This window comes from Otolemur garnettii, unplaced genomic scaffold (assembly GCF_000181295.1).
Source record: "Otolemur garnettii isolate 467f Iridium unplaced genomic scaffold, OtoGar3 scaffold00017, whole genome shotgun sequence".
NCBI lineage: Eukaryota > Metazoa > Chordata > Mammalia > Primates > Galagidae > Otolemur > Otolemur garnettii.
The window spans coordinates 3888939-3961027 of record NW_003852412.1 but is presented as its reverse complement, the minus strand read 5'-3'; the positions used below and the strand labels follow the sequence as shown (position 1 = coordinate 3961027).

The 72089-nt window shown below is 36.9% G+C and overlaps 1 pseudogene; it reads right to left on the bottom strand.

Moving 5' to 3' along the window:
- Window positions 1–27040: 27040 nt before the first annotated feature.
- LOC111723947 lies at window positions 27041–27194 on the bottom strand (annotated as a pseudogene).
- Between the last annotated feature and the right edge of the window lie 44895 nt (window positions 27195–72089).

Below are 72089 nucleotides of genomic sequence, written 5' to 3'. Positions count from 1 at the left end.
GTTACCCTTAACAAAAATAAAGTGACCATCCTTATCCTTGCTTACTTTTGTTGGTTTAAAGCCTATTGTATCTGCAAATAGAATTGCAACACTTGCTTTTTTCTGCTTTCCATTTTACTGGAATATAGATGACCATTCCTTCACCCTGAGTCTATATTTATATTTTAGTGTAAGATGAGATTCTTGTATGCAGCAGATATCTGGCCTGAGTTTTTGTATCCAGTCAGCCAGCTTGTGCCTCTTTAGATGACAATTTAAGCCATTCACATTGATTGAGAACTTTGATAAGCCTGGTAAAATTTTGGGTAATGAGTTTTTTGGAAGTCCAGTGGACATTTTTAATCCTTTCACCACTGTGAAAGTTGTAATTTGATAAAAAATTTCTGAATGAGTTTACTTTTGTGGTGGAGGATTGTGCTGGTCATTATGGAGGATTGGTCTGAGAATTTTCTGGAGAGCTGGTTTAGTTATGGCAAATTTCTTCAACATGAGAATGTCATTAAAGTATTTAATTTCTCATCATAGATAAAACTCAGTTTAGTTGGATACAGGATCCTGGGTTGAAAGTTATTTTGTTTTAGGAGATTAAAAGTTGATGACCATCCTCTTCTAGCCTGAAAGGTTTCAACAGAGAAATCTGCAGTCATCCTAATACTCTTCCCCTTGTAGGTTGTGGTTTTCTTACATCTAACTGCTTTCAGAATTTTCTCTTTCATATTAACTTTAGTGAAGTTAATTATGATATGCCTGGAAGATGTCTTGTTCGAGTTGAGCCATGCTGGGTTATGAAACTGTCTGCTATCTGAATTTCAGAATCTCTTGCCATGTCTGGAAAGTTCTCTTTCATGATTTCATGTGGAAGAACCTCTGTGTTTTGTGAAGCAACTTCGTCACCTTCAGGGATTTCTATAAGGTGAATATTAGTTTTCTTTGAATTATCCCAGAGCTCTCTGCAAGAAAGATCCATTTTTGCTCTCCATGTCTCTTCATCTTTGAGCACTTGGGATCATACAAAAGCTTTTTCTTCAATGTCAGAGATCCTTTCTTCTGCCTGTTCCATTCTGTTCCTGAGGGATTCTACCATATTTTTCAGATCTTTGAGGGCTGCAATCTCTTGCCTAAAAGTTTCAAAATCTTTGGTCATTTTATTTTTGAAATCATTGAATTCTTGAGACATCTTTTGAATAATTTCTTGAAATTCTAATTCCCTCCTTTCTTCCATTCTGTTAATCTTATTTGCTATCCAAATTTTGAACTTGATTTCTGACATCTTAACCACCTATTTATTGATGGGATCTTCAATTCCATCTGCCCCATTTTTCCTTGGGAGAGTTGATCTACTGTGGTTATTCATGTTGCCTGAGTTTTTCTGCTGATTCCGCCCCATGCTGAATTAACACCATTTGGAGTCCATCCCAGAACTGTTCCTCCAGTGGCTGCCATGGGAGAAGATGCCAGCTTCTTCTGGATGTCCAGAGAGACAGGGCATGTCTCTCTGTAAAGGCCTCAGGGGTGTGAACCTTATTGTTCCCACTGCTGCAGCTGCTGCTCTTTGCCTCGGGATACCACTGCTCTAGTATGGTTCCCTCTCAACTGACCATCCTCTTGCAGTTCTCGGGCAGCCCAGCACCTAGAGAGGGTGGCAGGAATAGTAGGGAATTCGCCTGCCACTGGTGGAGCTCAGGACTCCAGCAAGCAAGCAGTAGATCTCTGGCTGCCTGGTACCTAGCAAGGGTGGCAGGAACAGCAGGGATCTACCTACCACCAGGGGAATGTGGAGCTCTAGCAGTTCTCTTGCTTTAGGGGCAGGACAGGGCATTTGGTCCCACAGGGATGGGGGGATGCTGTTCTTGGGCCTCCCCTCACTATCTCTACAGGCAAAGGGGGGAGGGTGAACTGGAAATTCAAAATGGCAGTGAAAACATTAGTTCAATTTTTCTGCCTGGGGAAAGAGTGTTTGGAATCTCAGCGGAGTCCCTCTAGGGGAGTAGACTCCACTTCCTGTAGCTCTCACATGTTGGGTAAGATAATAGGTCCTTAGTTCACCACTTGCCTGTAGAAAACTTACAGGAGCAGACAAAGAGAAAATAAAGAGAAAAACACAATTTTCTTGGTGGAGGGGACAGACACTTTTCCTCTGGGATGAATTATGTACCCATAGATTACTTTCTTGGAGTTTCAACTTGCCTCAGCAGAAATGTCCTGTAGATATCCCTCTTCTCTCAGTCTGAGCTCCCAGTCTTCAACTTTGTTGGGTAATTTCTGGATATTATCCTTCCCTCTGGATGGGAGCTTCTGTCGAAGGCTGGCACCTGTCGGCCATGTTGCCCCTCCCCCCCCTTTTGCTATTTTATGACCTGTTTTTGCTTTTGTGCTGGTCCTTCCAGCTGAAACTTATTTTAATATTATTTATCTGTCAAGACCCATTTTAACAATAGCCTCTCACAGAGTCTTTTCTGAATCTCCAGGCTAAGCTGTGGTCATTCTACTCTATATTTCCATAGCATGGGGGGAGATTTCTAATTCAGTATTAACATGTTATATTAAAATTATTATTATTTATTATTATTATTTTAATTTCAGAATAATTAGGGGGTACACACATTTTGTTTACCACTTAGTTTTTTATATAGATTGAATCGAAGTTATGTGTGTTACTAACCAATAATGTACACTGTACCCAATGTATTGAAATTATTGAAATTGTCTGCTAAGTGTCTGTCTCTTCTACTAAACTCTAAGACTCACTAAGGCAGGAAACCAAATGTATTCATCTTTGTAGTCCCACTGATGATATCAGCTGCCTTTGGGTGAATGTTTGTTGGAATGAATTGAACAAGGAGAAGAGTCTATAGGGATTGTGGTTGGGCCTCTATACCTATTAAGGCAGAGCTTAGACTCTTGTTTGTCTCACTGTAGTCCAGGTGAATTGCAAGAAAGCAATAACATAGTGGCAGAATGAGAGTGAGAGAAGAAAGTAGCCACAATCTATAGGCATCAGAAAACTCATGAGGGAGGGAACTATACAGTGAACATGTGGGGAGCCCATGCTGGCAGCCTGAAATCTGGACTCTTTACTCTTCCATTTCTGTCCTTCAGAAGCAGGTGACTTTATTAGGAGATTGCCCACAAATGAACTTTAATTCTACCCTTAAGACTTGTTTTATTGCATTTTGCTGTGATAAAGCAATTATTAATTTAAGGAGTATAATTTTGTAAATCCAAAACAAACCTGATTTAGATCATGATTAAAAAATTTTAGTAGATTTAAGGGCCAGCTTATAAGAAACCAACAAATCAATTCTCAGCAGGAAGAAGACAATGAAAGGAGAACCCAAATGAATTACCCAATGACTGTTTTAAGAAAGTTTTCTAATGACTTTCCCAGTTAGGAACCAAAACCTAGTGGCCACAGTATGCTAATGCTCTATTTCCTCTTCAGGAATTGGTGGAACCTGGAAGATTGAACTGGCAGTCTTAGTTTCTTGTTCAGCTTTGCCTAGATAGACTTTGCCTAATGTCAAGGTTGGCTCTTATGTTCAAAGTCACATCCTAGGCAATGTAGGTTTGGCATGTCTAGGGCATATGACTAACCTTTCATCTGCCACTTTATAAAGATTCCTCTTTAAATATTATCTAAGTGATTGAAACTCAAAAAATCTCTATCATGAAAAATATGGTCTAGAAGGGAATCAGTTGAAAAGGAGTTGCCTGTTAGTCTCATGGTTGCATTTGGTTTTACTGCAGCAGCAAACCAGTTACTGTAAGAAGAGCTGATTATGTGGCTTCATATTCTCCCAGGCCATATGTGGAGATGAATGTGAAGATTAACAGCAGAAAGAGAATTTGGAAAGCTTTCAAGTCCATTTGGACTTGTGTAGGGTTCACGTGCACCTTGTGAGCCCAAGGCTTATGAAAGAGTCTATGTTCTAGGATGGTGGTGCCCAGAGGCTTGTGGGTGGGAAGATATTTCCACACTAAGAGACTGAGACAACCATAGCCCCAGAAAATTAGCACAGCAGCCCTCCCTCCTCTTCCCACACTTCTGGACAGAGACTTCACCCCAGGAATGTATACCATGATCTAGTGCAGCAGGATGAGGTGGAAAGAGAAGAAGTGACAGGAGAGAGCAACAAGGTCAACACTAATAGCAGAGTAGCAGAAGAGAGGTGATGGTCTGGGAAGAGAGGCAGGTCTGAAAACCCTGCATTATGTTGTCAAATGTTAAACCAAGTGGAACTTACTCCTTTTTAGACTGTGGGAAAGGGGAATTGTGACTGTCTGGTTTCCCAAATCATTCTCCAGCGATCATACATCTCTAAATGTTAAGCAGATGAGAAACTACCTCTGATGCAAGACATGCAATTGGGCCCAGATGGAAAGGCCTGATGAAGGTGAAATGCTAACTGTTGCCTATACATAACTGCATACACTTAGAAATGAAACTTTCCTTGAAGCCATCTTATTTGTACTGTGCCATGCATTATGAAAGCTTCCCCAGCAGTTTCTTGTGTTACCAGATCTTTGTTCTTATATGTGGCATTGCAAGTGCAGATGGCAAAATTGCACACACATGTACCAAATGTTTGCTTTGTGAAAGAACAAGCCAGCTGTTGATGTTGGCCAGCTGCTAACCCAGATCAGTTCTGCATTGGTTATAAACACCTTGTATAGGACACAATATGACCTCTGCTGAACCCCAAATGGACTGGTACTGGCAAGATTGCCCAAGCAAAGTCTCAGCTGCAAAATTGTTTTCTGTCTTAACACAGAACCTCTACTCCTTGGTCAAACAAGGGATGATGACAAAGACACCCGGCTCCACTCCCCTGAATCCTGGAGCACTTACAGAATGAGTTGGCGGCTACACTGTGGATATCCTCACACATGCATCTCTTTTACTCTCTATGGCTTTTCTGATGGTGTGGTTGGTGACACCACTCCAATCTTGTCTCCTATCCCTTCTTCCTTTGGTCACCCACTCTAGCCAAGGGGCCTTTGTGTAGCTCTTCCTTTGCCCCTGGGCTTTTGCAACAATACTTCCTGCCTCAAAGTTCTCCTCCTGGTCTTTTCAGGGTAACTCCCTGGCTTAGTTTCTACTTAAGCATCACAAACTCAGAAAAGCTTTCCCTGACCATGTGGTCAACCTTATCATCTACTCCTCTTCTCTCTATCCCTTACACATTGCTATCTGCTGACTCTGTCTTACTTTCCTTCAATTGCTTTTTACTATGTAAAAATTATATCATTCCTTATTTGGTTAACTTTATATTATTGTGTCTGCAACTAAAATGTAGCAAACATAGGGGCCTAGGCTTTTCTAGTCTTTTCTGTCTTCTAGTACAGAGATAATGTTTAATGTACAATAGTAGAGTGATAAATATTGATTGAATAATGAATGAAGAATATGAGAAAAATGTAGTTAATTGGCTTGCTCTCCATTACTCAGGCAGAAAGAGAGTTATGACTCAAATTAAGTCTTTGGGATTTCAAAGTCCATGCTATTTCCTGTGCACAAGGTTGCCTTGATTGCAAAACTTACATTTGGTTTCAATGTTTGCTCTAGGGAAAAATGAACTAATTTAGACAGGAATCCTAGGGTCTCAGTTCTTGTGATTTGAAATTCACATATTATCAAACATTTTAATTTTTAGTCCTCCCAAAGTTGAAAGAAGCAGTTTTCCCAAAAGAATGCAAATCGTGATACTCAAAACAATAGCTTCTGAATAGGTGGGAGCTACACAGCCCCAATGAGTTGGGAGTAGGCTGATAGCTCCCAGTCATGAGTGATGTCACTGGTAGAACTGCCAGAGGACAGAGGCTTGCCATCTTGATTTTAGTGAACAGGTCCTGATTAAACAGTGCTGTTCAAACAATCACTGTACATGTGTATAATAGTGACTTTCCTGACTACCCCAATGTAAGGAATCTCCTCTTTTTGAGATACATGGCACTTCATTTATACTTCTTGTGTGTCCTTCAGGACACATACTTAAAAGACTAAACAAATTCTACATGTTCTCATAAGAGACACATACTTAAAAGACTAAACATATTCTAAAAACTCTACTAAGGGACCAACTATGGTGGCTTGCCCCTGTAATCCTAGCACTCTGGGAGGCTGAGGCAGGTGGATCATAGATTCAAGACCAGTCTGAGCAAGAGAGAGACTCCCATCTCTAAAAATAGCTGGGTATTGTGGCGGGCACCTATATTCCCAGCTACTTGGGAGGCTGAGACAAGAAGAATAGTTTGAGCCTATGAGTTTGCGATTGCTGTGCTGTGAGCTGTGATGCTATGGCACTCTACCAAGGGCGACAAAGTGAGACTCTTTCTCAAAAACAACAACATCAACAACAACAAAAAAAAACTCTATTAAGTACTTAAAAGCATGTAACATAGTCTTATACTCTACTAAGTGTTTTTTAAGTATTTTAAGCATTATATTCTTATTTTTTAGATATAGAAATACATGCTCATTATATAAAATTTGCAATATAAAATTCCCAAATGAGAAAATCATTCATAATCCCACACAATTTTACAGCTAAATTATAGGATTATATAAACAAGTTCAAAAAAATTCTACTGGAATTGTATTTATTTATTTTGAGACAGAGTCTCACTCTGTCACCATGGATAGAGTGCCATGGCATCATCATAGCTCACAGCAACCTCAAACTCCTGGGCTCAAGCAATCTTCTTGCCTCCCAAGTAGCTGGGACTACAGGCACCCACCACTATGCCTGTCTAGTTTTTCTATTTTAAGTAGCGATGTGGGTCTCCCTCTTGCTCAGTTATATTTTATGTTTATATTTCATTAAACTTACAAATTAATTTGTGAAGAATTAGAATTTATAATATGCAGTCTTCAAACTCATAAGCACAAAATACATTTCCATTTGCCTAGTGTTTTTAAAAAATTTCTCAGTGTCAGCTCAGCGCCTATGGCTCAAGTGGCTAAGGCACCAGCCATGTACACCCAAGGTGGTGGGTTCGAATCCAGCCCAGCCTGCCAAACAACAATGACGGCTGCAACCAAAAAATAGCCAGGCATTGTGGCAGGTGCCTGTGGTCCCAGCTACTTGGGAGGCTGAGGCAAGAGACTCTCTTGAGCCCAGGAGCTGGAGATTGCTGTGAGCTGTGATGCCACAGCACTCTACCCAGGGGGACAGCTTGAGGCTCTTGTCCAAAAAAAAAAAATTCTCAGTGTGTACATGAATATATACACATATCATATATGTATATGCATTTATGTACTCACATAGACATATATCAAATATACATTGGTCTTACATGAAGAAAAATACAAAACTTTACTGAGGTATATGTACCTGAATAATATACCATATGTATTATATATCTGTAGAAATATACACATTGAATAATATGTAGTTTGTAGTTTTACAAACCAAAAGTTTTTAATAGCTTCATTATATTTCATCACGTGATTATTACATACTATATTTAGCAGTTGCCCTGTTGTTGGCTATTTTAGGAGTTTCCAAGTTTTTACTCCAAATAGTGTTGAATGAACATCTTTATACACAGGTTATTATGAGGATTTCTGATTATTTCTTCTAGATTTTCAGTAGTGGAATTATAAGACTGAAATATACAAGCTTCTTAAAGACTCTTGATACCAGATACATTTTCAGAAAGGCTTAAATAATTTACATGTCTTTGGCATCACAATTTAGTTTACCATTGTTCTCTTTTAATCTTAGCAAATTTGTAGGCAAACTTGCCGTCCAATTCTAATTTTAGCTCACATTTCTTTGAGCAATAAGGTTGACAGTTACAACAGGTCAGCAGTCATACTGGTGCTTTGATAAAAGAATTAGGTCTTGGAACATAATTCCAGGTTGTTTTAGGGAGATAGTTAAGTGGTAGGTCGGTAAATACTTAATAACTAGCTTTCTGGGTGTGGGGGATGGGGTGGGAGGATTAGGAGGTGGTCATTTGTAGCATTTGCTGGTTTCTGTGGTGTGACTTCTCCCACCATGGGCTGTTTCAAGTTTCCGACATGACATCACCAAACACAGGGTTGTGAAGAGGTATATTCAGTGGACTCTTACAAGTGGGAATGCGCTGGTTTCAGCACACTAGGGGAAGAAGAATAGCATTATGGTCAAAATAAGAGTTTGGAGTTAGCCCAACCTAGGCTCCTATCCTTGTTATTTGACTAGCTTTGTGATACTGGGCACACACAGCGAACACAAATGTTTTGAAGATTTAACAAGATAAAAGTATTTAGCACGGCTCCTGACTCAGAGTAAAAACTCAATAATGTTGTTATTTTTCATGATATCTCTGATAATTTTTTTTATTGCATGTGTAAATTATATGTTCCTATTCTTTGACCAGCTATCTTTTAAGGTACTATTGTTTTTATCATTGACTTTTATAAACATGATAACATGTTAAAAGTTGTTGCTTTTTTCCTTTGGCATGTTTTACTTCTTGCTTTTGTATGCTTTTACACACTTAAAACTTCAAAAATATGTATTTAGAGATGTTGATCTTTTCCGTTGTGAGTTTTTCCACTGTAGTTTAATTTGGAGAAATATCTTACCTCATCAGATATGATGCAAATATTCAAAAATTTCTCTTCTAGTTACTTTTCAGATTTCATTTTGTGCATTTAACTATTTAAATCTTTTAGAATTTATTTTAGTATACATTATGGACAAAAAAACAAAATTTTAAGTATGCAGGGCGTCCCAAAAGTCCTCCTTAAAGTCACCACATATAGGAGAAAAGGGAAATTGTAGCTAAATGTACCTTTATTTACAAAATACTGATTACAAAATTTTATAAAACATTTACAAAATATTCTCTATGTATTGGCCACCTCCTTTTTTTGTAAATTTTGTGTAACCTGCTAGCTATGTACTAGCTTTGTACTGTGAACTTAATCTCTCTTTATTTCAGTTTCCTCATTTGTAAATTAATGATAATAACTCTACTTATTTCAAAAGTTTGTTAAGGAAATATTCGGAGTTATAACATGTAATGAACAGAGAACAGTGTTGGATACATTCTAAATGCTGGATGAGGTCAGATATTAGTATTATCATCAGTATCACTATTATTATTAACACCATCACTAACTCCACTTTTTTGGGTCTCATCCCTTCCCTTGTTATTTATTTATTCTTTGCTTTTAGAGACTATGCTTTGTTAACAATATAAACAAGACACTACCACTACCAACAACTCCAGCACACTGTGAACAGCCACGAAGGTCACGGTGGAGTTAATGTTGCCCTTAGCTCTGAGCTAACACAGAGACAGTCTTGAGGCTGCTGACGTTGACCTTGCAGTTCTTTCTCAGAAGCAAGGTGCTCTAGGATGATACTGTTCTCCTAGTCTAAACCTAGAGTTGGGGTTTAGACCCTGTTTCTCAGTGGTTAGGGTACTGGCCACATATACCAAGGCTGGCAGCTTAGAGCCCAGACCAGGCCTGCTAAACAACAATGACAATTGCAACAAAAAAATAGCCAGGCATTGTGGTATGCACCTGTAGTCCCAGCTACTTGGGAAGCTGAGGCAAGAGAATTGCTTAAGCCCAAGAACAGCAGTTCTCAATCTGTGGGTCAGAACCACAGGAACTGTAAAGGGCCACAGCAGCTTTAGGAAGGTTGAGAACCACTTTCCAAGAGTTTGAGGTTGCTAGGAGCTGTGATGCCACAGCACTCTATTTAAATCTTTTAGAATTTATTTTGGTATACATTATGGACAACATTAGGTATGACATAATGAGACTCTGTCTCAAAAAAATAAAAATAAAATAAAATAAACCTAGAGTCAGGTCTTTGACTCATTTGCCATGGAAACTCTGTAGTGGGCTATTCAGTTCTACAAAGAACAAACAGTCCGGAATGCACAAGACTGTTCCTTTTCAGAAACACAGGAATTCTTTAGGGAAATTTGTTCTGAGTAAAGACAAGCCATTGGCCTATGGACACCTAAGCATTGATTATCAGGACCAGGCCATGCTGTGATTTCAGGTACCCAGTGGAAGGCATCTGCCCTCCCTGCTAACTAGAAATAGAGCCCATTGCTGTTCCAGACTTCAGTGTCAGCATCACATGTGAGCACACTTTGCAGAGGCACTCAGTCAGTTTTTGTTGGAATGAATGAATACCTTGTCTGATTGTTCTCACCAAAGTGTACATAGATGGACTAAGGTTTTGGTGAGAGTAGGGAGACCCAACAATGCTAACCACTGCACACTTTCAAAAGGGAGTGAGGAATCGTAAAAGGACAAAATGGCAGGCGAAACACAGCTAGGCCCTGCTAAGGAGAGACTGTGTGTTTATTTTCTCCTACACATCTCTGGACAAACTAACAAACTAACAAACCAAACTCAGTGACTGTAATCTGTTGGAATTGCCTTAATTTAACATTTCATTTCCCTCACTTGAGCCCTTTAGTCAAACAGACGTCCTTCCAGGGAAGGTTTCCTGGATGTGCTGGGTTTGTATGTTAGTGATCATACAAGCAGAAAAGCCTTTGCAGAGAGCTGTAGCCCTTGCTGTTGGAGGCTCCTGCCATGTGGCTCTGAAACTGTGCAGACCTGTGCATGGTCATCTCATTTGAGGGCACTGCTGGCTGTGGTGTGTCAGGCTGGATGTCTGCTAGGTTTCATCTACTCTTCCGCTAATGTTCTGCCTTTATGCAGACCCAAGTTACTGACCTATATCACTATGCTTATCTCTGAAGAGTTTCTGTTAACATTTCCTGCAAGGCAGGCCTATTGTCTATAAATCTCAATTTTCATCTGTCAAAAAAAGTTTTATTTCTTCTTAATTTTTGAGGATAATTTCTCAGAGCAGAGAATTCTAGGTGGGTAGATTTTTTCCTCTCAACAATTTAAATATTTCACTCTACTTGGTCCTTGCTTTGCATCTTTGTGAGGAGAAGTCGGATGGAATTCTTAGCTTTGCTCCTCTATAGTTTAAGGTAAGGCATCACCCTCCCCCTGGCTTCTTTCAAAATTTTTTTCTTTATTTTTGATTTTATGCAATCTGATATGAAATTACTATGTGTAGGATTTTATTTTTCGTATGTATCTGGCTTGGTGTTCTCTGGGTTTCCTAGATCTGTGGTTTGATGTTTAACATCAATTTGTAAGAAATTCTTACTCATCATTAGTTGAATATTTTTTCTGTTATTTCTCTTTTCCTATTGATGGTCCCATTGTAGTTTATTGCACATTCAAATGCTCCACAGTCCTTTGATATTTTGTTCCTTTTTTTCCTTTTATAGTCTATTTTTTGTTTGATTTTCCATTTTGGAAGTTTCTATTGACATGTCTTCAAACTCAGAGATTCTTTCCTTAGCTATGTCCGGTCTACAAATGAGATCATCAAACTCATTCTTCATTCCTCTTACAGTGCTTTTGATCATTAGCATTTCTTTGTGATTCGTTTAGAATCTTCATCTTTCTGCTGACTTCACCCATTTGTTTCTGTACGTTGTTTACCTTTCCACTGGTGCCCTTAGCTTATTAGTCATAGTTGTTTAAATTTCTGGTCATAAAATTCCAATATCTCTTCCATATCTGCATCTGGGTCTTTTGCTTGCTCTGTCTCTTCAAATTGTGTTTTCATTTGTTCATTTTGGTTTTTATTATACCTTGTAACTATTTGCTGAAAGCATGACATACTGCACTGGGCAAAAGGAATTGCTATAAATAGGCTTTATGATGTGTCTATGAGCTGTAAAGGGAGGGGAAGCATTCTCAGTCTTTCTTTGAGTCTACAAGTGCTTCTGAGTCCACCTGTCCACTCCTTACGAGGGACAGGATTGCAAGAAAAGGCTAGAATTGGGTGTTTTCTAGCCTTCAGCTCAGTGATGACTTCCAAGTTTCTTCCATGTTATACTGGACACAGAATTCTCTTATTGATTTTTCATGCTTTCTTTATCATGTACTATACTTGCTGGGGTCTATTGTTTTCCCAGATTGGTTAGGCTCTGATAAAACTCCAATAGGTTAGGCCTTGTTAACAACAGAAGACTCTGGGATATTTCAAAATGTCTATTTTTCCCTTCCCTCTGTCAGAAGTACAAGGAAATTTCTCCCTGATACTCACTGCAAGAACCTGGTAGATCTCCTAGAGGTAAAACTCATAAAGGTTATGGGTCTCCCTATGACTGGACTCCTTGAGTTTTTAACTCTCACTTTCTCCATACCAAAATTTCAGCAATTCATCAATTACAGTTTAGGTGTTCCTACATAGTACTGTTTCCTAGAGAGCTGTCTGCTCTGCAAACTATGATTTTTCTGCATCTGCCTGTCTGTCTATTCAATTCGGGGCACAGTGGTTTGCTCTGTGATTTCACTTCTTTGAAGGCCCTAAGAGCTCCTGATTTTCTGGTTTGTGCATCTTTTTACATGTAGTTAGCATGCAGTGATGACTTCCAAGTTTCTTTCATGCCATACTGGAAACAAAATTCTCTTATTGATTTTTCATGCTTTATTTATCATGTACTATACTTGGTGGGATCTATTGTTGCTTTATTTTTCTATGTAAATTATAGAAATACTCCATTTGGGATTTTGGTTTCTTACTTTCACTTTCATTTTTTTTTTTTTTTTTGAACAAGAAGCAAACCATTCACATCATTCAAAAACCAAAAAGTAAAAAAGTTTTAGTGTCATTTTTATATACCCACTTATCTCCTTGTAGGCAAACATCTTTCCTTCTGAATATACATAAAATATATACAAATAAAATAGGCTAGTAAAGTAAATATTGTTTTTGTCACAAAGGTGACACAATACATATCATCATTATATTCTGCACCTTGGTGTATATTTGAAATTAACAATAAATCTTGAAATTATTTCTGTAAAATAAAAATCCTCCTCATTCTTTATTTCAGCTATAGATTATTTGAGTCATAGACATACCTAATCAATTAAATATGTTCCCTATTGATGGATAGGAAGATTATGTGTTTTTCTTTTCTGGCTATCAAAAACAATGTTGTAGGGAATAATATTGTGCATGTATCAATTCAAAAGTATGTGAGAATACTTGCAAAGTAAATTTTTGAGAGAACTGCTTCTGTACCATTTTGAGGATTATAGTCCTATGATATGTTTTACTTCAGCAAACATTACTTAAGTACTTGCTATGTGTAGGCACCATAAGACATGAGAGAAAATGTAAAAAGAAAAAGCACTCTTGATTATGAAGTACCTGACAGCACACACCTTCACTTAAATTTTAATGCTTAAATGTTTTTAGTTCTTCTTGAATGATTCTTTTTACTTCCTGGTGAATTCACAATAATTTTAAAAAGAAAACTCTGTTAGAATTTTAGATAAAATTATTAATTTTTGAAGAATTGACAATAATATATTATCCACCTTAGAAGAGTGGGTATATATACACACACACACACATAAATATATAAAACTATGTGTCTATATATATACACAATTTTTTTTGTTTTCTTCATCTACATCTAGGACTAGGTTTCTACATATTCCTCATCTAAGGTTATTATTAGATATGTTACTTATGAATCATAGATAATTGCAGCAAATCATATCTCAGGACAGATAGCAAGTTCCTTGAACATAAAACCTTATTCTTTTTGCAATGCCTTGGTTCTGGCCAAGTTCCTTCTATACTTTAAACAAATAAATCCGGGCCCTTCACTTTTTACATAGAGTCAATAAGGTAGCATAATAATATTAGACATGCTATCTACTGATTAGAAGGAATGCTAATAATGGGCTGTAGGTAAGAGTATGGGGAAAATATTCTCGGGCAGCTTTTGTCTCATGCACACAAAGATAACAGGTTCATGAGTTAGGAACTATCTCCTGACATCTCTGAAAGAAGTGTATTTGTTCTCAGTACATGGTAGAATCCTTGTTCACTAGGAAGGACTTTAAAGGCACAAAGAGAAACATCATCTAACTATGTTCAGACAGTACCTCATTGAAATGAGGGGATAATAAATAAAAGTTGGGATTTTCAAATATTATTTGTTTAATGTGAAAGGTTTCAGTGGATTTGATCAGTGTAGACTATCAATGTGGACTGCTCAGTCTGAAGAATCCATATCAATAGTAGTAATTTTTTAACTAACTACTCAGAAAATCACTTCAACTTTTATACAAGTTTTCTTGAATATAATAAACTTAATTCTATTTTTCAGTTCATTATCTTGCAAAATATTTATATTCTTTCAACTCTCCTGAACATGCTTTAGGATATTTAAGTAGCAATTTTGCTATAGTTATTGAAATCGTATGATTTATATGTGTGTATATAAGCTTTTTACCTTCCACCAATTTAAATATTTTTGTTAAAAGTGTAATTAGAAAAATTAACTAATGTAAAAATGAGGCAATTACTTATATATGTATGTAAGTAAGCTCATGCTTTTCTACTAATGAATAGGGCACATACATGTTTATGTTAAGAGATGTGTTAAGTTTCTCAAGTACATTAATTTCAAACATTTCTGAGAAGTTAAAATAGATACCACTAGATGATGGCGTTGTAGATTGATGGCATTTGTTGATTTTATTTTTAATTATAGTAAAAACTATATAACATAAAATTTAACATCTTAACTATGATTTTTATTTTTTTTATTTTAGAATATTATGGAGGTACTAATGTTAGAATATTATGGAGGTACAAACTTGATTTTTGTTATGCTTTCCTACCAAATGTGTACATGAGAGTTGATTGATTAGTTGCAACTTAATAGTTGAGTACATGTGGTGTTTGTCTTTTCATTCTTATGAAACTTCACTTAGAAGAATGGTTTACAGTTCCATCCAGGTTGTTACAAATGGTATTAGTCCATCACTTTTTCTACTAACTTTTCAGTTCAGTAGCATTAAGCATATTCACATCATGCAACCAACCTCCAGAACTGTTTCATCTTTCAAAACTGGGAAACAACAATCATTAAATAACCCTCTATTTTGCTCCATTCCAGTCCCTGACACCCTCTTCTATTTTCTTTTTCTCTGAATTTGCCTATGCTTGATACCTTATACTGTGTGTAAGTGGTATAAATACTGTTTGCCTTTTTGTGACTTATTTAATTTAAAATAATGTCCTCAAAATTCACCTACCTTGTAGCATGATAATAATGAGTCTGAATATTATTCCATTGTGTGTATATGTGTGTATGTGTATGTGTGTGCCACATATATAAACCACAATTTGTTATCCAGTTAAACAAGTGGACATCAATGGACTTCGAGATTGCTTCTTCCCATCTTTCAAAACTGGGAAACTACAATCATTAAATAACCCTCTATTTCGCTCATTCCAGCCCCTGACACCCTCATTCTATTTTCTTTTTCTCTGAATTTGCCTATGCTTGATACCTTATACTGTGTGTAAGTGGTATAAATACTGTTTGCCTTTTTGTGGCTTATTTCATTTAAAATAATATCCTCAAAATTTATCCATCTTGTAGCATGATAATAATGAGTCTGAATAATATTCCATTGTGTGTATATGTGTGTATGTGTGTGTGTGTGCCACATATGTTAACCACAATTTGTTTATCCAGTTAAACAAGTGGACATCAATGGACTTTGAGATTGCTTCTACCTGTTGACTATCGTGCATAATGCTGTTATAAACATGGAGGTGCGAATTTCTCTTCAAGGCCCTCCTTTCAAGTCTTTTTAGATATATATTCAGAAGTGGAATTACTAGTCCACTTCTGAATTTTATCTTTGATTTGTTGAGGAAATACATAGCAACTATACAATTTTACATTCCCACCAGCAACATACAGGCATTTCAGTTTTCTCTATATCCTCACCAACACTTTTTATTTTCTGGTTCTGTTTTGTTTTGTTTATAATATCCATTCTAATGAGCATGAGGTGGTTCTGATTTGCATTTCCCCAACAATTAGTGATATTAAATGTCTTGTAATATGCTTGTTGGCCATCTGTATATTATAGTTGAAAAAATGTCTATTCAAGGTTTTTTGCCATTTTTGATTAGTTTATTTCTTATTGTGGGGGGGTGGTTGAAGTTCTTCGTATTTTTTGGATATTAACCTTTTGCCAGATAAATTACTTGCAAATATTTTCTCCCATAGGTTATTTTTTCCATAGGTCTTCCATATGTTGCCTTCTCACTCTGTTGATTTTATGCATTAATGCAGAGTTTTCAATTTTGACATAGTCCAATTTATTTATTTTTACTGTTTTAATCTATATTTTGATGCCACATCCAAGAAATACTTGCTAATTCCAGTCCTAAAGCTTTTCACCTATATATTTTCTAAGACTTTTATAGTTTTAGGTCTTTCATTTTGGGCTTTGATCCATTTTGAGTAATTTTTGCACATAATGTAAGGTCAAGGTCCAGCTTCATTCTTTGGAGTGTAAATATGCAGTTTCCCCAGCACAGTTTGTTGAAGAGATTGTCCTCTTTTCATTGAATAGTCTTGGCACTCCTTTTGGAAATCATTTGACCATATATGTGAGGGCTCACTTCTGAGTTGTCTCTTCTGTTCCATTAGGGTCTACGTGTCTGTCTTATGACAGTTCCACATTGTTTGGGTTGCTATAGCTTTGTAATAATAACATTTGAGGTGTACTTCTTTTTTTTTTTTTTTTTTTTGAGGTGTACTTCTTTTTAAAGATTATTTTGGGAATATTTTTCTATCTTAGTTTCTTAATTCTCATTTCTCTTTAATATACTAATTTTTTCCTTTCTCTCTTATTGTAGTGCCTTTTCTTGTCAGTTTATATGTTCTTCACCTTTTGCATTTAAAAGAAATATGATCCAGGACAGCCCAATTAAGTGACAAGAATGCAGTGGCCCAAAGTAGGCAGTTCCTAACACCATGTAGTATAAAACTCCAAATTCTTTCTGGGGAAGCAAATGTGGGGGCTGGAATAAAGACCTGGAGCAGGAGTTAGAGACCTGTGTCCCATCCTTTCTCCAATACTTATTAGCCATCAAATCGTGGGCAAGTCATTTGACCTCTTCAGATACCAGTTTCCTCAAGAAAAGGCCAGGTCCTTCCTCTGGCAGATGAAGGTGCACTTTGAGTCTGAGGCAACCCACACTCTGAGGAGATGGGCATTCTGCTTCTTGTCCTCCCTCTTCATTGCTGTTTTCTTTTATTTTTCTTCTCCACACCCTATTGCTTTCCTTTCTTTTCTAAATAATCTTTTCCCCCCATTTTGTCACGATTGTTTCTAGCTTCTCACTTGTATCATGTGGAATTTTTATTCTATGGAGAGAGTACCCATGTCCCAGCACTGAAGCATTTAAATACTATGCCTCACTTTATTCCTTCTTGGAGAAAGATAGGTTGATCACATAGAGGACATCCAAAGAGGTTGAGGAGAAAGATATCTACACAAGATGATGTGAGAGAAAGGGACAGATACACACTTCTGTCCTCCACTGCCTGCTCTTGTTCCATGGGAATTGTGAAGAACAGTAAACGGTGGAACATTCAAGCCCTATTTCTTCCTTCAGAGTATTAACTGGTCCTTTCCCATAGCAATGACACAGTTCTCCTGACTTGAACTATTAATACTTGTCTCAGGCTGGTCTCTTACCAGCCTTACTGAAGGCTAATATTTGTAAAACTATACTTATCTCAAAAGCTTACAGTGGCTTCCTGTTATCTTTGGTATTAGACATAAATTCTGTTTGGCTGACTAGGCCATCTATCAACTGACAGCAGCTTATTTCCCAGACCCCAAACAGGATCTTTTCACTGTCACTTCCCTTCCTGTATTCTACTCTTATTTCCAACTCCTTGCCTTTGACCATGCCGATTTTCATCATTTGTGAGAACTTTTCTCTTCACCTGTCTCTACTGAGAAATTATCTTCTACATAAAGCTTTCAACTACTCTATACAGATTTTTCCTTCTATTTTCTTATTGCCTGTATGATCATCTGAATTATAGTTCAGTACTTAATTGTTCTCTCTCTCTCTCTCTATATATATATATATAATTGTTTCTCTAGCTGGGTTATAAACTCCTTTAAGAATATGGTCTTATGTTTTCAAAACTGAAGCACCATACAGAAAGAAAAGATACTGGGATTATTTTTAGAACCAAAAGAATTTCTGTGTGTTCACTGACCTGTATCTTCAAGGCTCTGGAATTAATTCAGCACACAGAACTATCCCCAGTCATATGCAGTAGCTCACAGTCTAAAAAATGAGTCTTAGTGATGATGGGAGGCATTGGTTCTACTCCACTGAATTCCAAATTAAGTTATTTACCTTATTTGCCCCTGAAATCTAAAAAGTACATGCATTTCTCTTTTAATAAATTACTTCAATGAATTTGTCTGATCAATGCATCCAAGTTCAGCTCAGTATCTTTCAAAATAACAACCTACAGAATAAAAGAACATATAATTAAGTCAAACCAAGGAGAAATTTCTCAGCCTGTCAACACCTTTACAACTAGATATTTCAAATGACAAGACCCCAACCAACCTCCTGCAGATAGAAATTAAAATGTTTGAAAAGTCACTCAGCAAGACAGTAACCTAATTCAATTACTTTCAGAACGAGGTTTAAATTCTTCCTCCAAGTAGTATGCAATATACATTCAATTATTTTTCGTATTAATAAGAAATGCCTTCAATGTTATATTTCTAAAAGAGGTCACATCGATGGTAACCTCACAAATATCCTAGCAGTTTATAACTCTGTTAGTTGTATAGAATCTCCACCTTTCTCCATTTTCTAGCTGAACATCTCCTAAATCTCGCTCATTTCTCACAGATCCCAAAAACCTAACAAATGGCATAAACAGAAGGGAAATTCCTCTGTCTCACTCACCAGTATATGACAATAATATAGTCATGTGATTAATATATATCTTATATGAAATATATATCAGGAAGGCTCCTAAAGAATACCAACTTTTGAATAAGCATAGATTAAATGCCAACTCCAGTAATTTCAGAAAAAAGCATAACTTTTTATAGATTTCAGTAAAACAATGAAACCATAGGGTTAGAAAGAAGTGAGACTATTTGGTGAGACATCAGTTTGCCTTTGCTGACAGAGGCTAAAAGACCAAGGTTAATACAACCAATGTGTTTGTGTACACAATTCTGTATGTCCGTATGGAAGCATACTTTCTCTAAAATCTACAGAAAGAGCTGTAGTCTCCCAGTCACTGTAGCAAAGGAGCCATGTGTGGTGTTGCAGATGGCGAATTTCCTCTGGTCATATTCATTCGTTGGGCACCGGGAAGGCAAAGAGAAGGGTGAAACAATTTGATGGAACAATGCTTTTTATATACACACAGTGGACTATTCATTTTTGAAAGGTCAGTTAGAAGAGGATGTCACTGCATTGTGGAGTAATACATATGAAAATTAGTTAAAGTCATGAACTCCTGCAGGGGGCCTTGATAATGAAAAAGCACCCACAGACCTATAGTAAATACTGTGTTAACTGGTATGGCTAGAGAATGAGGGTCTCTTACTAATACAATGTTGTGTTTCAAGTGCATTATGAGCTCTCTATCCTGTGTAGATTTCAAATACCTAAGAATTAGGGTAAAGTAAAATTGTGAAAAAACACAAAGACTGTCAAGACAACATGATTCTACACTTTGGCTACACCCCTTACCAAGTGTGCAATGTTGATTCACTTATCTATCTTCTTTAATTAAGCCTTAGTTTTCATACCTGGAAAATGGAGATTAAATCTGAATTAAATACCATGCTAGGACTTCAACTTCTGGTCAAAATAGATGGTTAGGGACTGAATTTTTCCTATTGCCTGACATAAAATTTTAAAAAATGAAGAAAATATATGAAGCATTGATTTTTAATACACTAGATATCAAAGAAAAAAAAAACCAGTTACCCCTGAAATATGCGATGTGAAATATGAGGACTCTGACTGCCCAAGATTACTGCCTTGAGAGTTTCCTGGTTTTTGGCACAGACAGGGAACAACAAGTCTATATCATCAAACTCCCTGAGTTAAAGAAACAGCGCAGACTGTCCAGGAAGACTAAGGCAACTAAAGTTTACAAGACAGAGTACTGAGAAATAAAGAGTTTCATAGAAAGAGAACTCTAGATTGTACCGGTCTGTGGGGATGATACGTGTTTTCATTTGTGTCATCTGCGATTTTTTTCCTCACTGTTTTGTAGTTCTCTGGAGAGATCTTTCCCTCATTGATTAGGTATTTTACTTTCTTTGTAGCTATTTTGAATGGTATTAAGACTTGGATTTGACTCATAACTAGACTGTTACTGATGTATAGAAATTCTATAAATTGTGTACATTGTTGTTTTTTTTTTTTTAACCTAAGGTGTTGCTGAATTTATTTGTCAATTCCAGGAGTCTTTTGATGGAGTCTTTGAGGTTTTGTAGATACAAGATCATATTGTTAGCAAAAAAGTGATCGTTTGAGCTCTTTCTCAATTTGAATATCCTTTCTTTCTTTCTCTTGCCTGATTTCTCTGGCAGGGACTTGCACCACTGTGCTGAATAGAAACAGTGACAGTGGGGACTCTTGTCTTATTCCAGTTCTTCGTGAAAATGCTTTCAACTTTTCTCGATTCAGTATGATGTTGGTTGTGGATTTGTCCTATGTCGCTTTTATAATTTTGATATATGTTTCTTCTATGTGTAGTTTGTTGAGGGTTTTTATCAGGAAATCATGCTTGATTTTGTCGAATTATTTTTCTATATCTATTGAGATTATCATATAGTCTTTGTTTTGCTTCTGTTCATGTGGTGAATTACATTTATTTATATATGTTTATTGAACCATTCTTGCATTTCTGGTCTGAAACCTACTTGGTCATGATAGATTATTTTCTACATATGCCGTGAGATTCAGTTTGCTAGTATTTTACTAGACAGTCTTGCCTCAGTACTAGGAAATAATTGGCCCCAAACTAAACATGGCTTGGGTTTTGCATAATGGGTCTTATAAGAAACAACCAAAATGATCATGTGGTTTCCAGATAACTATGTCCTGTAACAAAGCATAAGAATACATATATATATATGTATATGCAATATACATTCAATTATTTTTGAATGTATGTATTTTTTAATGTATTTTCTGTATATATGTATTTATATAAAAAACATATCTATCCCTAGAAGGTAAAATTCACAATCTCTAGAATCTAGTACAAATTACTGGATATGGCAAAAGGAAGGAAAATATGACCAATAATGGGAAGAAAAACAAATTAATTAAAACTGACCCATAACTCACACAGATGTCAGAATTAGCAAGCAAGCACCGTCAAACAGTTGTTATAACTGCATTCCATATATTCAAAATGTTAAATTGAGACATGGAAGAGAGATAAAAAGAACCAAATCAAAATTTTAAATATGAAAACTATAAGATGTGATACAAAAATGCAAACTGGATGGATAAACATCAAATTAGACATGGCAGAAAAAAAGAATAGTAAACTTGAGTACATAGTAATGGAAATTATTCAAAACTAAACACATAGAGAAAACATAAACCAAAGAAGTTTCAGTGAGCTATGAAGCAACTTCCAGCAGCCTGCTACCTGTGTAATTGGTGTTCCTGAAAGAGAGGGAAGATCACAATAAAATGGCTCAAAAACAGTGATAACTAGAAAATCTTCAAAGTAACCAGGAAAAAAAATAGACATGGTATGTACAGGAAAACAAAGAACAGTAACACAGCAGAAGTTTTATCAGAAATAATGCAAGAAGATAGAGCCCAGCATCCATAAGAAAAAAATGTTAACCTAGAACGATGCCCGGGGAAAATACCTTCCAAACACAAAGGCAAAATAAAGACTCTGTCAAACATATAAAAAGCAGAAAAGAACCACAGTAAATGTGAAAGGCAGTCTTTTCAGCAGAAGAAAAATGCTATACCACCTGGAAACATGGAGGAATGTTCATCAACATTCAAAGCATCAATATGAGTAAATACACAAGATTATGTTATAAGTTAACGTTATTAGATAATTGGTGATTTAAACAAAAGTAATAATATACATGGGGTTTATAACAGATGATAATACGTCAAAATGCACCAAATAATACCAAGGCTGGATAAGGAAATATTAAAATATACTGTTGTAAGCTTCTTAAAATGTCTGTAAAGTCACGTAACATCACCCGGAAGTAGATTGTGATAGATTAACTATAAAGCCTCAAGTAACAACTAAAATAACAAAACAATGACTTAAGAGCCAATAAGCCAACAAAGAAGATAAAATGAACTAATGAAAAATGGCGAGAAAAAGGCTAACAATGAACGAATGAGAGAAATGAGGATAGAATTAGACTAACCGTCTCAACAGTCATATTAAATGACAATGCTATCAATACCCCAATTATAAAGCTCTTACTTAAAAGTAAGATACACATATTTGTGGGCTTTTTATAGAAATTGACAAGTTGATTCTAAAATTCCGAAGGAAATATACATGACCTATGATAGCCAAATGATTCTGAAAAAGAACAAAGTTGGAGGATAGGATTACCTGATTTTAAGATTGGTTATAAAACTTCATGAATGAAGGCAGGATGGCATAGACATTAAGATTAACAGAACAAAGGAGCAGACTAGAAAGAGCACAATAGAATTGAGAAAATAACATTCCCATAGAATATTTTACAGGTTAGCTAAAATTTGGAGTAGTGCCAAATTCTTTAGCATGTATAAAGAAGTGTTTTAAGCCAGGGAAATTTGTTTACTAATGCTAAGGTTATGATGGGTAATTTTAACTATGCCTACTGCAGACAGTCACGTTTGACATTTTCATTTAAATGAATATTTTTATATATGTAGCCATACATAAATGCATATGTAGGGATCTTATTTCTCATTCTTGTCCTGGTAATGGGAATAAGCACTACTGTGATTTAGTTCCTGCATAATCCCTCTAAAATCTTCCATGGTTTTATTCAAAATGGCTTCATATTAAAGAAATTCTATGTTTTTCTTTTGCTGTCAAAAATACACTGCTTTAACATGGTCATAATCCCTGCAAACATTCACACTGAAATAATCACACTCGTGCACACCCCAGTCTTTTCTGACAGCTTGCAAATATCCCTGTTGTCCTTTACACGCAGCCTTCACAGTTACAAAGCTGAAATTTCTTTGGTCATTTCCACCCATATTTTTATTGCTTAGCTTTTCAAAGTATTTTTTAAAACGGCTTAGGCACACCTAAGAAAAATATGCATTTTTTTTCATGACTTGGCTAAAGGCCAAGGCTTTTAAATCCCCATTTACCAAGAAAATCAGGGCTCTCAAGTATATTGTGTATCAGCAAATTGAAGGTGCTCTTGAAAGAGATTCACTTTTCTACCTCAAAAGCCCCTATCATCTTCCCATTTCCTACTGCCCTCATTGTACACAGTTATTTGTTACCCCTAGAAGGAGTTATTCCTGTATCCCTAATCTTCTGATGAATCTCTGGGTGATATCTGGAGTCTGTTGGAACACACACAATGCAATCCTTACCCCCCTACCCTTATTCTTTATAAATTTTGAAGGACACAGTAATTGAGATAAGATTTCCTACATACTAGAAACGGTTTATTCAATTTACTTAGTGATTTAGGCTGAGATCCTCAGTAGCAGACCCTGAGTCAAGAATGTGTGTGCAAAGGATTTATCGAAGATACGCAAAAGAAACTCAGAAGGGAAGGCAGCCAGCAGATGAGGGTGGAGAAGGAGTCACACAAGGATGTGGCTCCAGGCAAAGTCTCAGGGAGGCTGGCTTAAGCCTGATCCTGAAGAGAAATTTCCGAATGTGCCTCACACCTCACAGTTTTTTTTCTTCAAGGTCGGGGAGGTGGTCTTTCAGATCTCACAGATTTCGTTGTTTGTTAAGGATGGCTCAGGGACTTCCAGACTGCTGAATATCTGGGGAAGTGCTCCAGATGTTCCAGGTGGGGTCTCCCAAAGTCTCTCACAGTGTAGGCGATTAGAAGTAAAAGCACACCGTGGCCAGGGAAGGGACACACAGGAACACTGACAGGATCCCTGGGGATCTGGTAAGCGTGCTAACAGGATCCCCGGCACTTAACAAATATCCATGGAATACCTGCTCTGTCTCCCTCATGCCCATTACGACTGATGCTGAAAGCGAGGCGGTGAGCAAAGTAGATACATTGTCCATTACAGTTAAGTTTAAAATGGAACGGGAAAAGGGAACATGGCTCCTAAGCCAATAATCACACGAAAGAATAGAAAATATATTATAAACTGTGAAGTGCTTTCAAAAAAAGTGACTGGGTCATATATTAGAGGGACTTGATTCAGTCCTAGATTCAAGAAATGCTTTGGCAAGGAAGAGACTCAACATGTGGCCATTTGACTTTCGGGATATATGAAGAAAACTCACGCTGTAGGTCTTAGTATTTTTGCTGGGTAAAAACATTTTGTACACTAACAAGTATCCCAGAGAAATCCCCTAAGCCAGGCTAAATCCCTATGAAAATGCCTTTAAATAGTGAATCATAGAAAAAAAAAATACTATGAGGGTGTTTAGATAGAATGAACTAGGAAATATTCCACAGTCTAGACTTTTAGACAGGCAGCCTCGTAAGACAAACAGCCCAGGTAACAAAGTCATGCACAGACACAGACACACACCATCAAGTGGTTGGATTTTAACAGCAACGATGTTTTTGGACTAGGAATAGTGACATAAGTTTTGACATTTTGAGACAACATGACCTGCCAGTCACCAGTCTAGATGCTCTATATTCATCATCTAGTTCAGTCCTAACACATGACCCATGAGTTAGGTACTATCCTTAGCCCCACTTTGCAGAAGGAAAAGTAGAAAGCCAGAAGTTAATAAATTTGCCCAAGGTTACACAGACAGATGCAAAGTGGTTGAATGGGATTGAATGGGCAGTCTATCTAACTTCAGTGCTGAGCCAGAACCAATTTATTAGACTAATTGGAAAGGCAAAGCAGCACCTGTTTATATGAAAAGTCTCATTGGAAAGAAAAGGAGAAATCACGTCGGTAAATTCAGCAGAACCCCTTTCCACTCCATGGTTCCACTGATAAAGCCCTCAGCTCTATCAAAATGCTCTCTGTTGCAACTATATTGTGAAACTTTCTCTATAGCCTGAAACAGATTTTAACTTAGACTCAGCCAGTTCCAGCAGGAAAGGAAGTTTCAGATCACAACAACTGGAGTCATCACCAGTAGAAGAGGGTGTCCTGCCCCACAGCACAAGGCACCGTTTGGGGGTTGACACACTCAATGCCTCCCTTACAAATTTTACATCAGGAGTCCATCACTCATTAATTTACACAGGGCTAATATGTCAGCTGTGTCCTCTCCCACATGGCCACTCTGAGAGATTGGTGGGGACTGCCTGCAACTCAGTGGCATAGAATCCAGAACTGTGTGCAGGCTCCTCAGCACGTACCCAGATCACTGGTGAGGTCTGTGAGGGTGCTGAAGGGGAGGACGTGTAACATTTAGGCCACACTTGATGAAACTATCTTTTTCAGACATACATAATTATGAAAATCACATGAGACTCAGGTTAAAAACAGATTCCCAGGCGAGGACAGAGCTACAGAACCAGATACTGCAGGGTGGGTGCCTGGAAACTAGCATTCTACACAAATGTTTTAGATGATTCTTATGATTAAGTTTGAGCAACTATTCTTTACCCCATATACATTCCCAGGCATTGTAAGGTAAATTTTTAAAAATTCCCAGTATTAAATTTTATTTGGATCTGAATCTATCTGTTCTCTAGCCTTATGTATGTTCACGTGAGTGTATGAGTGTGGTATTTGTAATAAGAATGGTTTGGGCGGCGCCTGTGGCTCAAAAGGGTAGGGCGCCAGCACCATATGCCAGAGGTGGCAAGTTCAAACTCAGCCCCCAAAAAAAAAAAAAAAAAGAAAAAGAAAAGCACTTAAGGTGGCACCTGTGGCTCAAAGGAGTAGGGCACTAGCCCCATATGCCAGAGGTGACGGGTTCAAACCCACCCCCAGCCAAAAAAAAAGAATGGTTTTTCCCACCCCTCAGGCAACCAAGACCTAGTGATGGGATCTTCCCTTCCATGTCACCCCCCTGTTTGAGGATTCAAGAACTCACACCTTTCAAGTGTGGCAGGAGGTTAAAAGTGTCCTGAGTGGTTCAGAGTCTCAGCTTCTTCCCAGGTGAGATAGAGGCATCCTTCAGGTGTGTGATCCATTATGGTCTGTGGAAAAGGAGCTGTCAGTGCAGTGTCCTTTTGTCACCATGATGAGAATAGCTGAATCCTCTGTAGGGCCAATGGGCATTCTCAGCCCGAAGTCTAGAGGTCTATAGGTGCCAGTACAGCACCAGGGTCCTGACCACTGGCAGCCGCTGGCACTCTCACTAGCAATCCTCTCTGTTGGACTCCCTCCAGTGCCTGGCTGGTCTCCTTCGAAGTACCAGCTCACCACCTCTTGCTCCCTTCAGCAAAGACAAACCTCATTTAGTCTATTTTATTCCTCTGTGTCTGTGTGTACGAGAGAGAGAGAAAGAGAGAGAGAAGCTTCTATAGTCCACCTCCTGTAGGGCCTCTTTTGATTTTCTTGGCTTGGAAAGAATCAAAAAGAAAAACAATAATTAATCTTTGCTGTTTATTTTCTTCTCTTCATGCCATAACAATCCTAGTTTTCATCTAGGAGGTATAAATACTCTGGTTTTGCTTGATATTATAACCAGGAAGTGCAGGAAAGAAAGCAGTACCCCGAATTAAATATTTCATGGTCTTATCTTGCTAGCTGTATGTCTTCACTACACTATAAGCTCCCCCAGGACAGAAACATTGCCCATTTTTTAATTGTGGTATTTTCAGTGCCTGGTACATACTGTGACATAGGTTAATGTTAAATTAATGTACAAACGACGATATTTTCAGTCTCGACTATTCTTATGCCCTTTTTGTGTTCATAACTTATTTTGTCATGGTTCCACTCAAGTCTTACCTCTTACAAAAAGACTTTCTGGAATATCTTCACCTTTCTCTAACCCCACAAGCATTTTTCCCCCATAGGGAAAAGCGTGAACGCAGTCCCCCACTACTGCAAATTATGCAGTCGAGTTTCCCACATCGCAGGGGTCCCCACATCTGGAGTTCAATGGATGAGCCTCACCCTGGGAAAACCACCTTCATGATCATCGAATCTCCCCTGCCAGGGAAGTGTCCCACAAGCATTTTTATCTGTATCTCACACCATCTCCTAATTTATTATTTCTATGAATTTCAGATTATTTATTTAAGGCAAATGATGACTGCAACAACTTCATAATAAATAATGCAGTGAATTTCATTCAAGTTGCTTCTTAGAATTCCCTCAAAGCAGACTGCTCGCATCAATCCAGCATCTAATTCATGAAAAGTAAATTGGGTCAACACAATGCTTTCTGGGCACACAGCTCTTTGACTCTTTGACTTGTCATTATTCTCTTGTTTTTCATATGTGTCATATTTCCTCCTCACTTCCTTCATGGACAAAGGATTGTGTGTTTGCTTCTATGGAGATGAGTGTGGGTCAAGGCGCATAGTAAATTCCCACCGATTGCTTGATTGATTTTAAAGACGTGAGGGCTGTTTCAGAGACGCCAGTGATTTTTGCACAGACAACTCTACTGCAAATGTGTCCTTCCTAATCAGCAGGAAGGTACTCTTGGCCTTATGTTGTGGTTTCAAACTTCTGTGGACAGTAAAAGAAAACATGTATGACTGTAAACACATACTCTCTCATCCTTCCTCAGGATGAGAAAAATTAATCATGAAAATGATTAATTAAACCCGAAGGAAGCATTTTCATTTGTTCTGAAATTTTGCTTTTAATGAAGGAAAAATTAAAATCCAGGAACGTACGGGCTCTTGATTACTTTTTTTTCCTTTTCAAAAGTTTGAATCAGCTCATCGCTGCCTTGACAATCTTTTTGCCAGCCACTGAAGGAAGAATATTTTTGCCATAGCATCTGCAACCATTTCATTAATGAAAACATAAGCGTTCTAAAGGTCCTGTAGTGGACAGAACTTTTCTTACATGGTAATCTTCGATATTAAGACATGAAACAATAATATTGATGAGATTTCATATTAAATTCCAGTAAACTATAAATCTTTTATGAAAAGAAGAAAGTATAATGAAAGAAAAATAAAAGAGGGCATCATTAAACAATCAGTGAAGCCTGCCCTAATGAGAGAACAAAGCTTTGATTCTTTACTCCAAGATCTGGCAGGGCTAGTTGGAAATGAAATGGTGAGGATTTGTATAATATGAAGTCTAAGCACAGTTCCCTTTTACCACAAATCCCTCATCCCAGAATTTTATATTCTTGAACTCCAGCGTTCTTCCTTGGTAAGGAAAACACATGTATGTTGTTAGTGGTTTCTCTACAATTATAAAGCGATTAGAGTTGTTGGGCACTATTTTAATCGAGACTGTTTAAACATGTACTTTGACGGAGATTTTAGAAAGGATTGCAGGCATTTGAAGGGCAATGGCTTTTAAGCATGACTGTTTTCTCAAATTTCTGATGATTTCTTTTAATTTGTTTATAAGAAAACTATAGTTCTTGGCTTGGAAGTAGTTTAGAAAGAAAGGTTATTTTATAAGAATGCTGTAATCTGAAAAGTTTTGTAGACTTAGTGAACATGTCACCTCAACCCAGATGAATTTTATAAGTATTTTAATTTTCCTGGCTTCAGAGAATTTCTAGGTACCTGGTCACTGGTACCTAGAGTGACCACAGGTACCTAGAGTACCAAGGAATTGGATCAGACTAGGTAGAAAGCATCATTGATGGCACTATGTGCTCTTTATATTGGGACCAACTTTTTATACTTTTGCCTGTTGGAGACTATGGCCAGATTATACTTGATAGTATTTTCCACAACCTTAACTCATAAGCCAACTGGCAGAAATAATCTGAGACCATTAAGAGGGAAAAAATGCATCATTATCTTTCAGTTAATCTGAATAAAGTAAGAAAATAAAAAATACGGGACAATGACAGACCATGGGCTTTTCAAATTGTAGTTGAAGAAATCCCTAGTTTGACTCAATTATAGGGAAAGTTCAGATAATGTCTTGCAGAAAGGATTCCATGATTTTGTTCACAGATAACAAGCAATGGTAAAATCACTATAATAATTTTCCTGACTGCTGTTAGAAAGTATAGCTGAGAAAAAGAAAAAGAAAAGCATACCAGCAAAGAAATACAAAACAAAGTCATGATATCTGGTACCTTGGAAAGAAATAGATTCTAGTTTCTTTGTTGTACCATTAACTAGAAAAGAAAAGGTAAGATAGGCTAGAAACAAAAATGGGTAAAAGCAGATTTCCAATGTTCTTATCATTAAAATGGAAATTGTTATGCCAGCAGTGAAAATAGGGAGGAGCCTCAGAGCCTAAGTGTCTGATGACAGAAAACCAAGGAGCAGGGTTAGTGGGTTTTGGATCATGGCCTTAACAGGTATTTGGTAATTGTGTTCTGTTCCTCACCTATATACATTTTTTTCTTTTCAATAGATTGATGGGTACAAGTGGGTTTTAGTAACATAGATGTATAGCAGTGATATAAGTTTTTATTTTACCTATTATCTTACTAATGTACATTATATCCAATAGATAATTTTCTATCTTCACTCTCTGCCCAACCTAATTTTTCTGAGTCTCCAATGCCCACTGTACCACTCTGTATACCCCTGTGTACCTATAGCTTAGCTTCTACCTCTGAGTAAGAACATGTGGAATTTGATTTTCCATTTCTGAGTTACTTCACATGGGATGATTCCAGTTCCATCCAAGTTACTGCAAAGTACATGATTTCAATCTTTTTTATGTCTGTGCAGTATTCCATGGTGTATTACCACATTTTCTTTATCCACTCATCAACTGACGAGTACTCAGGTTGATTCTATATCTTTGCAATTGTGAATTGTTCTACTACAAACATGAAATTGCAGGTATCTTTTTCATATAATGATTTCTTTTTCTTTGGGTAGATACTCAGAGGTGGGACTACTGTATTGAATGGTGGAAGATCTACTTTTAATTCTCTGAGAAATCTCTGTCCTGTTCTCCATCAAGATTGTACTAATTTATATTCCTACCAACAGTGTATTAAGTGTTTCATTTTCAGCAATTCTGTGCCAACATCTATTGCTTTTTCACTTTTTAATAAAGGCCATTTTAATTGAAGTAAGACACTGTCTCATTTTGGTTTTAATTTGCTTTTCCCTGATGATTAGTGACATTGAGTCTTTTTTAACGTTTGGCCATTTACATATCTTCTTTTGACAAATGCTGGTTGATGTAATTGGCTCACTTTTTCAGGGAGTCGTTTGTATTTTTTTTAATGGTGATTTGAGTTCCTTGTAAATTCTGGATATTAGTCTCCTGTTGGGTGAATAGTTTCAAGTATTTCCTCCCATTGAACAGATTGTTTCTTCACTCTGTTGATTATTTTGCTGTGAAGAAGCTTTGTAATTTAACTAAGATTGATCTATTTTTGTTTTTGTTACCTGTGCCTTTGAGGTCTTAATCATAAATTGTTTGCCTAGGTAAATGTCCAGGACCATGTTCCCTAGGTTTTTTCCTGGTATTTTTATTGTTTGGGGTCTTACATTTCAGGCTTTAATTCATTTTGAGTTGATTTTGGTGACAAATGGGGGTTTGGTTTCACTCATCTGCATGTGGCTGTCCAAGTTGGCTTTAAGTATGTGACTTTATCACTAGATTCTTTATTCTGTTCCCTTGGTCTGTATGTGTACGATTATATCAATAGCATTTTGGGTTTTTTTCCTTTTCTTTTTTGAGACAGAGCCTCAAGCTATCCCCCTGGATAGAGTGCTGTGGCATCACAGCTCACAGCAACCTCCATCTCCTGGGCTCAAACGAGTCTCCTGCCTCAGCCTCCCACGTAGCTGGGATCACAAGCACCCGCCACAATGCCTGGCTGTTTTTTTTGTTGCAGCGGTCATTGTTGTTTGGCAGGCCCAGGCTGGATTCAAACCTGCCACCTTAGGTGTATGTGGCTGGCGCCTTAGCCACTTGAGCCACAGGCACCAAGCCTCTGTTTTTGTTAATATATCGACTTTTAAAATATTTTGAATTCAAGCAATAGGATGCCTCTAGCTTTGCTCCTTTTACTGAGAATTGCTTTGCCTATTTTGGCTCTTTTTTGGTTCCATATGAAAATCGGTATTTTGATAGGGATGGTACTGAATCTGTAGATTGCTTTGGGCAATACGGTCATTTTAAAGATACTAATTCTTGCAATCTATGAGCATGGGATGTTTTTCTGTTTGTGTCAGCTTCGATTTATTTCATCAGTATATTGTAGTTTTTGTTGTAGAGATTTTTCACCTTTTGGTGAAATTTATTCCTAGCATTTCATTTTTTATGTAACTGTTGTATATGAGAGTGCCTTCTTAATTTCTTTCTTGACTAGAGCATTAATCCTGTGTAGAAATGCTACCAATTTTTATGCACTGATTTGGTATCTTTCAGCTTTACTGAATTTATTTATCAAATCTAAGAGGTTTTTTGTGGAATATTTAGGTTTTTCTAGATATGAGGTCAAATCACGAGTAAGAGGAATATCCTCTTTCTCAATTTGAATGTCTTTTATTTCTTTCTCTTGCTTGATTGCTTTCTGGCTAGGACTTCTAGTACTATGTTGAATAGGAGTGGTGAAAGTGAGTATCCTTGTCTTATTTTGATCCTTAGGGGAACGGCCTTCAAGTTTTCTCCATTCACCATGATGATAAGCTGTGCGTTTGCAAAATGTAACATGTTTTTATTGTTTGGGATTCATTGAGGGTACAAAGAAATAGGTTACATGGATTGCAGTTGTTAGGTAAAGTCACTCTTATAATTGTGTCTCATCCCCAAGAGGTGTGCCATACACCATGAATGAACCCCCATCTCACTCCTTCCTCCCCTCTCCACAATCCCTCATTCCTCTACTCTACCCCTTGTATTAGATCATCTACGGCCTTCGTATTAGAATCGAGTACACTGGATTCTTGCTTCTCCATTTTTGTGATGCTTCACTAAGAAGAATGTGTTCACCTCCATCCAGGTTAATACAAAAGATGTAAAGTCATCATCTTTTTTAATGGCTGAATAGTATTCCATGGTAGACATGGACTACAGCTTGTTAATCCATTCCTGGTTTGGTGGGCTTTAGGTTGTTTCCATATTTTGGAAATTTTTAATTGAGCTGTGAGAAACAATCTAGTGCAAATGTCCTTAGGATAAATTTTTTTTTTTTTTAACCTGGGTAGATGCCTAGTAATGGGATTGCAGGATCAAATGGGATTTATTATATTAAAATATGTTCTTTCTTTTCCTAACTTGCTGACGTTTTTATCATGAAGGAATGTTGAATTTCATCAAATGCTTTTTCTCTCTATTGAGGAAATCATATGGTTTTTGTCTTTCATTCTGTTGCTGTGATGTAACATATTTATTAATGTGAGTTTGTTGACGCATTCTTGCATCCCTAATATAAATCCCATTTGGTCATTATGGATGTTTTTCTTTTTTTGGTGCTCAATTGGACTCTGTTAGTGTTTTGCTGAAATTTTTTCTATGTTTATCAGGAATATTAGCCTGTAGTTTTCTTTTTGTACTGTTTTTGTCTGGCTTTGGTATCAAGGTGATGCAGACCTCATAGAATGAATTAGGAAGAATTTTCTCCTCTCCAACCTTTCAGAAGAGTTTCAAAAGGGTTGGTATCAGTTCTTTATATAGTTGATAAAATTTGTCTGTGAATTCATTTAGTCCTGGGCTTCTCTTTGTTAAAAGATTTTTATTACTGATTCAATCTTGCTGCTTGTTTTTGGTTTGTTCAGGTTTTCTATTTTTTTCCTAGTTAAATCTTGATAGGTTGATTTTAGATTTCCAGGATTTTATGCCTTCCTCTTGGTTTTATAGTTTGTCAGCATGTAGTTGTTTATAACAGTATCCGACAATCTTTTGTATTTCTGTGTATTAGTATTAGTTATAAAGTCTCCTTTTTAATTTCTAATTTTATTTTTGGTGGTCTTCTTTCTGCTTTCCTTGATTAGTCTAACTAGTGGTTTATTAATTTATTTATAGTTTTAAAGAACCAATTTTTATTTCATTTATCCTTTACATGTTATTTAATTAAGCATGTTAGTTAATTTCCATTTATGTTTATAGTTTCCAGAGTTCCTATTGTTATTGATTTCTGGTTTTATTCTATTGTGTTTGGAGAAAATACTTGCTATGATTTCAATTTTTTAAAAAATTTGTAGATACTTATATTGTGGCCTAACATATGAGCTATCCTGGAAAATGTTATATGTGCTGATGAAAATAATGTATATTCGTAGGTATAGAATATTCTGTAAATGCCTAGGTGCACTTGGTCTCAAGTCCAATATTTCTTTGTTGATTTTCTATATAGATGATCCATGTAATGCTGAGAATGGAAAGCTGAAGTCCCCCACTATGATTGTAATCTGTCTTTCTCTTATATCTAGTAATGTTTTCTTTATGAATCTGAGTGTTCCAGTGTCCTGTCCATATATATTTAGAATTATTATATCTGCTTCCTGGATTAATAACTTCATCATTATATTATGATTTTGACTTTTTTTTTTCTTTTGTTAACAAGTCTGCTTTATCTAAGTGTAGCTTCTGCTGACTTTCGGTTTCCTTTTATATGGAATAACTCAGGCCTAAAAAATGTTCTTTAATATTTCTTGTAGTAAAGCTGTGTTAGTGATGAATTCTCTGTTTAAATGAAAATTTCTCTATTTATCTTTATTTCATATGAAATTTCCACTAGATAGAGAATTCTAGGTTGATAGTTTGTTATTGTTGGTTTTTCTTTCAGCACTTTATAATGTTCCATTACCTTGGGGCTACATTGTCTCTAACAAGATGTCAAAATCTTTTTTTTTAAACAGTTTTTCCCTTATTTCTTCTTCTGGCTTCCTTTAAGATTTGTATTTAACTTTGTGTTTCAGGTTCTTGATTATGCTATGCATAAGTATGGTCTTCTTTTTGTTTATGCTGTTTGGAGGGTTTTTTGTTTTTAAGCCTTTTGGAAATATGGTTTTATAGGTTTCTTCAAATTTGGAAAACTTTTAGTCTTTATTTCTTCAAATGTTTTTTCTGCCCAATCCTCTTACTTCTTTCCTTTTGAGTCTCTAATAAAAATATGTTAGTTACTTGTCCAGTCATAAATACATTTGCTTCTCTTTCCATTAGGCTCTATTTATTTATTACCCTCCCTCCACTTTGTCTATGTTTTTACCTATTTTCAGAGTCCTCAAATTTTTCTTTTATAGTTCCCAAACTACTTCTAAGTTTACATAGTCATTAAAAACAGTTTTAGATATTGTATTATTTTAGTTTCAAAATTTCTGTATGGATCTTTTTTGTAATTTCTGTTTTTCTGTTGAGCTAGCCTATCCCCTCTGCTCAGATTATCCTTTAAGTCCTCTAAATATGTTTCTTACATGTGTTTTAACATCTTCGTGTGTTAATTCCAATATCTGTCTAATCTCTGGCTATTTTTATTGACTGTCTTCTCTCTTGATTTGTTATACTTTCTTGCTTCTTCATATGTCTAGTAGTTTTTTATTGTATGCTCAACTTTATGGATGTTATATGATGGAGAATTTGGTTTATATAGTCTTCCTTTAAGGGATGTTATATTTTATTCTTAATCCTATTTAAGATTGATTTTATGTAATTTAGGATGAGACTAAAGTAGCCCTTACTTTAGGGCTAAAGTAGATTTACTCCTAAGGTATGGAATTTCTGAGATTTCAATTAAGTCCCTGGGTCATTTGTGAGGTCTCTCCAGTCTGGTTTCTTTCTCAGTACTGTATCACTCTTGGAATCTTTGTTTTTCTCACAGTTTCCCAGAAGCTATTCTTTGTTTGGTTCTTCAGAGTCTTGCTTTGTACATATACCGCTTAGTATTTTGCCAAACTCTCTGGAGATTTCTGGGATTCTTTCTCTGTGCAGCTTTTTTTCTCCTAATATCTTGCTACCACAAATTCAGCTGCATTAGCAGCCCCAAACTCTAATACCCCATATTCTCTACAGACAGAATACTATTTTCTGATGGGTCTCTACTTAATTACTTGACAGTTTGGAAAATGCTCTGAGACAGACAGTTAGGTGAAAGTGGTGCTCACCTTATGTTCATTCATTCTCTTAAGGATCTGAGCCCTGTATAACCTACCATTCAACGCCTGAGACACCTTCATCATAGTTAATTTTGTAGGTATTTACAATGGAAAGATGAGTATGATTCTTGTTACTCCCTTGGACCCAGAACCAGAGTTTCCTATTCTTAAGTTTTAATTCTCTGTTAAATCTCAATATCTGATCCATTATTTATTTCCAATATTATAACCTGTGCCATCTTTCCTTTTTCCCTAGACAAATTAAGGCTGTCTATTTTTCTGATATGTGTTGTTTCTTTTTTTCTATATTCATAGATATTATTCAGTTATTTTTTAATCTTTTGAGTTTTATACTTGGTTCATTAATTTTCAATATGCTTTTATTATTTTCTAATATATTCACTAAGTAGTATAAATTCCTTTAAACTTCATTGTTATTTGAATGCAAAGTTTTGATATGTAGTATTTCCATTATGTATTTGTTCTAAATATTTTAATTGCAATGTGTTTTCCTTTTTTGGCTGTAAAATATATAGAACACAAATGTCATAATTTTAAGCATTTTAAGTGTACAAGACAGTAACATCATCATTCGCAAAGTTACACAACCATCACTAGTATCCATTTCCTGAACTTCCTCATTACCCTAGATATAAACTCAGTACCCATTAAATAACAAGTTCCCTTTCTGATTTCCCCTCAGCCTCTGATATCCTCTATTCTAGCTTTGTTTCTATTAATTTACCTTTAATTGCAACTTAATTTTTTCTTTGCTCTGGGAAGTATTAATGAATATGTATGTGTGGGTATGTGATTTAAATTACAGACATATAGGCTTTTGTTATACTTTCTAAAATAAAAGCACTGAGGATACTTGACCTGGTAACTCCCAGCCCCCTGCTCTCCAACACCCTCCTCCACCTGGGGTTAACCAACCATAGAAACCTTGGCTCTGCCTCATAGGATTATATCCTGCTTCTCAGATTGCCTGGGAATTTTTCTTTCTTTTCATGGTACCTCAACTATACATTTTAAAATGTTTATTATATTATACATGCTTATGAGGGGAGGTGGAATTCAGGTGATTAAATTCATATTATTTAAGGAACAGCAAGTCCTGAATTTGCTTCTCTAGAAGTCTCAAATTTGAAGAGTTTGATGACAATCATATGCCAAATCTGAAGTTACTTTATTATCTAGTTCACCTAATTACATAAAGGCAGAGTAGCATAAGATCAGTTGTAATAACTGTAGAGCAGGGATTGCTGTTTCCCTGGTGTATGTTTCATAAGAAGTGTTTTCCTGTATTCAACAACCCTGTTAGTGAATCACTGCCCAGGCATCCACATGAAAGCTTTTTTATGAATATATAAAGTCCCACTTTGAGACTCAAATTAAGATACGGAATATAATAAATTTATTTTATGCTCACTAACAGTTTCATTCCCTAATTTTAATTTGTGGCTTTGTTTTCCCTGGAAATGTTAGAGTAGGATTTCATAGCAGTTTAAATTCCCTTTAAGGAAGTATCAGTCTATTAATGAGAGATAAGGAAAGGTATTAGTAATAACAGATGTCTTGTTGACAACCCATGAGTCAAATATCTGTCTTTTCATTAGTATATGAGCATCTTGAAGGCAAGCAAAATGACTTTATTTCAGACTCTGGAGTAAAACATCAAGTTTGGCACATTGTAGATGCTAAATAACTGTGGAAAGAAGAGAGGGGAGAGAGGAGAGAGAGAGAGAAAGAAGTGTGTGTAAACATGAGAGGGAGAGAGAAAGGAAACATGGGAAGGAAAAAAGGGGAGGAGGTGGCTCCTGACTTTCACTCTGATATCTATCTAAAGCATGAATGCAATTGTTTAAGAATTACTTCAAGTTCTTAAGTGCAATGAAATCTTGATGATTCCATGAATATAATTAAAAACTGTAGCTGCTTCCAGCACAGATTACATAAGAATCTGCTAAGCTACATGTTTGAACCAGAGAAATTGAGTTCTCAGTGGACTCTGATACCCAAAGATTGAGAAGCATGCCACCCAGGCCAGCATAGTTTATTACTTGAATGCAGCAAGTGTTTCTGAGCTGTGTTCATATTTTGAGACACTTGCTTCTTCCTTTCTGAATTACCTAAACTCAGTTTTCATCCTAATCAATTTATTACAAATTTCCATTCCTTTCCTTTAAGCGAAAACTGAATCTCAGAAACGGGATAGAATGGTGTAAAGCTCTAATTTCCTTCCTTTAGTATTTGTTATTATAAAGATTATCAACTGTATGTGCTCTTCTTCAAGGGGAAGAGGTACTATGACTGAGCTGTACCATCAGTAAATCTCTTTCCAGCCGAGTGGAAACATTTCCTTGGGCTGAGCAGATTAGTCATACCCGGTGAAATAATGAATATGGAAGTATTTTAATAGTGAAGTCCTCTGCATAGTCATCAGGGTATTAAAACAGTGAGCATTAGTCCCTGCACTAGGATGTGGTACGATGATAGCTAGCCATGGATGAAAGATAGTGGAGCTTCCTACTCTGCTTAAATTGTTCCCTCCCAAATTTGCAAACCACTGCAGAAGCATTTCTATGTGGGGGTCTGGCAGTCATAGAAAAGAAAAAGGATGCACTGTGTTCTCAGAACTTTGGACAAGGAAAAATTTGGGCTATCAACCTGAGAGGGCTGGATTCTCAATCTCTTGTATCCCTTCGGGAGGAGAGGGAGGGAGGAATGGCATGACCCAGTGGTAGGATTCTTGTTGCTGTGGATGTCACTTCCTGCCTTGGCAAAATTGACCAGAAGAGTGAATATGCCATTTCCTTCAGCAAAACCACTGCTGTTTCCTTGTCTGCCCTATTCACCTTTCCTTTAAATATTATATACATTTTAAGAATAATTTTAAAAACATCTTTACTCCTTTATTTCCTTTTCATCAATGTTGCAGTGTTTCTTTAAGCATAATCCATAATGCTCTGGTGATTACAGGGAATATATAGTCAGTTCCAGTTTCAGAAGCTAAAGAATTAGCAATAACATAATATCACTACATAAAATGAGTAAGAGCTTGTATCATTCCTAGCTTACACTGTGCTTTACGTCTGGCTAAAATAACTAATGTATAAAACTTGAATCTTTCTTAGTATGTGTGGAACGTATATGAAGGAGATATAAGCAACATAATTTATTATGTTAATATTGAAAAGGCATGTTATAGAGAAAAATTTACTATTAAAAATTTATTTATTTATGTATCTGTTGTTATTGAGATAGTCTCACTATGTTACCCTCAGTAGAGTGCTTTGGCATCACAGCTCACAGCAACCTCAAACTCTTAGGCTTAAGCAATTCTCTTGCCTCAGCCAGGCACCCACCACAGTGCTCAGCTATTTTTTCCTTTTTTATTGTTTTTGTTGTCATTATTGCTTAGCAGGCCTGGGCTGGGTTCAAACCCACGGCCTCCAGTGCATGTGGCTGGCACCCTAACTGCTGAGCTATGGGTGCCAAGCCTTAAAAAAATTTAGAGTTAACATATAGTCAAATAAGAATCATGAAGTAGGTATATTGAAATCAAGATTAAAGGACATCAGTTATGTATGCTGCCATGGAATGTAAAGTAATTTAAAATATGTGAGTCTTAGAATCCTAGTGTTTTCAAAGAACACAGATGGCAGAATATTTCCTGACCATGATTTAATATTAAAGGAAACATGAAAAACTGAATTTTATCAAGTTCTAGTCAATAAGCACACATCTTTTCTGTCCAAAGAGCAAATAAGCAGTAAGTATTAAAACTTTGTTTTCTTCCATTGAAGTATGGGAATGCTAAGGGGAAAGTTATCATAAGAGCTTTTGAAGTAAGAAAACGAGAAATAATCATTCCTCTATGACACAGATGATGTCAAGGACCAGGTCAATGGTTTCAGGCTTTTTTCTAGGAGCATATCTCAGAACATACTCAATACCTTCAATAGACAACTCATTCCTTTAGGGCTGACATAGCCTAATTTTTACTGCTAAGTAATTGATATCAGTATTTCTCATGAGAACCAAATTGAGCTAAATGTTTGAATTGCTACAGATACTTCAGTGTCTTCTTTGAGATGAGAGCTTATGTTGAAAATTTATATTCTATTGTATTTTAAAGTTCTTTCTGCTAAAATGATTTTCTAGTTACTACCCGAAACAAGTAGAGGATCAAGCCATGTGGCTAACTCAGGGGAGAATGCTCTGCTCAGAGGGAACAGCAAGTGCAAACTGTTGGATGCATGAGCAGCCTTGGTGACCATTGAGGGGGGTCGGTGCGGATGGATACAGCAAGGAAGGGAGCATCATAGGTGTTGACGTCACAGAGATAGCAAAGCATCAGAATGCGAGAACTCCAGCTCTCATGCCAAGGTGAGGGGTCATTGAGGAATTTGAGCAGGAGAGTGGTTGCTTCCTTTTTAATGAGTTCATCCTACTGTGTTGAGGATAGACTGAGGAAGGAGAAAGCAGAAGGGAAGAAAGTTGAGGTTATTTTGGTACTTGATGCAATGGAGGAGGCTGACTTACCCCAGAGCAGGGGCAGTGGAGGTGGGAAGAAATGGTTGACTTTTGGAACTGTTTCCACCCATTTAGGAAATGTTTATTGAGTCCCTAAAATCCACTTGGTGTGACCCGGAGTACTGGAGAGGCTATTCTGAGCAAAAAATAAAGAAATAAAATTAAAAACCCCCATGATTCTTATCCTCCTTCAGTTATGGTCTATTTGGAGAGGAGAAGTTGAGAGTAGAAACATGCAGTATAGATGTAAACAAATAAGCAAGGTGAATTTCAGGTAAATGTACAGAATGTGAAGCAAATGAACCAGGTTAATGTAATGTGACTGGGTGGGTAGATGGGGACGAGTTCACCCCTTTAGATTGTGTATTCAGGAAAGGCTGCTCTGAGGAGATGACCTATCAGCTTTGACATGAATAGTGAGAAGAAGGAAGCCCAGTGAAGCTGGTGAAAGCTCTGGCAAATGATTGCCTCAGGTGTAATGAACATCAAATTCACAGTCAGAGAAGCATATGTAGCTTGCTGGTTGGAACACAGCAAAAGAACTGGAAAGTGGTGGAAGTGAGATTAGGAAGGAAGATTACATGGGCTCTTAAAGGACATAATAAGGAATTTGGATTTGATTTTAAGTGTTTTAGAAAGTCGTCAGAGGGCTTTAAGTCAGGAAATGGCATGATATACTTTACATTTTTAGAAAATCCCTGTGCTGTTTTGCAGAGTATTGATTCTGTTGGCCATATGCAGTGAAGAGCTTCGGCAGGCAGCTGGCAATTGATGTCTGGAGCCCAGGAGAGAAGGCAGGCTTGAAGACACAAATTGGGGAACTGCTAAAGAATGGATGATATTCAGAGAGAAAGAGTGAGGTGAAATGACTTCCAGATGGAGCGTCAGTGTTCGGCTTCCCACCTCAGCAAGACCCTCTTGTTCTTATCTCCCATTCTCTTCTCAGCCCTCTCCATTCGACATCTATCCCCACTACTCCACTGAATCTACTCCTGTTAAGATCACTGTTCCTTCCTTGAAAGCATAAAGTGAATGAGTTTAGTAAAGGAGCGAGTGAGAGGAAGGGTGGTAGGTATTCGGCAGAGAAAGATCAATGCAATGCTGCCAACATTTTAAAGAGTGAAAAAGTTAAAGCATGGAGGAGGGTTTGCACCATGTTTGAGAGCAAAATCCTAAGAAACATGGAGGCTTGGCTCTGACTTCTCAGATTTCAACAGCTCGCTTGTGTTTCTGATCACTGTCTGCTGCTGGATTCCCCAGGGCCACGTGCTACCACAGACACTTGTGAGTTCAAGTTAGGCCTTCCCAGTCGAGCCTGGCATGCCACCTGCTATCTATTACAGGGTATTTTTTTTTTTTTTTGAGACAGAGCCTCAAACTGTCACCCTGGGTAGAGTGCTGTGGCATCACAGCTCACAGCAACCTCCAACTCCTGGGCTCAAGCGATTCTCCTGCCTCAGCCTCCCAAGTAGCTGGGATTATAGGTGCCCGCCACAATGCTGGCCATCTTTTGGTTGTAGCTGTCATTGTTGTTTGGCAGGCCAGGGCTGGATTCGAACCTGCCAGCTCTGGCGTATGTGGCTGGTGCCTTAGCTGCTTGAGCTACAGGCACTGAGCCAATTACAGTGTCTTTTAAGATACAAAATTCTGCTTGCCAGGCTGGACCTCTCTCTTCTATTTTGTATAGATACATTTCCTTTCCTACCATCTTTTGTGTAGTTCTAGCCCTAATTTCTGGATTATTTAGCCTATATGCATCTTGTAATAACTGATGAGGCTCTGGTCAGCCGTGACTTTCAGTATGACGCTTACTATTCACTTCATTATCCTCTAACAGTGTTGTTTAGGGCCTAGAAGATTACAAACCCGGACTTACAAATTTCCAAGAAAAATGCACTATAGGAATTTGCAAATCTAGAAAGGTTTCTGAGCTCAGTTTAATACTCACCTTGTGTTGATCCAGGTCAGACCCCAGTAAAAACTGTGCTCCCTTAATTAAACACATACTTTCATATGTTCATCAGAATTAATAGCAGCAGCAAAGGAAGCAGTGATTGGAGTCACTCAGAACTTGGCAATAAGGTCATGGTTATATCTTGAATTAGGAAAGGCTGGATCAAAGTTCTATAGGCAGTGAGACTCACTTCATTAGTTATAATTCTGCTTAGGACTTTGGCAAAAAGATATCTGGGCGTAAGCATCCTCTGGGTGATTTATTAGGAATTGAAAAGCAAATGTTATGTTAATCTTCAAACTAATTTCTCTGTTTAATTATTGTTGAGCCTACAATTCAATATACATTCATTGAATTGTATAGTCTATTATTTATTTGAAACCTCTTATCAGTTGAATTGTGTCCTCACCAGATTCCCGTGTTGAGATCCTAATTCCAAGAATCTCAGAATGGGACAACTATCTCAGAATGGGAAATAGAGCCACTGGAGTTGTAATTAACTAAAGAAGAAGTCAGACTATAATAGGATGGGCCCCTAGTCCAGTGTGGTGGACACACACACACACACACACACACGGGAATACTATAAAGAGATGAAGGCAGAGTTCTGCAAGCCAAGGATCATCAAATATTGCAACCCAGCAAACCCCTGAAAGCCAGGAGACAGGTATAGAACATATTTTTTCTCACAGCCCTCAGAGGGACTAACTCCACTGACACCTTGATTTTAACCTCCAGCCTTCAGAACTGCGAGACAATATACTTCCATTGCGTAAACGATCCAGTTTGTGATACTTTCCTACAGTAGCTCTAGCAAACTAATGCAAAGATTAAGCAGACACAAATTATATTCACTGCAATAATTTAGTAATGTTTTCAGTATTGCATTAATAAATTGCAGCTCAATTTGTCCACCCTGTGGAATTTTGCCAGCACAAATCCCCATCCCATCAAAATCATCACAGGGAGGAAGAGAAAACAAGTGGGAGGTGGGGGGAGGGTGTGCAAACACATGCTCACTTTTCTGAAGAGACTGAGGAGTGCTTCTTCATGCAGGCATATTTCCAAAGAGGCGGAAGGAAAAAAAATGATGTTTAAAACAAACATTTACCCCTGTTGCTAAGTCAATGCCTCACAACATTACTATAGTATCAGACATGAAAATTAAGCCAGAATTATGCAGTTGAGTCTAATGCTGTCTGTTCAGGCTCCAGTGATAGACAAAGAAATACTTGCATTTTGTATAATAAGTGGCTGGGGATGCGCACTGTGCATTGAAAAACCATGTCAGGACATTTTTGCATATTAGAAAACGATCTAACACATTTCATGAGACACTTGTGCAGTCAATGAATTTTAATTATCCCTAAGGCTTTGGACAAGGAGTACAATACAAACCACTTTAGTAACAGAAATGATAAATAATCTTTATATTGCCATTGGTGGTGTCAGTCTCAGATTTTCATCTTGATTGATATTATATCATTGTTTTATTGGAATAATTACTGCTTTGAGGTCTGAGTAAAAATAGATGCTTATAGAAATACAAAACAAGGACAGGACATTCCTTCCATGCAGCTGACATAGTGGAATCTAATAAAATAGGGAGGGGAACGAGACAATATGAAAGAGAAACACCGATTTCTTGTCTGTTTTTCTCTTTTCTTTTTATTTCAGAAGATTACAGGGGTGCAAACATTTTAGTTACATGAATTGCTTTTGTACAGTTTGACTCAAAGTTAAAAAGTGTCCCCATCACCCTGATAGTGTGCATGGACCCATTCAATGTGAATTACTCATCCCCCCCACACCAGCTTGCTTTCCATTCAGTTTCACTTCCACGTGTGCCCGTGAATGTTAAAAGATCAGTCCCAATTAGGCAGTGAGCACATGTGGTGCCTGTTTTTCCATTCTAGTGATACTTCATTTAGAATAGTCTCCAGTTTCCATTCTAGTGATATTTCATTTAGAAGAACAGAAGAATAGTCTTCATTTTACCTAATAAGGTAAGTTTTTTTTTTTAATTAAATCATAGCTGTGTACATTAATGCAGTCATGGGGTACAATGTGTTGGTTTTATATACAATTTGAAAGATTTTCATCAAACTGGTTCAGATAGCCTTCGTGGCATTTTCTTAGTTATTGTGTTCAGACATTTATATTCTACATTTAGTAAGTTTCACACGTACCCTTGTAAGATGCACCGTAGGTGTGGTCCCACCAATTACCCTTTGTCCACCCATCCTCCCTCCTCCCCTCCCCTCCCTTTCCCCTTTCACCATATTCTCGGGCTATAATTGGCTTTCATATGAAAGCTACAAATTAGTTTCATAGTAGGGCTGAGTACATTGGCTACTTTTTCTTCCATTCTTGAGATACTTTGCTAAGAAGAATTTATTTTGTAAACTTGTTACAAAAGGCATTTTTTATGGATGAGTGGTATTCCATGGTATACATATACCACACTTTATTAATCCACTTGTGTGTTCATGGGCACTTGGGTTGGTTCCACATCTTTGTGATTGTGAATTGTGCTGGCAATGAAGATTCAAGTGCAGATATCTTTTTGATAAAATGACTTTTTTTCCTTTGGTTAAATCCTCAGTTGTGGGATTGCTAGATTGAATGGTAGGTCTACTTTTAGATCTTTGAGGTATCTCCATGCTATACTACTTACCACAGAGGTTGTACTATGTACTAGTTCGCAGTCGTGCCAGCAGTGTATACGTGTTCCTTTCTCTCTGCATCTACACCAGTATTTGTGGATTTGGAACCTTTTCATAAACACTATTCTCACTGGAGTTAGGTGACATTTCCCTGAGGTTTTGATGTGCATTTCTGTAGATATGTTGAGCCTTTTGCATTATGTTTATTGGCCATTAGTCCATCTTCCTTTGAAAAGCTTCTGTTCATATCTTCTGCATGCTTTTTAATTGGGGTTATTTGATTTTTTTTCTTGCTGATTTGTTTGAGCTCTTTATAGATTCTGGTTTTCAGCCCTTTGTCAGATGTATGGCATGAAAACACTTTCTCCCATTTTGTAGGCTGTGTATTTGCTCTATTGATTGTTCCCTTAGCTGTGCAGAAGCATTTTAATTTAATCAAGTCCCATTTGTTAATGTTTGTTGTTGCCGTGGTTGCCTTTGGAGTCTTCCTTAAAAATTCTTTGCCTGAGCCAATATCTGTAAGAGTTTTTCCACATTTTCTTCTAGAATTCTTATAGTTTCATGTCTTCAGTTTAAGTCTGTTATCCACTGTGAATTAATTTTTGTAATTACAAGGTGTGGATCCAATTTTCCCAGCACCGTTGAGCTCCTACTGATTAGGGATTCTTTTCCCCAATGTATGCTTTTGTCTACTTTGTCAAAGATCAGATGGCAATAGAGTATGATTTTATACCTGGTTCTCTGTTCTGATCCATAGATCTGTGTCACTGTTGAATATGTAAATCACCATAAAAGTTTTGAGACAGACTATGTTGTGTTCCATTATATCACTTCCAAAAATCACAGTCAACAGCATCCTTTCTGATTTAACCGTGCACATTTCAACTTGCTTGCCTCACCAGTGTTGCTGAGAGGGCTTCATTCATTTCTATCCATGAAGAATTTATGTCTCTTGATTTTTGTGCATCTCGAAACTATTGTAATAACTCTTGTACCATAAAAATCTCCGTGCACATAAACTTGAAAACATGGAGGAAATGGACAAACTCTTCGGAACACACAACTTCCATAGGCTCAATCAGGAAGAAATAGAATTCCTAAACAAACCAATATCAAGTATCAAAATTGAAGCAGCAATAAAAAAATCTTCTAACAAAAAATATCTCAGACCATATTGTTTTACAAGAGAATTTTACCAGACCTATAAAGAACTAGTACCTATACTGCAGAAATTATTCCCTAACCTCAAATAGACAGGTATCCTCCCCAACTCATTTTATGAAGCCAATATCACCTTGATATAAAACCCAGGAAAGAATACAATAAACATAATTTTTTTTAATTTTTTTTATTGAATGGTAACTATGTACATTAATGCACTTCTGGGGTACAGTGTGAGGTTTTCACACACAATCCAAAACACTTCCATCAAACTGGTTAACATAGCCTTCATGTCATTTTCTTAGTTATTGTTTTAAAACGTTCACATTCTACTCTTAGAAAGATTCACTTGCACCCTTGTAAGATAAACCTCAGAAGTGATCCCTCCAATCCCCCTCCCTCCACCCAATAAACATAAAATTACAGACCAATGTCTTTTATGAATATAGATACAAAAATTCTCAATAAAATACTAGCAAACTGAATTCAGCTGCACATCAAAAAAATAATCCACCATGACCAAGTGGGCTTCATCTCAGAGATCCAAGGATAAAAGGACAATTCAACATATGCAAATCTATAAATATAACTCACTACATAAACAGAAGAAAAACAACGATTTCATTATCCTCTCAGTAAATGCAGAGAAAGCACCTGACAAAATTCAGCACCCTTTTGTGATAAGAATGCTTAATAAAATAGGCATAGATGGGACATACCTCAAAATCATTTAACAGCTACATATGACAAACCCACAGCCAACATCATACTGAATGGGCAAAAATTGAAAGCATTTCCACATAGAACTGGAACCAGCCACATTTGCCCACATCATTACTTCTGTTTAACACAGTGCTGGAAGTCTCAGCTAGAGCAATCACATAAAAGAAAAAAAATCAAGAGAATCCAAATGGGGAAAGAAGAGGTCAAACTATCAGTGTTTGTTGATGATACGATCCCAACGATTCTGCCAAGAGACTCTGGGAATTATACATAAACTTAGCAAAGCCTCAGGTTACAAAATCAATGTACACAAATCAGTAGCAGCAGCAATCAAGCTGAGAATCAAATTAAAGACTTACCTTTCACAATAGCAACGAGGAAAATAAAATACCTAGTAATGTATTTAACCAGGGAGGTGAAAGACCTGTACAGGGAGAACTGTGAAACACTGAGGAAAGAATTGGCAGAAAATGTAAACAGATGGAAAAACATATCATGCTCGTGGATTGGCAGAATCAAATTTGTTAAAATGTTTATGCTACCCAAAGTAATTTACAGATTCACTGAAATCTCCATTAAAATACCAACATCATTTTTTTGTAGATCTAGAAAAAGTAGTTCTACACTTTGTATGGAATCAGAAAAGACCCTGAATAGCCAAAGCAACCGTAAGCAATGAGACCAAATTGGGAGGCATCACTTTACCAGATTTCAACCTATACTGCATATCTGTAGTAACAAAAACAGCATGTTCTTTTCAAGTTTGTGTAAAACTCAAAGGACAAACCAACCCAAACAATAGCCAAGATCTCCAAACTTGATCTGGTGGTTGCACTTCAAAAACTTGCACTGATGAGACATTAAAGTCTACACAGTGACTCTGGAAATCACTGCTCCTATCTGACCTCATGTACTTGAGGTGCCCCACCCAGACACAAGGAGTCCAAGATTCCTTCTGAGCAATTCAGATGGGACAGAGCAGCATGTGGTATTCACCCAGTCAGACCCTAATCAGCCTCATTTTCAAAACCTGTCAGTTAAAATTAATTTAAGGGTGAATCATGGGACCCGTGTTTGCTACACTGCTCTGTTATTTTAGTAGCTAGAGGTGCAGGCAACCTGTACTCTATTATGAGAGGACAAGGGGTGTTCAGCTTTCTCAGGATCTGACTGGCAGAGAAGCCTTTGCACTTTATAATAGTTCTTGGAAATATTTACAGAACACAGTGTTTTGCACAGAAGTATAAAGCACACCGTGTGCAGCCACAACCTAACCCATGGGAGAGCTACCTGGACAGGGACATACTTCAGCTTGCCCAAGAAGGGAAGTCTCTCTCTTTACTCTGAGCACTATCTAAGAGGCATCAATTTTAAAATGAAATGAGAGATTTAAATAAGATTCGGAGAGCTTAGGGCTCTAAAATAAGAAAAGTGGTTTGATTTTCTAACAGAATTGAGTCATGGGGGGGGCGGATTTTAAACAATGACAAGACAAAATGTCTTTTACCCAATTTGGAACACCTAAATCAGCATACCTGAGAAGGTACAGAAGAAGCATGTGAGACCAAATGATGCCTTGAAGTTTTATGACTCCATGTTCCTTTCTGTTAGGAATTTCCTGTGTATATTTGAGGGAAGAAATCAATTTTTCTAGCTCTCAATGAACACTTCACATCTCACCCATAGGTACTCTTTCTTTGGGTGTTTTTCTGTTTGTTTGTTTGTTTGTTTGTTTTCATGTTAATCCTCTTAACCTTCTATTTCTTCTCTGTATTTGGTCTTCTGAAACTAGTGCTGTACAATATATTCAAATAGAGCTCCTGTGGACAAAGAACTAAATTTAAACAAAACTTTTCACCAAGATGGTCCCGAAAGTGAGGAAGGAAGCTTCTGTCTCTCCCCCCAAAATGACAAATGCAAAGGGTATGAAGGCCAAAAAAAGCAGTGTTGAAAAGCATAGATAGATAGCTATGAGAAAAACGAAGATTCTCATGTCACCCACTTTCTGGTGGGCCCAGACACTGCAGCTGTGAAGATTGCCCAAATATCCTCAGCAGAGTGTCCCCAGGAGAAACAAGCTTGAGCAGTATGACTTTATCAAGTTCCCCTGAATCAGCAATGAAGAAAATAGAAGATAAAACATGTATGCTCATTGCAGATGTCAAGGCTGACAAGCATCACGTCAAACAGGTTATGAAGAAGCTCTATCACATTGACATGACCAAGGTCAACACTCCGACCAGGCCTGTTGGGATTTGCGGGGGAGGCATGCATTTGATTGGTTCTTGACTGTGATACTTTGGATGTTGCCAACCAAATTGGTATCATCTAAATTGGGTCCAGATGGCTAATTCTAAATATAAAAACTCTAAATTTATTTGTGATTCTGTGATTGGTTTAGCTTGACTAGAAACAGAAAGAAAGGCAAATGGCATCTCTGTCCTCATTTTTTTCTCTTTGTGTGTCTAGATGACGAGTGATGGGTGGAAGAGAGCCAATGGTCTTGACTAATTGAAGAAAATTTGGAACTCTTTTTGCTCCTGCTTATGTCTACTTTTTAAATCATTTCAATTAATGGAAAAGGCTTGATGATGAGAATTCAGAGAGACAATGCATTTCCATTCCATCTGTGTCAATAGCTCTTGATTCAAATGCCATTATTAAATTATTCTTTCATTATTTCAACAAAACTTATTGAGCACATACAATGTGCCAGATAGTATTCTAGGTTGAGCATTGCAACTGTGAAACACTTGACAAATGTTCCTATTTTCATAGACTTCTCTGAGCGGAGATGGGCACTAGACAAGTAAATCCATGGATTCTGTAGGGTGTCTGATGGCTGGAAGTGTTATGGAGAAAAATTCATCAGGAAGGGGACATGAGAAGTACGGGGAATGAATATTAAAGTTCTATGGGGTGTTCAGGCAAGACTTGTTTGAGAAGAAAATTTTTGACTGAAGATATAAAGGAGGGGAGAGAGTTGGATATGAATATTTGCAGAAAGACCATTCCAGACAGGAGGAATAGTAAATACAAATGCAGGAACATGTACCAGACAGAATATTTGTCAAAGAATGCCACCCCTCTTCTACCAAAATAAATGTCACATGGAATAATATTCTGCTCTAATAGGTGTGGCAACAACATGAGAGTCTTGCACTAATATTATGGCTCATTTAGCTCAGCAAGTCCATGACCACAATTTGATGGCGTGAACCTCCTTGGGATTTGATCCATGTGTTACACCCATCTTATTTATTTTTCTCTTTGTTTTTGTTTCATACAGGTAATGTGTAAATACTTTCTCATAGAAAGATGCAAACAGTACTGAAATTCACAGAGTGAAATGTGAAGCTTCCTTCATCAAGTTTCCCTTGCTCTACTTCCTATCCACTTACCATCCTCCTCACCTCAGAAGAAACTACCATTAATACTTTGACAGACATCCACCTGTCTTTTTGCATGCTTTTCTTACTTAACAATGTAGGAGATTTATCTGTGTTAATGTAGAAAGATCTATTATGTTCTTCAATAAAAGTATATTTCACCATATGGCTCGATCATACGTTATTTATATTCCCCATTGATAGATGTTAAAAAAATCACAAAAAGCAAATAGGCTTGTATCCAATTCTTGGTGAACCTCTAGGATAGAAAAAAATCACAAAAAGCAAATAGGCTTGTACCCAATCCTTGGTGTTTCTCTAGGACAGGCATACAGAATTTTGAATAGAAAGATTCATGTAAGAGTTTTTTTGTAACAGATGTATTCAGAGATACAATTCATATGCCATATAATTTACCAAAGTATACAGTTTAATGCTTTTAACATATTCAGAGTTGTGCGCCCCTTAATTTTAGAACATTTTTATTACTCCAAAAAGAAGCCCCATACCCTTCCAACTATCATCCCTCAATCCTCCCATCCCTTTCAGACTTAGAAAAACACTTCTTTCTCTATAGATTTGCAACTCTGGACATTTCTTATAAGGGGATCATAAAATTTTGGGGGGTTTGTATCTGGTTTCTTTCACTTAGCATAATGTTTTCAAGATTTATTCACTTTATAGTATGTATTAGTACTTCAGTTTTTAATTGCCTAGTAATATTTCTTTGTGTGGATATACCAGATTTTACTAGCCCATTCATTAGTTGATGGATATTTGGATCCATCCATATTTGCAGCTATTATGAATAATGCTGCTTCAATATTAACACACAAATTGTTCTCTGCTCTTAGGTATATACCTAGGGGTATAATTTTTGGGTTACATGGTAATTCCATATTTAAATTTTAAAGAACTGTCATAGCACAAAGAAAATCCCAACACAAATGTATATAAAGGTTGAAATTTCTTCACATCCTGGCTGACACTTGTTATCTATTATTTTGATTATAGCATCCTAGAGATATCTCATTGTAGTTTTATTTCTATTTCCCTGAAGAATAATGATCTTGAGCATCTTTTCATGTGTTTCTTGTCCATTTACATATATTCTTTGGGAAATCGTCTATAGGCACCCACTGAGTTACAAAAATCCAACTTAACTCGCACTTACAAACAGAGGCTATTATAGTGGAACCCGAATACAAACATTCAACTGACTGCAGGCTATTTGTAATAGGTAAATGTACCTGTTCCAGTTTACACACAAATTCAACTTAAGAACACACACACAGAACCTATGTCGTTTGTAACTCAGGGACTGATTGTATTCAGACTTTTTAACCATTCTTCATTCCGTATCCTTAACCAATTATCTTGGCACTTTCATTTAAAACCAATTGACTACAAATGTGAGGATTTATTTCTGTATTCTCTATTCTATTCCACTGATAAGTATGTATATCCTTCTGCCAGTATGGCATTGTCTTGCTTATATTTACTTTTTCATACGTTTTGAAATCAGGAAATGTGAATCTTCCAACTTGTTCTTTTCCAAGATTGTTTTGGCTCTTTTGGATTTCTTTCATTTTCATAAGAATCTCAGAATCAGCTTGTCAAATTCTGCAAAGAAGCCAGCTCTTACTTTGATAGGGATTACATTGAATCTGTGGATTAATGTGGAGAGTATTGTCATCTTAATAACATTGTCATCAGATCTATGGTGAACACATATCTTTTCATTTTCTTAGGCATTTTAAATTTATCCAACAATTATCTGAGATTCTCAGTGCATAAGTCTTGTGTTTCCTTTGCAATTCCTAAGTATTTTATTCCTTTTAATGCTTTGATTTTATTGTAAATAAAATTATTTTCTTAATTTTATTTTTGGACTGCAAACATACAGAAATACAATTGGTTTTGTATATCAATCTTGTGTCCTATATCCTTACTGAATATGTTTACCACATAAGAGAACTAATAGTTTTTGTGAATTCTTAAGGATTTTCTATGTACAATAATCTGTCATCTGCAAATACATATAAGTTAACTGTAGACGTTTCAGTAAACAGATTTTATCAGGATCATGAAGTACCCTTCTATTCCTAGTGTTGGATTTAATCTACCTCTACTGGTACATATGTGCTTTTTGCCCATTACTCTATGGATATGGGGCATTATATTAATTTGTTTTCAGGTGTTAAACCAACTTTGCATTCCTATGATAAATCCCATATGAACATGACATGAACCTTTTTATATTTTCTGGATTCAGTTTGTAGCTATATTTTTATGCCTAAATTTATAATGGATGCTGGTCTTTAGATTTCTTTTTCTAACAGCATGGTATTGGCATAAAAATAGAGACGTAGACATATAGAAATGTATAGAAAATTAAGAAATTAATTAGTCTCTAGTTGCCATCTGACATTTGATAAGCCAAACAAAAGCATACACTGGGGAAAATAATCCCTATTCAACAAATGGTGCTGTATCTACGTGTAAAAGACTGAAACTGGACCCATACCTTTCACCACTTACAAAAATTAATTCAAGATGGATAAAATATTTAAATCTATTACATGAAACAATAAAAATGTTAGAAGAAAGTGTGGGGAAAAATCTTGATGATGTCTGACTGGGGAAAGATTTTATGGTGAAGACTTAAGTGGCAATTGCAACAACAACAACAAATAAATGGGACTTAATTAAGCTGAAAAGCTTCTGCACAGCTAAGGACACAACAAATAAAGTAAAAAGACAACATTCAGAATGGGTTGAATTTGATAAAATGTTGATAACTAGGATCTACAGAGAACTCAAATTAATCAACAACAACAAAAAAGAGTAAATAATCCCATCTACCACTGGGCAAGAGATAGGAACAGAACCTTACTGAGGAAGATATGAATGGATAACTTTTAAAAAAAAGTTCATCATCCCTGATCATCAGAGAAATGCAAATAAAAACCACCCTTAGATATCACCTAACCCCAGTGACATGCATATGAAGTGAAGGGAACAATTTTATACTACTGGTGGGACTGCCAACTAATACAACCTTTTTGGAAGGAAGTATGGAGAATCCTCAAAGAACTCAAGCTAGATCTCCCATTTGATCCTGTAATCCCACTACTAGTCATCTACCCAGAAGAAAAAAAAATCATTTATCATAAGGACACTTGCAGTAGACTGTTTATCACAAATTAATTTACAGTCACCAAAATGTGGGAACAACCTAAATGCCCACAAACCCAGGAATGGATTAACATGTATATCATGTATATTGTATTCAGCCATTAAGAATGGAGAAAGTAGAAAATCTAATACATGTCCACATATTTTGAGAAGCAAGAATGCAATGTACTCAATACTAATATGAAACCAGTAGACAATCTAATACATTCCCACATAAGAGAAAAACTCAAATCAATTCAAGGTGGGGGACATAGGAAAGAGGGAGTAGGGGAGGGGAATGGGTGTGCTCCCACTTAATGGGTACAATGTTAAGGTTTATGGCACACCTCTTGGTGGGTGGGAGACACAATTAAAAGAGAGACTTTACCTAACAAATGAGAACATTGTAATATAATTCTTTGCACCCTCAATTAACCTGAAACAATTTTTTTAAAAGGAAAAAAAATAGATTTCTTCCTCTGCAATGTCTTGTTCTGTTTGGGGTATTATTGTAATAATAACAGGATGATTTTAGAAGTGTTCTCTCTTCTATTTTTTGGAAGAGTTTGTGAATACTCACAAATTGCTATTCATATAATTGGTAGAATTCATTAACAAAACCACTTGGGCCCAAGAGATTTTTTTGGTGGGTAGTTTTTTAATTTCTAATTCAATCTCTCTTCCTGTTATAGATATATTCAGATTATCTGTATCATCTTGATTCAAATTGAATAGTTGTGTTTTTCTAGGAATTTATTCACTTCATTTATATCATCTAATTTACTGACATATAATCGTTCATAGTATTCTCTGATAATCATCTTTATCTCTGTAAATTAGTAATAAGATTATCTCTTTCATTTATGTCTTTGACAATTTGACTTTTCTCTCTTAGTCAATCTAGCTAAAGATTCATCAATTTCGTTGACTTTTTCAAAGAACCAACTTTTTATTTTATTTTCTCTATTGTTTCTATACTCTTTATTTCGTTAATTCTCTTTTTAATTTTTATTTTTAATCCCTTCCACTACTATCAATATAATTCATTTTCCATTGATGTAATCTGATGGAATCATGCAGAAAATAAAAGCAATGTTTATTGCTTTAGGTTTAATTTGCTTTTCATATTTGCTTTGAGATGTTTCTTTTTTTTAATATGTGGTTATGCCTATAAATTCCCCTGTAAGTACTTCCTTAGCTATGTCTTATAAGTTTCGGTGTCTCATGTCTTCATTTCTATGTATTCAATGTATTTCCTATTAACTTTTGTGATTTTTGTCATTGACCCATATGGTTATTTAAGAGTATGCTGTTTAATTTCGACCTATTAATGAATTTCCCAAGTTTCTTTCTTTCTTTATTTCTAATTTTCCTCTATTATAGTTGGGCAACATTGCATGATTTCAATACTTTTTTTTTTATGTTTTAAATGTAGTGTTTACAGTTTTAGATAGATGTTGGCAAATAATCCTCTTAAGCCAGTACATTCAAAGGATTATAGAAAACTAAGGCAAAAATAAAACAGGTTTTATAATTCACCTTCTGAATTTATTTGGTTACTATTGAAACTGGCTGAAATTATGGCACTTTTGTGGAAATTATAGAAATATAATTAGTGTTCTCACTTATTTAACACCATGTTCTCTGCAATACACTCCATATTTATCATACACTGCCTCTAATATTCACTATAAATCACAAAATAGTATTTTTCCATTTTTCAAAGGGGGAAACTGAGTCTCAGATTAATTAATTAATTGACACAATTGCCTAGAAAATGAATAATTGGCATTAAGCCTCCCAAACCTATTTCTACCATCATACTCTTGTCCTAAGGCCAACCAAAAATAATCAGAGAACTTACTTTTCTCTCATCTTTCCTTATTTCTATAATATTCTAAGGACACACCACAAGTCAGGTTCGGAGTATTGTTTGCAGCTGTGAGCTTCTACTTTCCATTTCTACTTTTATCTTTTTTTATTCCAAAAGCCAAATGCATCTCATAATTGGACAACATACTTACTGGCTTGTTTCCAAGTAAACTTGCTAATAATAGGTAAAAGGGATTTAGAATCTATTACAGTTAATACAGATGCATTGATGTCTTCTTGATTCCAGATCAGCCCGGTATTGATTGTCTTTATATGTGACAGGTACTGCACTGACGTGGTTCTAACTATGTTGCTTTAATTTTCTGAATAATTCCATGATGTTATGTCAATGGAAAATAAAATTATAATGAAAGTAGTGGGTGTGAGGATGATAACCGGGATCAGAATAAAACATATTTTTACAAATTCTCTGGAAACTATGTTTTTATGTCTTAAAGTTGCTGTGTTCATCTTCTTTAGTAATATTGAAATGCTAAAAATAAAATATAAAAAACATGGAATAATTAGGTTGTGAACTCTATGAGGGCAGTGACTGTCACATAATCTGCTTCCATCTCTAGGGCACAATGCAGGACTTAGAACCTGGCAGGTAGTCAAGACATGCTTGCCAGATAAGTTAATCAACCAGGAAATAACTTCTGAAAATAATGTTTTTCCTATACACTGGTAAGCTTGCACCCCTTAATATCTCTCTTCAAGTTCTCACGCATGCACCCTACAAATATTTCTTATATGTTTATTATGTGTTAAGTACCCATGAGGAACTGGAGCCACAGAAGTGACCTGGGCAGACACAAGCCCTGATTTTGTGGATAGTGTCATTAAACAAAGAGTCACACAGATCATTAGATAAAATCGTGGTAAACAGTTCAATGGAAACTACATCATTCTAGAAGAGCACACAATAGAGAGCACACATCTAGTCTGTGGAAGATTTTCCTGAGGAAATATCATCTAAGCAGACCCTTGGAAGTAGTAAGGGACTGTTGTGCCAATGTTTTCTCTGAGGCCTGCATAGTGACTTTCACATTTTAAAATACTGCATCACACTTAGAGAGTAAATAGGGGATGTACTTTCCAGTCACCCGTGGTACCTACAGACTTGTTCAGACCAGTAGCTGGTCTGAGTGCAAATTTATGTTACCTGAATGGCTCCTGTAGGTTTCTGAGTATGTGAATCTTGATATAAAACCCTAGCCTTTCTTTCATTTTCTTTCTTTTTTCTTTAACCCCAATCTATTGTTTAAAAAAAAAAAAAGCCAAAATGCATTCCTCATGTTTGTTCAATACACACACTTTGTGTATGTGTGTGTGTGAAAGAGCATGTGCTCATTCTGGTCTGTTATATTTCATTATTTTTAAAAACAAGTACTGGTCACCATAAATACATTTATTTTGTAAGATAAGGCTATAACCTATAGTTAAAAAACAAACTTCTAGTTTGAGAAACCAGGGAGAAGAATAAACTAGATGCCCAACTTTTCCTTGCACACTGAGTGGTGGAAACTCACCATGAAGAACAAAAGCACATTTTTCTTTGCACCTTTCCTCCAAAATTCTGAGGGTAAGACAGATTGCAATTCTTGTCCTCAATGCCAACTCTTCATAGGCTTAACTGCTTTGACCTTTAGAAAGCTCTAGAATAAGAAATGGTAAGTGATAACTGAACAAATTACCTACTCAACTACACGTTGCCTTCCGGCAGCTTCCTCTGATTGGATTCTCAACACTCCCATTTTCATAATGCAAGTCTAAGTTAGCCAGGCAGGCAAGGACTCAGAGCATGAAAGACTTGGAGGGGACTTTGGGCCAGCAGTTCCTTCTCAATAGAGGAGTTCTTTCAAAGGCATCTAAGGGAATGAGTATTAAACTTCCGCAATAGGACCTGGAAAAGCATCAGCTCCCCTGGGGTCTGGAGTAGGGGTAGGGACTCAGAGTCTGTGGCAGCCTTCAGTGCAAAAATGCCCATCAAAAGCTATAATGGGTGACACCCAAGAAAAAGTCAGTATCTGGGAAAACCCATGATGATCCAGCACTACTGTATCTGAGTATCTTTTTCATACATCTGCCCCAAATCTCAATTGCCCCTGGTTGTTGCATTATCGAAAGGGATTGATAAAGCTGGCCTAACAACAGGCATCATTCAATCACTCTACGCTGAGTAAAAATGCAAAAGAATAATATCAAGAAGGGACACTTTCTGGGCCACTTTAGACAAACAAAATTACTTAATAACCCTTGTGGAAAATATTACAGTAGGTTACAAGAGTGGAGGAAGCCATGGTCATTTGGAAACAATGTATGTTTCTTAGGAACAGACTTCACTAATAGAAGACACTTGATTTTGTTGATAATAATTGCATCAGATTTCCATGATGAAGTAAGTGAAACATTCCCATATTTGGAATTTTACCCAGTATTGTTTTAACACGTTGCCCTTTCCTGTGCCATATTCCAGTCAAAATATGCAGTTTTTCTGTAACACTAGACTAGCTTTTCTATAACACTGTAACACATTTGTATAGGATTTGAGATTGTTGATGCTAATGTAGAAATTTCCAAATGGATTCAGTTACTGCAAATATCAGAATTTTGGTATACATAGCCTCATCCATACCGCAGTAGGGTAGCCTGTAGCAAAAACGTTTCTGTAGGACAAGCTTAAATGTAATAATATCACTTCCTGCTTATTTGTACATACACATAGAGATACAGATATATAGGTATATCTGTAACATATTTACCTATATAATATCTCTCTATATATTATGTATATATACATATATATAATGGCTACATATCTCAGATATATCTCTGTATATGTCTGTCTCTACACATGTGTGTATGTGTCTGTATTAGAGTGTGTGCATATATATCAGAGCTTTCCCCGGAGCATGCATAAGGTTCTACTTGACCTATTTATGTGACTACAACAATCTGTTAGCTTGGGCTCTTTGGCAGCCTCCTTGGTTTTCTGGAATTAAGTCCATCTGCTTTGGCTGCAATTCAGCCTTTAACATCAGTGTAACTTAGAAATGTATGCTCCAAATCCAGTTTAGGCGTCCCCACTTTATATCAAAGGACACATACTCTTCCTGTGGTTTTGTTGTAACTCTCCTATAGGTGATGCACTTCACTGAAAACTGCTGGAGACTTATCTATTATTGTTCTCAGGCAGTTTCTCTGGCTCATTAGTCAGGATAATTGAGAAGCAGCTGCATTTGTACAACAAAGTCCATTGGCGGAGACTCAAATTCTACTTGTGTCTGTCCTACACTGATGACATTAGCAGGATGGCATTGGTAGCAGATCAGCTCTTATACCCAACTGCCTAATGGCTTAACTACTTGACATAACAATTTTTATGTTCTGCAGTGATGTCTGTGCTGGCACAGGGAAAAGCAAAATGCTGTCTGGCTGGGTGAGGCAGGGCCGCTACTCCTGGAGAATATACGTGTTTTCTGGATTGTTACTGGAAGGGCTGTTTGAACATTTTCAAGCAGGGAGTAGGGGGTTGTAATGAGTTTCAGGCACAATGCCAGATGGGTCCCCGTATCCCACTTCATAAGTCCCACAGTTGGCTGCTGATGAAAGTCCGTAGGGATAGATGCAAAGATGAAAAATGTCAGCTGCTTGGACCAACCCTGTGAGCCCATTCTGTGCAGAAAGTGAGAGGATAGTTTAACAAAATCCCAGACCTTGGGAGCCACAACCATGTGGGAAGCCTGGAGGCAGGATAAACCTGCATCTGAGACCACAACTATATTGCCTAAACCTCTCATTCAACCTCCCTAACCTTCCTGGCCCCCGACGCAGAACACTCTATAGAGAGCACTGGCCAGAGACATTTAGCCAGCATCCTAGGGAAGACCATGCTTCATAACAGACAGATTCATAATGTCTGAGGTCTGAGGGTGACTGTGTAGGCCAAGTGCAGCATGTGCACCTTTCTGAGTTTCTATCTCCCAGGGTCACTGACCCTCAGATCACTTCCATGTCCCCAGACAGCATTCAAACTCTCCTTGTTGACCTTCTCTCAGCCCCTTTCTCTTTCTTATTCCACTTCAGTACTATTCTTTAAGTGGTTATTGGTGACTTACAACCTTACTCTTTAATCAGCTTCCACTGTTGCCCAAAGCAATAAAGTAGAAAATTCATGGGACTTGGAGTGAGGCAGACCTAGATCTGATTTTAGCTCTTTTATCTATCAGCAGAGTCAGTTTGAGCAACATCTGTAATCCTTGCAGGATGGCCCTTTCATTTAGCAAATGTTCATTAAGCATCATAAAGTAGCAATGCAGAAATCACAGTGCCACGTACTTAATAAATATGTGATCAGCTTATTTTTGGTGAAAATTATAATAGAAACAGAACTAATATTAAACAACAGTTTAACCTGGAGCCCAAATTCTTAGCTACTTCATTTTGAGCTCGGTAACTGTCGACTGTTGTTTCTGTGATTTTTGCTGGGCCTCTAATTTCTAGTCCATTCTCCCTGCTTATAGCATTTCTTCCTTGGCTTGACACTGGCAGAGTTCTCAGGTTGTGGTCTTGTCTTTTCCCCTGGATAATATAATCATCTCCAGGAATTTGAACTCCTTCATGAGTTTCAGATATCAAGTGACTCTCTTCCTGTGCTGAGGTGACATTGGATGGCATTCTGAGAAATCTCCACCTGCCATATGGCGTGGCAAATGTCATGAGGTAATTGCTTCCTTCATTCCAGCCCAGATTGCCAGGAACCTGATGCCACCCCCGTGACACGCAGCACCGATGGCTTAACTGTACTCAGGCCCTCAGAAGTGACCACTTTGAATGTTCCAACCCTGAGGATTCTCTCAAGTCTCCACGATCCAGCACAGCGTGGGTTTCCTGAGTCCATCTCCCACGGCACAACTCGCTCGTTTTATGTTAATTGCATTGGATTTTCACTATCAGTTCTTGGAATTGGCTCTCCGTTAACAAATATGTTCCTACTATAATTACCAAGTGACTGTTCATTTAGTTTTTGTGGTTAATAGGCCCCAGCTAATAATCTCACAACTTTAAGGAACTTTTCTATAATCGTCTGAGTGTTCTATCTTATATTTTTACTTTGAAAAAAATACTAATCATGTATTTTTACTTGTTATACAGCTTATTCGTGTCACTAAGTGACAGCTTCTACAACATGGGTATCTGGAGAGCATGGTCTGTCTTTAGCTGAATATATTGCCTGATTTATTAATCACATGAATGGGTAATTAGTCAGATTACGAGCTTTCCATAAGAGGCCTTGTGCAGCAAGGCTTTCATTTAGTTTACTTTTCTTAGTTATATCCTTAGGGTTAGCTAAGCAGCAAGGTATGTCATCCTCACCAGTTTGTACCCTCCAATTATTAATTGCCTCATTGCTATTCTTATATTTTTTCCTACATTGGCAAATTCAACTCCCTAAATAAAGGGGGATCTTTACATTGTATGCTAGAAGCACACAAAAAAGAAACCAAAAAGGGGTGATCAGAAAAAAAGAGTAAAAAAACTGAATATGCTTACTGTTCTTTGAACTTCTCTTGAAATAATTTCTCCGCATACCTAAGATCCTCTCACAGCACACACCAGTTGAAAAGCACTGCTCTTAATCTATCGAATATTTCCTTCTTGACTCTGTAGAAAAACAGAAGAGCAAATAGAAAGCAAATTAGAAAATATTAGTTCCATAGAGGGTGTGTTAAATCATTAAGAAGACATGTTTAAAGTGGCTTAAGCACACTAATTAAATAAGAATGAAAAGGATAATATGAACCAATTCTCAAAATGCATTTTGGGCATACAAGTATTTTTCTAGGAAAAATTAGTTTGCAATATACTGTAGCAAAATTACCAAGTGAAAGATTAGCCATCAGAGAGATGTAAATCCAAATGACAATAAAACACCATTTCCGCCCCAATAGGATGCTTATAACACAAATGGCAGATCATAACAATTGGTGAGAATGTGGAAAAATTGTATGTTTGTAAACCATGGGTAGGATTTAGAAATGATGTAGCCATTTAGAAGACAGTCTGACATTTTTTCAACAAGTTGCACGTAGACTTACGTAGACTTAACATATGACACAGAAAGTATAGTCCTAGCTATGTACCCAAGAAATGAAAATATATGTCCACACAAAAACTTATCCATGCGTATGGTAGCATTGTTCATAAGAGCCTAAAGGGGAGGGGGAACCAACCTAATGTCCATCAGTTGACAAATGAATTAGAAACGAGGTGCATCTGGGCTATGGGATGAAGTAACTAGAGAGCTGCAACACGAACAGGGCTTGGAAACATCATGTGAAAGTTACCAGGCACAAAAGGCTATACATTGTGTGATTCCATGTAGATAAAATGTACACAGTAGGCAAATCTATACAGACAGAAGGTAGATTAGTGGTTTGCTGAAGGTCGAGATTGCTGGTGGAAGAAAATGGGGAGTAAATATCAATAGGTATGGAGTTTCTTTGGGGATGATGAAACTGTTTTAAGACTGATTATGATGGTGGTTGCACACTCTATACTAAAAACCATTGAACGGGTGAATTTTACGGTATGTGAGATACAGCTCAATGAAACTACTATACAACATAGATAAAGACTTGGTATATAAGATAGAGTATGCAACAGCAACCAAGAAGTAAACAAAAGAAATCCTACCATGACCACCTTGCAGCCGGCTGATAAATAAGAGAGAAATGAATACAAGTAAGAAATGCACGAAAGAAGAATTACAAGTAGACAATAAAAGATTCAACCAACCTCACCGGTGATCAAAGAGTGCAAATTAAAATGAAAATGAGAGGCAAGGCATGGTGGCTCATGCCTGTAATCCCAGCACTCTGGGAGGCCAAGGCAGGTAGATAGCCTGAGCTCAGGAGTTTAAGACCAGCCTGAGCAAAAGTGAGAGCCCATTTCTACCAAAAATAGTAAAATTAGCCAGGCATGGTGGCACAAGCCTGTAGTCCCAGCTACTTGGGAGACTGAGGCAAGACAATGGCTTGAGTCTAGGAGTTTGAGGTTGCTGTGAACTATGACACCATGGCACGCTAGCCAGGGGCAAGAGAGTAAGACTCTGTTTAAGAAAAAAAAAAAAAATTACATATATAAATGAAATGAGATATTGTTTTTCTTTAGCAAAGGAATGAGGATATAATAATACAAGTTCCATATGTATATGTGATGTAATACTATATAGCATAAAATTTTAATATTGATGTGCCACGAATTCCCTGAAGGAAAAAATTTAAATGAAAATAAGGAAAGTTAAATAACTACAGAAAGCTCTTATCTCTGTTTCTAAATTAAAAGTATTTTTTAGGTAGGGATTTCTGTTTTTATTGTCGAAAAACTAGTCATCACTCAACTGTCCCTCGTTGAACTTAAAATACGACACAGTGGTTGTCAATAAAATATCTACTATTTATCTGACTGAACCCACAGCTGAATATATCTGTTTAATTAACACGAGTTTCTGGTTCTCAAGGTTCTATTTTTTCTCTGCATGGGCAAATTTTTATCCAGAGAGTCTCTTACCTTTCCAAGAGGGCTGTGAAACTGCTGACCTGGCAGAAAAGGTGAGCAGGCAGGTCTCAACAAGCACAGTCAGAGTGATACTATTCAGATCAGCTGTCCACGGGCAGGGCTTTTAAAGCATAAATAACCCACAAATTCTTTTAAAATAATGCTAAAAGATTTCTCACTGTTACACTATAACAAAAATAACTTTAGAATCTAAGTTTAAGCACCCGTCTTATAAGCAACTTATGCCAACCAGCTTATATTTAAAGCCTACAGGTTTCAACTTATGTAGGAAATGAGGTTGTATTTGTTTTGAGGTTGTATTTGTTTAGGGCTGTCCCTGAGATAGCAGCCAAAACATTAAAGGGATGAATTAATTATTTAATAAGAGCTAACATTTTATTAAGCACATACCCAATTCCAGATATGGTTCTGAGTACTTTGCATATATTGATGCATTGAATCCAATGAGAAAATTTTATAGTTGAGGAAAATACAGCTCATTCAGAATGCTAATTGACTTGCCTGAGGTGGCACAGCTAAAAATGACTAAGCCAGAATTTGAACCCTGGTAATTGGGTTCCTGAGACTATCTTCTATGAAACTATATTCCTAGTTGTACTAAGGGATTTCATAAAGTTGAGTTTTTTTAAAGACAATGCAAAAGAATTGTTGGCTGGTTTTCTGATTATAAATCATTCCAGTAAATATTAAAGTTGGAAAATTGTGATGTTTCCAAAGTAGTAAGACTTTAAAGAAGAACAAAAAGATTTCAAAGTCAGGTAGGCTTTGGCTAGGATGGTGGATTAAACTTCATGCAGCTGAACTGTGGTTGCCAATGGTTTGCATCTTTTAACATGTACCAAGCCAACACATTAAGCCTCATTACCTCAGTCGTATTGAATTACATTTTGTAATTTAATGAAATGTGAAGTTAGACCGTGAAGTATGGTCATCAGCACAGAGTGCTGATGTGTTCTTTGGCAAAAAGTCAACTGGACATACTCAATTCTCATCTCCCCATTCTGATGTTGGTGATCAGATCACGTCCCAGCCTCATTCTGGCCAATGAGCCAAATGCCTCTTTTTCTATATTGTACCTGACAAATTACATTTATATTCTCATTTTTTTCTTTTATTGTTTTTTCTCTTTGCCTTTGGATAAGAATCCTGTAAGTAGAGAGACCACTGGACTAAGAAACAAGGTTATGTTATCAACTATTCAGTCATTGTATGAACAATGGAAGATTTAAACCTAGGAAATATGACCAAAGTAGTGCTCTTTAAGTAATACATAACTTTAAAAACTTTTAGCAAGAGGCTTTAAACTCAATGACCCAACTGTCCAAATTTGTAAGCTAAGCGAAGAAAAATACAAATCAATTAGAATTTTCAAATTGTTACAAACAAAGCAAATGTTAATAAAATGTAAACATAGCTGGGTTTAATAAATGATAAAACACGTTATTTGATTAGAAAACTATGAAATAAATAAAACTTTAATGGTTAAATCAAGGAATACAAAGGACATGTGAAAAAAACGGGCAATATATTTATTCAAAAGAAGTAGTTTTAAAATATAGGAAAAACGGATAGAATTTTACTATCACAAATTGGTTTATCTTGGAGAAGCTAGGTATTCTAGGAGTTAATACTAATATTGACTCAAAATACAGAGAAAACCTTGTTAACCAATTATAGTAAGCAAATTCAAAGGCTTTTAAGGTCTCTACAAACCTACTGAGGAACAATCTATTTTCTCTTAATCTTTTCATTGTGTGATAATTTTAGATTTATAGAAAACTTCAAAAACCAAAGTTTCTCATAGTAGAGTCTTTATCCAACTTCCCCTAATGCTATTATCTTATATAACCATATTAACATTATGAAAATTAAGAAATTAACATTGCTACATAAGTCTACTATAAAGAAACTATAGACTTCTTTTTTCTTCACTAATCTTTTCCCAGAATTCAATCCAGTATCCTAAATATTATACTTACTTATCATATGTGCTCCAATCTGTGAAAATTCCTTGGTCTTTCCATGCTTTTATGAGTGTGACACTTTTGAATAGCATTCATTGATTCTCTCCTAGCTCTGAAATCAACTATTTCTCCAAGGAACCCTGATTGCTTTTATTAAAGAATGGTATTTTGAAACCAATATCTGGACTGTGGATATCTTTGAATCTTATTTTATAATGTATGTCTTTTTAAAAATACAGGCTCGGCGCCTGTGGCTCAAGCGGCTAAGGCGCCAGCCACGTACACCTAAGGTGGCGGGTTCGAATCCCAAGCCCGGACCCGCCAAAACAACAGTGACGGCTGCAACCAAAAAATAGCCGGGCGTTGTGGCGGGCGCCTGTGGTCCCAGCTACTTGGGAGGCGGAGGCAGGAGACTCGCTTGAGCCCAGGAGTTGGAGGTTGCTGTGAGCTGTAATGCCATAGCACTCTACCCAGGGGGACAGCTTGAGGCTCTGTCTCAAAAAAAAAAAAATACAGTTCAATTCATTCATATTTTATTGTGGGGTTGACACTTGTAGTAATTTCAACTACATTATTTTTAATTTCCTGTTTACTATGTTACTTTTCTTTCATCTTTTTCATCTTTCCTTCCTTCTAGTAACTTGATAGAATTTGCTTTTCTGCTATTGATTTTGAAGCTGTAGAGTATATTACCTATTTTATTCTTACTCTTAAAGTTTTAATATGAATGCTTATCTAAAATTCCATCCAACAGCATCTACCCATTGTATACTCCTCATCCTCAATGACTACTCTAATTTTACTTCAACATTTATAAAATTTTTATTCATGTATACAAATCATAAATGTCTAGTTATGGTAAATCTTCATCAAATGAATAATCATACATACTAAAAATATATACAGATAAAGAAATAGAATATTCTCAGCACCTGTAAAAGTTCCCACTAATCCTCCCTTCCTGTCCTCTTCCCCCTTCCTGGCCCCCCATGTTAAGTAACCCTTACTTGATTTCTAGAAGCATGGATTTGTTTTACCTCATTGCGTATTGTTTGGTAAATGGAGTTGGGCAGCATTTACTTTTTTATATTGTGCTTTTTTCATTCAATATTATTTTTATGAGGTTAACCTATATTTTGGCATACAGTTATCATATCATTATAAATAGTTCATTCTCATTGCTGTATACTATTTTGTTGTGCAAATATAAAACTTCATGCATTCTACTGTTAGTGGACATCTGAATGATTTCCAGTCTTGGGCTATGTCTGCTATATCTTTTGGTAAATGTACACACTGAGGAAAAGTCTGAAGCCAGTATGATGTTTTTTCTCATTTTAGGTGCTCTATTTCTACTATCGCAATGCTTCTAGAACTCTTTGCCTTTTCATTTCAAAATGTCATGAGAAATTGTTGATTGTTTTCCAATTATTTTGCCTAGGGGAGTATTTTTTTTTCTCGGCATAGCCAAAGCTTCTTTTCATTCAGTTTTTCCCCTGTACTTTTAACTTTTTTTTTTTTTAGTACTTCAGTTATATTCATATCCTGGATCTCTTTTTGCAATTTCTATCTATTGCCTTCTCTCTATAACCAGCTTTCTGTCCATACCCGCTGTTGGTCCCTCCATGTCATTAACCTGTCTCTCTGCATTGTTGATTCTTCTCTCTCAATCTCTTTCTCTGTCTTTTTATAATACAATTTTAAATTTTAAGTAACTTCTTTTTATAGCTAACCTGGTATATTTTTGTCTATCATTTCATCTCTTATCTCTTTTTTTCTTACAGCTCATGTTTCTTTTCTATTATTCATTTAAAAATAAAATGTATATTACTTACTTTTATTTCAGTCTCCCAGAATATCTTCCCAAACTCTGCTTTTTTCAAATGCAATATTTATTCTTTTTTATGACATCTACTCAAGTTAAAAAGGAGGCAATTCAATTTATAACTTATTTTCAAATAAACATATAAACAGTAAATAAACAGTATAAATGGACTCTCTTGCCTTTCTCCTCCTTTTACTCAAGTGGGTTTTCCATCTCCCCTTAGAGTCTAGGCTGAATGCCTGGCTGGCACAAAGAATGCAACTGTTCAGCCGCTCAAGTCACCCAGCAGCCTTTGGTTAAGGAAATAGCTGGGAACTCTGACTTGTTATAATAAAAAAAATTTTATGATTATAGCTTTTTCTATATATTTTTGAAATTACTTCACTAAAGTTCCAGTTTCACTAGGTTAAGAGAATATTCTGTTTCATTCAGCAAACTCTGAGTTACCAGTCATGAATGCAAACTCAAGATCAAGAAATTCCCACTATTATATATTTTCTGTTTGGTGAGGGAAGGTTCTATATTTTTTTTCTCTGCCCCCAGCTTCTCTGTCCTTCATATATTATAACGCACATACAGCTGTAATACATACCGGCAAAAATAGCTCCTGGGCTGTAACAGTTCTGTCCTGACCAGTAACAGTCTGTGGCTTGTTAGGAACCAGCTGCCCAGAAGGAAGTGAGCAACAGGTAAGTGAAGTTTCATCAGTATTTACAGCAGTTCCCCATCACTCCCATCACTGCCTGAGCTCTACCTCCTATCCTATCCCCACCCCATGCCCATGGGGAAATTGTTTTTCATGAAACCAATCCCCAGTGCCAAAAGTTGGAGACTGCTGTCCTAGTGGGTTGAATCCCATCTCTTCAATGATTCACATTCTAGATATACTTTTCCATGTTACCGTTGTTAATAACACTCTGAGCCAGAGAAGAATTCAGGAAAAGATCCCTAGATTTCCTCAAGGAGTCTATGACATCTAAATGCAGCACAGAGCTGGGTCCAGTTGTAGTGGTTTCTCCCACAGCCTCCAAACTTTTTCAGTCCTTGGCCTTTCAAACTGAGGATATTTACAAGATTATTCCAGAATGTTCTCTTCTCACTTTTCACAAGTCCTGCTACATCATTATTCTGTCTGTTGTATGATGGTTCACAGAATCTTTCTTTGCTTTGAATCAAAGATCTTGTTTTTTCTGATAGAAATGTCAGAAATGTTATAGTGCCAGATTGACATTATTACTAGGATTTAGTGCTGGTATAATTTTATTAGATTTTTTGCCTCTTTGTAGCTTTTTTAAGCTATTATGAGTTTGATGGTTAGTAAGGAAAGACTGTAAAATTGCTTTCACTTCCATCTTTTGTTAAATCCTTGTATTTTCTATATTAGAAGTTCTGACTCATTTTTTTGTTTTTTCTTTTCCCTTTAATGAATTCTGTATGAACTTAAACCTCATAGGGTATAATATCCTGAGACAATTCACCACTTTTCTTATATTTTTAATAAATGCGGCTTTTCATAAGTTATGTTTAATAAATATAGAGCTTAACTATGGTTATGGCAACACACTTCCCAATTTGCTCATTTTTTTTTCTTTTCCTCTTTTTATTTTTGAATGAGGCAATTATACTCTTTTTTTTTTTTTACATATGCAGAAATCTTCTGCTGGGAATAATATTGCAATTTACTTTGCCAATAAAATTTCTGTTGCAGCAATATGGCAGGAAGTAAAGTATTTTTTTTCCATAGGAATCCAGCTTTAGTTCATTTCTAAGGTTTCCACTGCATACATGGAATACATTACCATCTAAATGTAAATAAGAATGTATTGAAATCCAATGGCAAAAAATGATGTTGAGAGATCCTTTTTAACATTGCCTACATATTATCATCTTGCTTTAAAACTTTCTTTTTGTAGTGGAATGGTGTGGGTCTACGGGAAAAATAAATGAAAGCCAAATCATTAAAAGCAGCATTCTTATTTCCATTCCCTTTACCCTTTTTTTAAGACCATATATGAAGTGATGGGTCTCAATGATGCCTTTCCAAGTAAAGGGTGACAGTGTTCACCAAGAACTTAACTGTAACATCACAGCCTCCAGCATGGACCATGAAGTCTTCATAAAGCCCTGGCCAGTGACCCTGAAGCCCCAGGACATGCTCCGGGGCAGTCAGGTGGGAATGAAGATAGGAAGAGTTTCAGGCAACCTTAGGCTATGCTTAGATGTTGCCCAACCAAAAATTGTGGGAAAGACATTTTGACTACTCCCCAGATCATAGAAACTAATTGAGACAAAGTCTAGAATAGGGTTGTCAATTTAAAACCAATTGTGTGGCCAATACTGCTACCTTAAAGACATAATAGACATGGTGCAATATTCTGAGTCCGTTTCTCCCACTCCCTCTGGACAGAACAGTCCAGAAACTGCCCCCGGTCACTTAGGATCAGCATGGGAAATGCCACCCTGTCTGTCAGCCTAGACCTCAAAGAGTTACTTAATATCCAAAGTTGGTTACATTTTAAGGAAGGTAGGGGGACTTGCAAAGCTCTACAATGCGTCCCAGTTATTTACCAAAAAATACCCTGACATCTTCTTTGAAGACACTAGGGAAAGGAAAATACTTTGAGAAAACTTTAGGAAGCAATTTATAAGAAATATTCTTGGCTTATGGAATTTCGTTTGCAACAACTTTAACTGTAACTAATTCATTAGAAGGACATGATATTAAGATCTTCTTACATGGGCAAGGCTTGAAAAAAGGGGGTAAAGTGTTTGAGCCTCTTGGAAAAGGGAAGCTGGAAAATTCTGCCTAGGAGCTTCCTGACCTGGAGTGCCTCATTCCAGGGAAGGCACTCAGAACCACCTCACTCAGGACTAATTAGCCATTCCCAGCAAAGGGCCACTACTTGATCCTTGAAGAATGAATTTTTAATGGCCATTTTCCTATTTATATACAAAACAGATATTTAATATCCAAAACTATAAGAAAGAGAGGGAGGGACAAAGAGAAAGAAAAACTATAAAGAAGAAAGTAAAAATGGTCTGTCACTATCTTGGAAAAACTGTGATTGACAGTATTATGTAGATATGTATAATACACATTGTCAATTGAGATATCTAACTGTGAGTTACTCGCACTGGAAAGGCCCATTCTCATAGCACTTCCCTGCCTTCAAGCATCTTTTTGTTCCTTTTACTAGGGTTCTCTAAGGTTAAGCAGTTCCTTTCTCACGGAACTGAATCCCTCAAGCTCTAAAACCATAAAAGGACAAACTAGGACATGGCTTTTAAAGCTCAGGTTTGTGCTCGTTGAGTTTTCCGTTAGAAAGAAAGATAAATTTTTGTTTGGAATGGGACCCAGAAACTTGAATCAGAACAAAGGAAATGTCCAAATTTGTCAGTCTCCAGTTTATGATAGCATTTTCAGGGGAGTTCTTTTGTTTTGTTTTTTTAACCTTTCCATTTGGTACCCTTCTCTCCCACTCTCGCCCATCCCTCTGTAAAAGATAAGCACTGGTTCAGTGTTTCTGGGAAGCAGAATTAGGCCATTACCTGGGGTCTGGGGACAGCAACCTGATGTTAAATCAGTGTGGTGATAATGGTGAGCATTGAAGCGGAGGAGAAGGAATAGATAGTATGCATTGGAAGATGCATGACTGGCTCATTCAGAATTATGCTAGTTTATGTTAAGCAACTGTCTCAATGCCTCAGTGGAGGAATGCTTAGAAAGGTTCTCCTGTCCTTTGGAAGATTGACCACTATTGTGTCCTCACAGGGAGATATGAGAACTGCCCACTAACTGGTGTTTTGAATCCTTGCGTTTACTGAGAAATGGCAATGTTCTCCTTGCCAGTCTTGGGTCAGAAAGCATGTGATCAATAGTCAAAAGGAGCCCACAGGTTACTGGTAGGATGACAAATCTGTCAGTGAGATGGTTAACGAAGGAAGGCGGTGTCCTGGTGAAACGAACGAGCAGGTGCAGGATGTGTGTCCGAGGTAAAGGGAGGAAGACTCCCATGAGATGCTTGTTACTATACCAATAACACCTGAGTGATGAGGGGACAGTTCTGATAACATTTCCCTGAGAGCACATGAAACCCTGAAACCCCAGACCCAAGGAGAGGAACTGCCAAACCCTTCAGAAAACCACAGCCAAAGAAACTCCCAAAACTTTTTGCAGGGCCCCAAACTAAAAATGAATAAAAAGTATGAAACCTACTCACCTGGTTAAATGAGCTATTCATCCTATGCCCTTGTGGTCCATTAATTGTCATCCCATTACTTGGGAATAAAGCATAGGTCCAGGTAGGGACCCAATGAAAATTAAAGAGAAGGAAAATTCGATTGTATCTAGTTTATCTTTTTTTGAGCAAGGAGTGAAACAACTGCTAGACAGAAACTGGATGCCTCATGTCTTGGATCAACACGGAAGCCCTGCCAAACGTCAGATTAAATATTCCACAGCTGAAATGTTTGCATAACTTTTTGGTGGCTACCATTTAAAAAAAGAAAAACGGCGATGGGCCTTTGAAAACATATTCCCTGGGTTTGACATGCTCACGGTGTACTGCCAGCAATTGCTTTCCACTTGGAAGGCTGGGCCATGCATATCTTGTCCACCCCGTGCCAGTGCCAGCTGGCACCACAGCTCTGTGCTCCCATTCCCTGCAGGAGCATGAAGCCCCACTGTGCGCTCCAAAGGCTCTGTATTGTTTAACCCGAGTCTTCTTTGGCTAAGAATCAAGTCATTTTAAGCAGGAATTTCCTGGTTCTTGAGGTGTCTATGGCGTTTCATCCATGAGTTTGCGATCTCTGCGTGGGTTTTCAGTTTGGGTTGGCTCTGTGACGCTGCTGAGGAAACTGGAGACAGGTCTCTTATTGAAACAAAATAATAAATCTGAACAAATCAGCTTTATTGTTATTGGCTCCAGTAGGGCTTGGATTTATTTCAGCTTTATATTTCTAAAGGATTGCTCAAGAGGCGATGTTCTTCAGTCCCAGGTTATGTGAGGGAAGGGAGAGATCTGAGATATCTTGGGTGCCTATCAAGTGTTAGGAGCTTTTCATGCATTATCTCAATTACTTTTCTTAATGATCCAATGGAGTAATTGTCCCTCCATTCATTTTACTGACAAGAAAATGCTGGGATCCTGAGACGGTCCTTCTTTTAGACAAAGCCACACTGTTCAGAGTGCAGTTGTGAAGTCCAATTCGATTATTTCATCTCAGACCTGCCACTTGCTCTCTGTGACCTTGGGCAAGTCACATCACCTCTCTGTTCTAACTCCCTGGTCTATAAAATAGGAGTAGCAATGGCAATCCTTCACGGAGGATTAAATAGAGACGTAGCGTGTTCAAGGCTTTGTCGTCATGTTGTCCAAGTCAGTGACTTGAATTTCAGGGTGAAAAAAATGAAAAGTTGTCAGGTGATGTTTTCTCCTAACAACTGACATCTGGCCTGTTTACTGCAGCAAAAGTGAAGCTTAGCTGGTGATGTCAACAGATGTCAACCACCACAGTGCCTGTCAGCTGCAGCTCAAGCCCACCTGGCTTTGTGGGGCTCTGGACTGGCCCTGGAATGCAAGGATGAATAAGAAATGTCCCTGTCCTTGTGGAGCTCCTAGGCGAGGGACAGGATGAGCCTAGGCAGCAGAGACCACACTCACCACTGAAGCTTTTTAAATTCTAGACCCTGTAGAATCGTCCAGCAGGAAGCCTTGTGTGAGCCCTTAGCTATCACACAACCAGAAATTTTTGAAGCTGGTGAAGCGGCTTGGATAACTTTCTGTAATAATCCTCAATGAGAAAGCAAAGTCCACAGCAGGAGGGAGGCCCCTAATGCAACCAACCCAGTTAATCACCTGGAAGTTTTTCCAGTCTTGCAAGAATTTCATGGGCACTCATTGTACCAATAGGTACCCCTAGGGAACTGGATTCAAAAGACTTGGGTACAGTTCCAGCCTGGAGACTTACAAGCTGTATGATCTCGGCCAAAGTCACTCAAGCTTCTGAGTCGTATCTTTTATCTGTAAAATGGAGACCATGAATAGTAG